This window comes from Acomys russatus, unplaced genomic scaffold (assembly GCF_903995435.1).
Source record: "Acomys russatus unplaced genomic scaffold, mAcoRus1.1, whole genome shotgun sequence".
NCBI lineage: Eukaryota > Metazoa > Chordata > Mammalia > Rodentia > Muridae > Acomys > Acomys russatus.
Genome location: NW_026131594.1, coordinates 1 through 60,059, shown reverse-complemented (window position 1 = coordinate 60,059; position 60,059 = coordinate 1). Strand labels below are relative to the sequence as shown.

General features: G+C 36.1%; 1 pseudogene; it reads left to right on the top strand.

Moving 5' to 3' along the window:
* Positions 1-5,574: 5,574 nt before the first annotated feature.
* Positions 5,575-53,431, top strand: LOC127186311 (activating signal cointegrator 1 complex subunit 3-like; annotated as a pseudogene).
* The last annotated feature ends 6,628 nt before the right edge of the window (positions 53,432-60,059 follow it).

Below are 60,059 nucleotides of genomic sequence, written 5' to 3'. Positions count from 1 at the left end.
AATGGTATATACTCACTTATAACTGGACACTAGCCCAAGGGGCAGGTCCCATCAAAATCTGCACCTACCAGGAAAGTGGGATAGAGGTGAGAACATCCTATTGAGACTCTAGGTGAGAAAAATATAGGGGATAGGGAAGTAAGTGGATCCAGAGGGTCCTAGAAACCTACAAGAGGAACATTATGATGGGTGGATCTGAGCCCAGGGGTTCTGCTTGATCAAAGGCACCAACCAAGGACAAAACAAGCAACCATCATCAAACCCCTACCCAGATCTAACCAAGGGACAGAACATTCTCCACAGTTAAGTGGAGACAGGGGACTGACTTTCACAGGATCTCTGGTGCCCCATATTTGGCCATGTCCCTTTGTTGGGGAGGCCCAATGGCACTCGGAGGAAGGATAGCAGATTACCAAGAAGAGACTTGATACCCTAGCACCATACTCAGGGGGAGGAGGTCCCCCTTGGTCACAGTCATAGGGAAGGGGGATTGGGGTGAGAGTGGGAGGTAGGGAGGAATGGGAGGATGTATGGGATGGGATAGAAAATGAGATGTAATATGAATTATTTTATCTTTCAATAAAAATGTGTTAAAAAAAAAAAAGAAAATAAAAAAAAAAAAAACGAAAAGAAAGAAAAACAAAACAAAAACAACCCAAAAAACAAAAAACCCAATAACAACAACAACAAAAAACCTGTTTCTTGAAGTCTTTTTCTGCAGCTGTCTGTGAGTTCCCATTAGTCCAAGATTTAAGCTATGAAGCCTGAGCCTATCATCAGGTTAGTGTGGTGGTCTCAGGGTTGGGAAAACTGATTCTGGGATTGGTAGAATTGAATTTTATGCTTATATTTGAATTCTCCCACAAAACATTCATATCAAAAGCTGAAGAACATAAATGTGAAATAAAACTGTGAATCTTCATTTAACATCAGTTTATAAGTATAAATTGGTTAAGTGTATATTTAAATGGCATTGAAAATGGTAAACTACGTAATGTAAACCTTAAAACTTAAATTATTATAAGGTTTACCTCAAAACCAACAGCTCACAAATGCACTTCTAAGGCATTATAAGGAGTAATATTTTAAGCAGTAAATGTTTTCTTGGTACCCATAACCAATTCATAGCTAATTTAGAATTCAGAATTGGAGTTTTTACTGCTGGAAGAGAATTAATTTAAGTTTGTAATTGATCTATATAAAGCAGATCTCACAGCTTTTGAAAATTTGTTACTTTCAGGGTTTTTTTCTAGAGAATAGGTGGTTTTTATCCATAGTAAAAAGAAAATTTCTACATATCTTCTGCTTCAATATAGTCTCATTGATGAAAAATTTTCCTACTGTATTAGTAACTAGATGAGTTATCACTGAAAATTTAGGGTTTTTTTTTTTTTTTTTTTGCACTAAACTTAGTTCAGTCTTGATAAAGCATGCCAAAAGTTTAACTCTGGACTGTTTTTTGTATTTTGGAGTTTTTCTTTTTAAAATAAAACTGCCACTGCTTCTAATGTAGAATGTTGTTTTAAAAGAAAGACAATATATCTGCAAAAATTCCCTTGTCTTAAAGGAAGTCAAGGAGTCACCTTCATAATTATAAGACCACCAAGGTAGTGTTTGGATTCTCTATGCTGGCCGTGAGTGTAAGATCTACACTGTTAAATTGTAGGCAGCTCTTTGGTACACTGTGAGGCCTTAGTCCACCCACAGTAGCTCTAGCCATTTTCACATGTAATGAATAAATACCACTGAAAAATTAACCCTTATAAACCATGGATCACTGATAACGTTTCAGTTCTTTCAGAAGGCCGAAGTGTTTCAATTTTGGAAGTGTGGATTTTAAATAACCAGAAGTAACTTAACCAACTGCCGTTGTGTTTGGAACTAAGGAATATACCTTTTAATAAAATATTAAAATAAAAAAAAAAAAAAAAAAAGATTGTTAGAACTTGCATGTTGGAAATTAGCAATTTGGTCTTGTGGTGTTTTATGGGGCTCTGAGCTCTTCAAATACTTGAAACAGCTTGCTCTACACTGCCCTGCTCCACAGGGATTCCTCCCACAAAGTGCTGTGGTAGACACGCTGGTTTATGAGCAGGTAAATCTTGTTTGTTTGTAAACTGTTATTTTTTTATCATAAATTATGGAATAAGTTTTCGTCCAGTCCTGTAATTTTGCAAATTCTGAAAAGTTTGTGTTTTCTTAGTTAGTATTCTAAATGTTACTATCAAGATACATATGGCTTACAGTTTTTAAAAGCTCTAATGTATCAACATAAAGATGAGTTAGCACTCCCATTTATGCTCATGTTTTATTCTCATTTTCCATATTTTATTCTATAATGATAACAGAAACGATATACTTTTAAATCAACATTAAATATTAATTTATTTTTCAGTGTAGGAAATTGAACTTAGGACCTCACACATGTTCAGCAAGAATTCTATCACAGAGTTATATTACCAGCCAACAAAGATTAAATTTAAATTGCATAAAGTATATTTGAGCCATTAGTATGACCTGAAATGTTTTCTACTCTTTTCAAATAGCTCTTACTTTTATTCTATATTCGTTTATTGTTAATGTTGCTATTTATGAATAGCTATGTTCTTACAAATTTGTTTACTTAAATAAAAAACTTTAACTTGCATATTCTTTTTTCCCCTTTTTAAAAAAATTTTTTTTTTATTATTGTTACATCTCAGTGGTTATCCCATCCCTTGTATCCTCCCATTCTTCCCTCCCTCCCATTTTCCCCTTATTCCCCTCCCCTATGACTGTGACTGAGGGGGACTTCCTCCCCCTGTATATGCTCATAGGGTATCAAGTCTCTTCTTGGTAACCTGCTGTCCTTCCTCTTAGTGCCACCAGGTCTCCTCCTCCAGGGGGCACTACCCAAATCTAGCCAATGGACAGAACATTCTCCACAGTTGAGTGGAGAGTGGGGTTTGACTTTCACACGTACTCTGATGCCTCATATTTGAACTTGCATATTCTTAAAGGTTTCTTTTTAAGTAGGCTTTTGTTTTATACTGAATGAGAGATTATTTTCCTTAAAAATTTTTAATGGGTTGGGCCAGTGAATATCTTAGCAGTAAATATGTTTTCCAGCAACTTGAGTTGATTTTCTGGGTCATGTGGTAGAAGGAGAAAAGTGACTTCTACAAATTGTCTTTTCACACAAACATACACACACACACACACATACACATACACACATATGCATACACACACAACCCATATACAAATAAATAAGTATTTTTTTCTTAAAAATGTTTTAATAGGTTATGGAAATATTTTGAAGAAAAGATCTCTTACCCTACTTCACTACAGTTAACATTCATTTCTATAGCTTAATACGTTATACATTTAATGATACTTCAGAATTCTCTTAAGTACCAAATTACACCTTTTCATTATTAAAGTTTTTTTAACCAAGAAAATTATTAACCATATTAACTTTTTGTTTGTCTGTTTGTTTTATAAAAATCACCATATAGGTAGAATGGCTTACTTTCATTTAGAATTTCTAGTGTCTTAATGAATTTGATTTTTTAAATCAAGATAAACATCTACCCTAATCTATCTCCAGTCTTTTAACAAGGAAATGTTAGGTGCCTAAGCAGAGGGCTCTATCATGAGGGTAATTGCGAATTAAATTTGCCCTTTAGTGCTTGATTTTGTTACTACTTTTTTAAAAACTATTCATACTTCTATTAATTTTTTTCATTAATTAATTTATATAATTTACATCCTGGTAGGAAGTTCCCCTCCCTTAAGAGACAGAGAGAAAGAATGTGAAGTTGGTATAAGGAGGTATATGGGAGGAGATAGGGGAAGGCAAAGAATATAATATTATGTGAAAATTTTTAAAACTTAGAAAAGATATATCTAAAATGCAAATTAAATTAGTATATGCTATCATTTGAATATTATACCAGGCTTTTCTGGAGTAATTAGGTTTTATAAGAACATAAATTTCTACTTTATTCTTCAATTATTTTATCTAACAGTTGCTATTACAGTTATTTTGTCTCTGCTTGTGAGTCATCACAGATAGCATAACCAAAAAAGAAATACCATGTATTTAATCTAAAACTGACTTTAAAAAAAAAAATCATTGTTGTATTTACTATGCTTAGTTTTACAGGGTTGTTGATTGAGACTTTAAAAAATTTTCAGTGAGTGACATATTTTCTTATGAATTTGTTTTTACTTTGGATGATCAGTATGTATAGCAGTGTTTTGTTGCTATCTATTTCTCACAAAATATTAGTTACACTAGTACATAACATTTCTTATACTATCTAATGTATGTTTTTACATTTCAAAGTGTTTTAGCAGTTGTCTCTCATAAGAGGATGGCATTATTCATGTTCTTGAAATATTCTTTTTCATATCTATATTGCTGATTTGTTGATGTTGCAGTCAGTTTTACTTTTTAAAAAATTCTCAGTACATGTGAAAGCTTCAAGAATATGGATTTTTTTGACATTGAAAGTTAATTATAAATTCTGTTACATAGTAAGTCTGGCATATAAGATAAATAGTAAAGTATTTTGGTAATAGCCATACAGTTTCACCTTATTATAAATGAAATTCTTTTTTATACTTTTGAAACATGGTCCTTTCTAATGCTGATAAAGCAACATTATAGGAGTTTTTCATGTGATTGGAAATTAAATGCTTCCTTTTTTCATGTAAGGATGTATTGCCAGAGAAATTTCAAGATTTGAGTAGGAATGGATTTGAAGTATGTTTTTCCTTCTTGGTGATTTGTTTAACACCTTCCTGGTCTGCCTTGAATTTTGCCTTTTGATAAAATAACTTGTGCCTGTGCTCTGTTCAGAGTATGGACCAAATCTCATTTGGCATTGTCTACCTAGCCTAGTTGTGCTGATTCCTCAATACTAAATGCCTATTGACTTTGATTCCTTTTAGTGACAGTTCTTTTAGCTCCTTTAGGACTGTATATACTTGGAAAGAGTTTAAACACAGAAAGCAATCCTTTCGGCAAAACAGCCTGAATATTGAGGTGCCTACACACAAACCCAATTCATACTTCCTAAGCAGTGAGTTTTGGTTGATCTGTGTCTGCTCCATTTTTATAAGAAGGTGGACAGTACTGTTGCTTTACCATTCTCTGTGGAAATGTTCTAAGCTATGAAAAGTAGTAAGTGAATAACAAGTATAACAAGGTTAATTTCTTAGAGGAAAGTTGTATTTAATATTTAACAGATTGTTACTTTATCATAATAATGGTAATGGCAACTGAAATTCATAATTATATATTTTAAATAATTTGAACAAATTATTTTAAAACTATGAAATTTAAATTTTGCATTCATGATGCTACTTCAAATTATATGATCCTAGTATTGTTATAGTATTTTGCTTGCTTTTCCATACTATGCAATATTATATAGATACTATTTTTTTAAGACTACCCTTAAACATGTAATTGAGTAAACCAGCTATAAAAAAAGAAGTTGTTAGAAAATTGGATTCTGTTATGTGTTTGGAGTGGCAAAATGGTTTTCATGAAGGTCAAGTCATGTCTGCTATTTATAATTCATTATATTTTTTAATTACTTCACAGATAGTTGTAAAAAAATTTTAGGAGAGAATGCAAAGCCGAATTATGGATGTCAAGTTACTATTCAGTCTGAACAAGAAAAGCAGTTAATGAAACAATATCGCCGCCGCGAAAAAAAAAAATGCTAGAAGAGAAAAAAAGGCAGGAGAAGATGGGGAAGTTTCTGGAGAAGGAATTTTGTCTTTTGATCCTAAGGAACTCCGGATACAGAGGTAGTAAACATCATATGCTGAAATCATACAAGTGGTGTAGTTTTACCTGTCATTCTTTAGCTTTTAAGTAATTTGGTGATTCTCTTACAACTTGATTCTCTTTGGTGAAATAAAAGTCACTCTTTAATTAGAATAAGTCTTGATTGTGTTCATGTGAGACACTTTATTTGCAGAGATGGGCTTGTCTAGGTTGTTTTTTTTTATACTTTTCAGTATATATTACATAATGGCCACATGGATATAGTTTAGCATCTGTTTACTTTTTCAATTTAATGATACTTTATTTTAATATAATTTGTAAGTAGAAAAATAAATATGAGTTTTGTGGTCAGTTAAATTTGCAACTCTCAACCTGTGGGTTGTCATCTTTTTGGCAAACCTTTATCTCCAAAACAAAAAACAAAAAACAAAAACAAAAACAAAACTTAAATTACAATCCATAACAATACCAAAATTATTGTTATGTACTAGCAGTGAAATAATTTTACGGTTGGGGTCATGACAACAAAGGAGGGACTGTATTAAAGGGTCACCTCATTAGGAAGATTGAGAACTACTGATTTATATTTAAACATTGAAAAAGTGGTATTTATCACTTATACATCTTTATGGTGTGAAAATAAATGAAAAAAAAAATTAGGTCAGCCTTACTGACTACTGTATAGAAGTAGCAATTGGAAATATACTCAAAGCCTATTATTTACCCTGAAACTTCTTAGTGGCTAATATCTTCCATTTGTAGTTAAAGTTCTTTTTTTTTTTAAAGGATTACTTGAAATAGCAATTATAATGGCCTTTAATTTGTATATGGCTTAATTTTTTCAAATGTGTCCTCTTATTTATTTATTTATTACAGAGAACAGGCACTTCTGAATGCTAGAAGTGCTCCAATTTTGGGCAGGCAGAGAGAGAAAGAGGTTGAAAAAATTCGTTATCCTCATGTTTATGATTCCCAGGCTGAGGCCCGAGAGACATCAGCATTCATTGCTGGTGCCAAGGTATGTCCTAGTAATATAACCACTTTTGGAAACAGGTATTTTCTGAGCAAATGCTAGCATAGATTTTCCTTGTGTCCTTGAATATATTACTAGTGGATACAATATGTTAAGTTATATGTTAAAATAGTAGGAAAAAAATGGGATATTGTAGTATATCTTAAGTTCCTGAAATATATTCCAATTCAAAACATATTTAACTTTTTTTTTATTGTTTCAATTTGTATTGGTGAGTTATTGTATCACTGACTATATTATATATTATTTTGGGTAGGACAGTACTTTTGTCCTCAAGAATACTGTATAGCTGGTATGTACTCTTAAGTTCAACAAATTACATCTATATATCCTAGGAGACAGTTGACTACTGAATGTTTAAGGAGATGGTTTATGTTTATTTTTCTTTTATTTAGATTTATTTTCTTTAAATTAGCTGGATTTATTTGCTAGTACTATGTTATAAAGCCAGTAACATTTTGTCTTTTTCTCTAATTTAACTTAAAATTTTATGAGAGCAGTAGACTTTAATTTTTCTTACTGGAATTTTATTTTTTGTACTTATAGATGATTTTGCCGGAAGGTATCCAGAGAGAGAATACCAAGCTGTATGAAGAAGTGAGATCCCCTACAGTGAGCCAATGCCAGTTGGGTTTGAGGAAAAAGCCAGTTATATCCAAGACTTAGATGAGGTAAGGTGAACTTTTTGTGTGATAGGTTCTTTTGAGTATGGAATTTGTAATTGGTCAATCCAGTTAAGAATATAGATAGCAGGCAGGTGTGGTGGCGCACACCTTTAATATCAGCACTCAAGGAGGCAGAGGCAGGTGGGTCACTGTGAGTTTGAGCCCTGTCTGTCTACAAACTGAGTCAGGACAGCCAAGGCCACACACAGAAACCCTGTCTTGAAAAAAACAAAAAAGAAAAAAATAGAAAGAAAGAAAGAAGGAAGAGGAATATAGATAACGGGTTGGCTAAGAAGTAGGCTATTGGAGTATAAAGCTTTCTTTGTACTCGAAACAGATTCACATATGCCTTTGCATTACATATGTTTATTTTGTGTCATTTTGGTCATTTAGCAAATTTGCATATATGTGTTCATGTGTATGTGCATATACACATGAGTGAAAATGCTTGCATGATTGCATGTGACTGTGGAGGCCAGAGATGGATGTTAATGTCTTTTTCTATCACTGTCTACCTTACTTTTTGAGATGGGGTCTTCCACTGAATCTGGCTGGATAGTGAGCTCGTGAGATCCCTCTGTCCTCAAATGCACAAGCTAGACAACAGACTTGTGCTGCTGTGCCATTTCTTTTTTTTTAAATGAGGTTTCTGGGTGTCTAAACTAATGCTTATGCAGCAGGCACTTCTATCTTAGCCATCTTCTCAGCCCGTAACCTAACTTTTTATAGTTTTTTTTTAATTAATTTATTTATCCTGATCTGATCTTGCTCCCTCTTTCTCTTTGGAGTTCCTCCCTCTGCCCTCCATCCCTGCATCCTCCCATCCTTCCTTTCTCCTAAGAAAAGGCTCAGAAAAAGAGAGGTCAACTTGGCTTGTCAAGTTGCAGTAGGGCTAGGCAGCATCTTCTAGTGTAGCTGCACAAGGCAGCCAAGGTAGAGGAAAGGGAACAAAAGGAAGGCAACAAATTCAGAGACAGCTCCTCTTCCTGTTGTTAGGAGTCCCTCATGAAGAGCAAACTGCACAAATGCATATTTGCAGAGGGCCTAGCTCCATCCCTAGGTCTCTGGTGGTTCAGTTTCTGTGAGCCTCTATGTCCCAGGTTAGTTGTGGTTTTCATGTGGTATCCTTGACCTCTTTGGTGCATTCATTCCTTCATTCTCTTCCATGGAATTCCCTGAGCTCCACCTAATGTTTGGTTGCGGGTCTCTGCATGTGTATCCATCAGTTGGCTGGGCAAAGCCTCTCAGATAACAGTTAAGTTAGGCACCTTTCTGAAAGTAGATCAGATTATCATTAATAGTGTCATGGGTGGTCTCTCTTTCATGGCATGGCTCTCAAGCTGGGCCAACAAATGGTTATTTATTCTGTCAATTACTGTTCCATCTTTACCTATACTCATCTTGTTTGCAGGAGACATTTAGGATCTAATGTTTTACGGCTGGGTTGTTGTCCGAGTCCCTCCACTGGACGATGACTGATTCAGACTGCATATCCCCAATTGCTAGGAGTCTTGGCTAGGGTCACCCTCACAGATTCCTGGGAGTTTCCATTGTCCTAGGTTTTTAGCTCACCTAACCCCTGTCCCCAAATTTCAGATCTCTTTCCTGTACTCTCTCCCCTTCCCAAACTCTTCCTCATCTAGTACCCTCCCTTGACCTCCCTTGGTGTGTTCATATTTGTATCTAATTGGTAATAATTTTTGAATTAAGAAAAATACTAATTAACCTCAGGATTGGTAACTGGTCCATAGGCCACTTTTTCTGGTGCTTTAGTTTATTCTTTAACTTTCAGTTGCACAAATGTAAATTTCTTTCTTTTCTTTCTAAGATCTATTTACTTTTATTTTACATGTACGGATAGATGTTTTGTGTGTGTAGATGCTTATTTACCACATGTGTGCAGTGCCCATGAAGGCAGGGAGGGTGACAAATCCATTGGAACTATAGTTATAGGTAATTGTTAGCTGCCATGAGGGTGCTGGGGATTGAACCTAGGTCCTCTGGAAGAGCCACCAGTGCCGCCCTTAACTACTGAGCCATCACCCCATCCTCCAAACCTATGCTTCTTATTGAAGGTTCTATAACATTTCCTTTCCAGGGTGCTTCACATTATAGATTCAGGTTGCTTTTTTGGTGGATGTTATATATGTGCTTCATATCTTTTTAAGGCACCCCCTTCATTTAATTAAACTGCTTTTGCTAGTAGCAAGCATAAAAATGTTTCAATAAAAATATATTGAGTAAACTATGTTCCTGACACAATAGGCTACCCAGTAATACAAGGAGCAATAAAATAAAATCACTGGATTCAATCCAGTGGGCCAGATAGACATAAAGAAATTATCTCAGTATTTATGGTTAGAGGTTTTAATGATAATATATATGTAATATATATTGAACATCTGGGTGCTGAAAAAGTAGGTCTTCCTTAAATCTTTTGAAATATGGTGGATTGTAAAGAAATAAATGGTAATTACTTAGGGAACTAAAGGACATCAGAGATCACCCTTGAGCTTGAGCTTGAATGATAATGTAGAGCTTCCAAGGGTTGGGAAAGGCTTTTTATGCATTGAAAAGGTATGAAGAAATGGTGAGGGATATCCCCTGAAAGTCTTCACTTACCAGGAGATTGGGATAGATGCAGGGACCTCGTACTGGGACTCTAGGTGAGAGAAGTATGGGAGAATGGGAAATAGAAGGACCCAGAAGGTCCTAGAAACCTACAAGAAGAACATCATGATGGACGGATCTGGACCCTGGGGTTCTGCTCAAACTACTGCACCAACCAAAGACAATACATGCAGTAAATGTTGAACTACTACTCTGACCTAGTCAAGGGACAGGACATTCTCCACAGTTGTGTGGAGAGTGGGGGCTGACTCTGACATGAACTCTGGTGCCCCTTATTTGACCACTTCCCCTTGGTGGGGAGGCCTGGTGGCACTCAGAAAGAATAGGAAGGCTACCAGGATGAGACTTGATAGGCTGTGACCGTATGATGGGGGAGGAGGTCCCCTTCTGTCACAGACATATGAGAGGGAAATAGGTTAAAGGAGGGAGGGAGGAATGGGAGGAGACAAGCAGGAGGCTAACAATTGAGATGTAATCTGAATAAAGTGGAAAAAAAAATGGTGAGCAAGTGAGACCTAACAGATTCAGGGTTTTGTAACTCTGTACTATATTTTGTCTTGAAAAATATCTTCAAGCATTGATATTTAGTACTTTGCTGGATTAGGTTGAAGTATGAATTCTCTGCATAGCCATTTTGTGCTCAGTCTATGAAGATGAACTCCCTTTTCTCAGCAGGGTCACACTCCACTGGATCCAGTAACCCCCAGATTTTGTAAGGAATGTCACATAGCCCTCAAGGAAGATTACAGGCCCAACCCTTTCCCTGATAAGGAACTTGTTCAAGCACAGGGAATTCCTAGAGGTCCTCCACACTATGCTGAGGAGATCCTAGCCTATAGCAAATGATCTTTAATCATACCTAGAAACCGTCACACATAGAATAATTACATACTGTTTTTCCCTCTTGTGATAGGCCTATGTTACTGATGTAAGTGAAGTACTCTATCACTGTATGTAGATTAAGTATCTTGGCACCCTTAGCCATAGTGAATCAGATACTTTCACCCTCAGAACCCCTCCCTACTGCCCAAGGTTTATAAATAAAGGTTGGCTGGCTTGCTCAGGCTCTCTGTCATGCTCACAGTTCCTCCACTATGATAGTCTGAACTCCATTATTGAGATGGGACTCCTGGCAGTGTTGGCAGAACTGCCTTTGCAGTTTCTGGCACCCTGCTCCATTGCTAACTACTGGCTCTGTGCTGAACACCACTCCCAACCTCCCCTCACCCCCTTGAAGCACTGCTGGGCCTGGTTCTCACTGGACCTGCCAGCAGGTTTTGAACATATGCCTGATTCCTCTGCTGTGCTTAACTCAGCAGCTCAAACAAGGAGCTGTGACACTTTTGGTATCATCACAAAGCTGTGGGGGCTCCCGAGTCTCCTGCCTTCTGATACAGAACTCTCATTCTAAAAGGCCTATTTTGTAACACTCCATGGAAACCTCATTTCCACCTCCCCCGGAGAGGCTGGGAATTTGGCCTAGCACCCTGCCTCAGGCCTCATCCTGAGTGCTCTGTACTTCCCCTGAGCAAGAAACAAGACCTTGGTACCTTTGACCTTGTCCATTTGAAAGCAAGGAGCTCCTGGACCAGCCCACAGGATGTGGAACTAGGACCAACTCACAGGTGGTGGGACCCAGGCCAAACAACAATCTTGAAGGGTCATATCTACTGTAAATAATATATAGATAAAACATTGTTTAAAAACTTTGAAAGATTTTCCTTTCTTTGGAGGTGGTATTTGTTTCTGCGTGTGCTAGGATATACGTGAATATGTATGCCTGCATGTGCATGTGCTTATGTATATGGCAGTGTGTATGCCTTTGTGTGCATGTAGAGGCACTGCATTTTATTTTATTTATACTGGGGCCATTTACTGGCCTGGAGCTCACCCAGTAGACTGAACAGCAAGCCACATGGATATGCCTGTTTCTGCCTCCTCATACGGTGGTTGCAAGTTTATGTTACCATTACCTTATGTTAAGAATTAACTCCAGTTGTAATGATTCTGAGGCATTTGTTTTACTGACTGAAATATCACCACAAACCAACGTTGAAAGTTTTTGAGCTAGAATGTGAGATAATTAGATTTGTAATCCAGTCATAGCATACTGCTCATGGACATTAATCTAAGGAGACTATTTCAATTTCCCAGTATTTGGTGACACTGTCTGTGTCTGTGTATACGTCTCTGTGTGTGTCATCTATTTTTCTTGGTAAAAGGAATTTTAAAATCTTTTGTTTGTTTTAAAATTAACTTCTTATTTTGTTACTTTAACTAGAAAATTCATTACTCTGTATACAAATACTTTATATGTTTTGGCTCTCTCATAAATTCTTAACAGTCTCTTAAAATCATAGGTGTTTTATTTGATATCAGTTTTTAAAAATGTTTTGTTAAATTTTGAGATAATTACATCATTTCAGCTTCCCTTTCCTTCCACTAGATACTGTCCTACATATTTCCATCCTTTGCTCTTTCTCAAATCCCTGCCTCTTTTCCTTTTGTTGTTTTACACACACACACACACACACACACACACACACACACACACAGAGAGAGAGAGAGAGAGAGAGAGAGAGAGAGAGAGAGAGAGAGACAGACAGACATACACACACACACACCACGACAGTTTTCCAGTTTGCTCGTGCCCAGTTCATATATGCCATATAATTTATTTTTGTAGGATGCTCATGATGCTTTCCACCATCTGTCTAGCATCTTCAGCATCTATAGTGATTCTGCTTTTCTCATTCTTGAAATAACTCATTTTTTTCTTCATCAGTTTGCTCAGGCACAGTTCATTATTTATTTCCATAGAGGGAACATAGTGTTTTTTGTCATTCTTCTATCTGTAATGATGCTTCCTTTTTCCTTGATGATGACATCGGATCTCTCTGCCTTTCAATCAGCCTTTTCCAATTACAAATTTTTATAGCATCTGTTGTTGTGTTTTGATTTTCTAGATTTCTTTGGGCAACAAGATAAAATAGTCTTTTATTTGATATCAATGTTGGTTTCAAATACAGAAATTTTCTCTTAAAATATCACCTTTTAAAAGTCCACTGTTTCTGACATTGAATTTTCCTTTTCCTGTACTTAAGAATTCTTACTAATATGCATTTGATTTCTCCACTAATCTGTTATTTATGAATTGCCATTTAGTTTTCAAATCCTGTTTGAATAGTTTATATTCAGAATTCTTGGGATTAATGTTAGTTGACTCCAACCCCAGACAGCCTTTCTTACTATCTGGCACACCACTTAGAACATGAGTCTTTATTCCTATGCAGAGACTGACTCTGACTTCAGTAGGTTTCTCCCTTGCTGAATACTATGCAGCTCTGAGTTCAGGTTTCCAGGTTCCAACAGATAGACCCATACTACTTGCTCTGGGTCTTTGTAAAAATCCACTATACTGCTGCTCAGGGAAAGTGCTGAGAAGAGCTGGTGCTCCTACATGTCTTCTCCTTCTGTCAGTGCTACTGCCACAAACTTTCTGTATGTTCTCCTCTCTCTTTCATTTAGTTTTGATCTTTGGTTTTTTTTTAAACATTTATTTCTATTATCTCCAAGTAGATATGGATATAGATAGATAGATAGATAGATAGATAGATAGATAGATAGATAGATATCCATATTGTGTGTGTGTGTGTGTGTGTGTCCTTGTCCATCTTTTGGGGTTCAAGTGACATAACATGGTGAGCCAACTGACATGAGTACTCAGCAGAACTCTAGTACTCTACAAGAGCAATGTATGCTCTTAACTGCTGATTCTTTCCAGCCCCAGTTTTGTGCCTTAAATTGTTATTGAACGTACAGTACAGCCTTTTTATTTCTCTTTCCTGAGCTGTGGTTCCTGTACTATTATTGGTGCTATCCCTCTCTGGGAGCAGAGTACTTTGAACCAAGAATCAAGCCACACTTCTGGGATTGACTCTGAATGAACTTCTGAAACTGTGTAAAGTTCCCTTTTTGACTTGTTATTAAACTAGCATCTTTATCCTGTGGCTGAGATGTGTTTCTTGGATGCAGAAGAATGTTGGATCTTGTTTATACATCCATTCAGTTAGTCTGTTGTCTTTTTATTGGAGAATTTAGTCCATTGGTGTTGAGAGATATTAATGACCAGTGATTGTTAAGACCCTTAATTTTGATGTTGGTTACCATATGGAGATTATGTGGTTGTGTTCTTGCGATGGTGTAGTTATCTATTTCCTGTGTAGTGTTGGTTGTAGCTTGTCCCTTTGGGGTGGAGTTTTCCTTCTATTAATTTCTATAAAGTCAGGTTTGTGGATAGGTATTGTTTGAATTTGTTTTTGTCATGGAATATCTTGTTTTCTCCATCAATGGTTACTGAAAATTTGCTGGATATAGTAGCCTGGCCTGGCATCTGTGGTCTCTTAGGGTTTGTAGGATCTCTGTCCAGGCCCTTTTGGCTTTTATGATCTCTGCTGAGAAGTCGGGTGTAATTCTGATAGGTTTGCCATTATATGTTATTAAAAACAAGGAATTTCCGAAATTTGTGGACAAATGGATTGAACTAGAAATGATCATAATGAGTTAACCCAGAAGCAGAAAGACTCAAATGGTATAACTCACTTATTTCTGGACTATAGCCCAAGGGACATGTCCCATGAAAGTCTTCATTTACCAGGAAAGTGGGATAGAGGTGAGTGCGTGCTATTGGGACTCTAGGTGAGAGACGTATGGGAGATTAGGGAAATAGAAGGATCTAGAGGGTCCTAGAAACCTACAAGAAGAACACTGATAGGCAGATCTGGGCCCAGGGGTTCTGCTCAAACTATGGCACCAGCCAAGGACGGTATGTGCAGTAAGTATCACACCCTTACCCAGATCCAGCCAATGGACAGGACACTCTCCACATTTAAGTGGAAAGTGGGGACTGACTTTCACATGAACTCTGGTGCCCCATATTTGACCACGTCCCCTGGATAGGGAGGCCTGGTGGCACTCAGAGGAAGGATAGCAGGCTACCAAGAAGAAAGTTGATACCCTAGGATCATATACAGGGAGAGGAGGTCGCCCTCAGTCACAGTCAGAGGGGAGGGGAATAGGGTGAAAGTGAGAGGGAGGAATAGGAGGATACAAGGGATGGGCTAACAATTGAGATGTAATATGAATATTATCAAAAAAAAAAAAAGTAAAAAAATATAAATTAAAATGTAAAAGAAATCTAGCATGTTCCACCTCTTTTGTTCTTGCCATCCAACTCTTTCCAGTTTATTGCCTGGAACTTCTAGCAGACTGTGCCTGTGTCCTCTGTCACCTTTAACTAAAGAGATGTAATCATGGTACAATATGGAATGATTTTGAGTATTAAAGAAGAATATTAAATAACATTAAAGTCCTTATAACTTTTACACGCTGTAGTATAAACTATGTGAGATATGATCTCTCTTTTCAAACAATTTGTTGCCTTCTAAGGTTTGTTCTTAAATCATAAACTATTAAAAACCATTCTGAATAATTGAATAGGAATTCCTATTTACTTCTATCTCCAGGTGGCTTCCTGTTTTGTTTTGTTTTCTAAAGGTTTCTTGAAGAGGAGCTTCACTGTACACTCACTGTCCTTGTACTTAAGGTTCTCCCACTTCACCCTCTGTAGTGCTAGGCTTACATGTATATGCCCGACCTGGTTTAACTTCAGTTTAGACTCTCATGATATGAGTGGCAAATGATTTGAACTTTGAAAGATTTATTTTTATTTTATATTTACATATTTGCGTTGTTTTGTGCTTGGGGAAAGATAAGTATATATTTAAGTTTGGAATCATATTTTCATATTCAGTGTGTGGTAATTTTCCAATTATAACTGAGCTATAGTTGTGATACTTTCTTGACTGTGTATACATACAGGATGAACTGACAAACTGAAGAAAATCTTTTGAGGGCAGTGTTATACATGTTATCCCTGCAGTTGTTATCCCAGCACCTGTGAGGCAGAGGCAAATGATTGTGAGGATAAAATGAGCTTTGGTTACATAGTATAACGTTCTTACAACCATCCATTCTCTCTCATAGTCTCCTGGTAAAAAAGTCTTATGATTTTAATCATAGAGATTTAATGTTTATATTCAGAACTTGAGGAGTCATTTACATTTCATTTACATTGAGTCATGTACCTCTCTTATTTTAGATTGGACAGTTGGTTTTTAAAGGAATGAAGAGACTCAACAGAATCCAGTCTATAGTATTTGAGACAGCCTACAATACCAACGAGAATATGCTGATCTGTGCCCCTACTGGAGCTGGGAAGACCAATATTGCGATGCTTACAGTCTTACATGAAATCCGCCAACACTTTCAACAAGGTGTTATTAAAAAGAATGAGTTTAAGGTAGGAGATTACAAATCAGACTATTTTTTATAGACTATTTAACTTATAAGTTAAAATAAGCTTTCCATACTATAAAACTTGGGAATTCTTGAATATTTATTATAGTAGAAGTCATATAAAGAATGCTGCTTGATTGACTTAATCGCTATAAAGGTAGTCCCTATTTCTGTTTTGAAAATCCCATTACTCTTTGGGAAAGCATGAAGATATGTTTAGATTTGAAGCAGAACCTACTTTCTGAGTAATGAGTCAGTGTAAACAAATTCTACTGTCTCTTATTTAAAGGACAGTATTTACTTAAGTAACCACACGCTGTTCCAGCAGAGATAGCCACTTCCCATATATCATCATTAACCTTTTTCACAGGAAGCAACTAGAATCATATTTCACAATAAGTTGTGATTTGTATTGGCTACTGTGAAATAAATGGTGTTGTAGTTTTTGCTCATTCATCAAGCCAGTGTTTGTTTGGTACAGATTGTGTATGTTGCTCCGATGAAAGCCTTGGCAGCTGAAATGACAAATTACTTCAGCAAACGTCTAGAGCCATTGGGCATCGTTGTGAAAGAACTGACTGGAGATATGCAGTTGTCAAAAAGTGAAATTTTGAGAACTCAGGTATGTTGCTCATCCACATCATTTTATGATGTTTATTTTTAAGGTTATAAAAATGTTATACAACTGAACTTTAAGAAATAATGTGCACATAATACAAACATAAATAGTAAACTTATTTCTGATCATGTCTGCTCTTATAACAATTTTAATGTAGTCCTTTAATAACATTCTTTTGTAATTCTTACCATATTTTGAATGTTATTTCCATTCATAGAGTTAATGTCTCTTGGCAGTTTTTCCATTAGGAAATGAGAGTATGGCTAAGATTGTAGTTGAATGTTAAGAGGAATCACTACAGAGATCTTGAAGTAATCACACTAGACTTTTAGCCTATTTGTTAAGGATAGCTTTTATCTTTTCAAAAGACATTTTATCTTTTCAAATGAGAATTTATTAATGAACCTACTGTATGTAGGTACATATTATGTAAAATGAATACTAAAGGTCTTCAATATTTAGTTTCTACTTTAAAGATTGTGTATTATGATATAGTAGGAAAAATATATTTGAGGCTATAGCAAGGTTAATATTGATAGTTACAATACATAAGGAGGGAAGGTTAATACTGTTTTTAAAAAAGAAAATAGTGATGATCAGAAATTATTGGAACATTTTAGAAATTTAAAGGATATTAAAGGAGACAAGTTTTAACATTATATGGATATTGAATTAAATATAATTAGAAAGTAAGTTTTCTAGAGTTTTCTGTCATGAAAAAACTACCACAAAATTGTTGGTGTTGTAGAAGAACAGAATATTAATTCCCTAGAAAAGGTGTTGTTTGAGAATTGATTTCTTCTGGAGCTATAAGAGAATATGTTGCCTGTATCTCCTAGCTTCTCATGGCTGCTAGTAGTTGGCCTTTCTGGCTAGAACACATACATACTGTAGTCTCTACTTTTATCTTTGTATGACTTACTTCCTTTATGATTTTTTTTTTTTCTTTTTTTCTTTTTCTTTTTTTTTTTTTTTTTTGCTCTACTGTAATCAGGATGGTTTTTTTCTTAATCATCTCACCTAATTAGAGTCCGTTTTTTAAATCAAGTTGCACTTATAGATTAAATATTTACGCATCCCTTCCTCCCAGATTCATAATTTAAAGCCCTAGACCACAATGTAATGCTATTTCGAAGTGGATCTTTCAGGAGTTGATTAGGTTAAGGTTAGGTCAGAAAGGTAAGACCGTCGTGACGAAATTAATGCCTTTAGATGAAGAAATTACCTAGATCACTTTTTTTCTTTTTTCACCCATCAGAGAAGGCCACAAGTACATACAGTGAGAAGTCCACTATTTAGCAAGTCTGAAAATTAGGATTTAGTTTGAGTTTGTTGGCACCTTGATCTTGACTGTTCTCCAAACTGTGAAAAATAAACATATGTTGTTAAACTATCACTTTATGGTCTGATGTATTCTGGCATCCCTAGCTATGACTACAGCTCACTGAAGTTGCTGGCAGACCCTGCAACCTATTTCTGTGGATATTCCAAGTTTTTTGAAATACATTATGAAGATGGAAAATTAAATTTCAGCTAAATACAGTTTGGAGTTAATAAAAGTCCAGTTTTTTCTAATCTGTACTTGTGTGATTTGTATTGATAGTTGTGTGGCTGGGTTGGTGTCCCAGTCCTTCCGATGGAAATCTTGCCTGGTTGTAGGGGATGGCCACATTTAAGCTCTGCATGCTTGGTTACTAGGGTTACTGTTGTAGATTCCTGTCAGTTTCTATTGCAATAATTTTCTCACTCATGACTGATAGGCCTCTCAGTATTATGTCCCTCCTCCCTTTCCTCATATGATCCCTCCTGTTCTTCTCCCACACCTGCCCCATCCCACCTCAATATGTATTCTATTTCCTCTTGCCAGGGAAGCTCATGCATCTTCCTTGAGTCCTCCTTGTTATTTAGCTTCTCTGGGTCTGTAGACTGTGGCATGGTTATCCTTTATTTAACAGCTCATATCCATTTGTAAGTAAGTACATATCCTGTTTGTCTTTCTGGGTCTTGGTTACCTTACTCAGAATGATTTTTTTCCTAGTACCATCCATTTGCCTATAGATGTCATGGTTCTTGTTTGTTTGTTTGTTTGTTTGTTTTAATTAGCTGTGCAATACTCCAGCTGCTATGAATATAACTGAGGTACTGTCCTTGTAGTAGGATGGACTGTCCTTTGGGTATATGCCAGAAGTTGTATAGCTGGATCTTGAGATATATCTGTTCCCAGTTTTCTGAGACACTGCCATACTGATTTTCAGTGTAGCTATACAAGCTTGCATCATCTCCATCAGCAATGTTCCCCTTGCTTTACATCCTGACAAGCAAGAGCTATTACATGTGTTTTTGTGCTTAGCCATTCCGACAGGTGTGAGATAGAATCTCAGCGTAGTTTTGATTTTTATTTCCCTGATTGTGTAAGGATGTTGAAATTTTCTTTAAGTGGACATTTGAGATTCTTCTGTTGGAAATTCTTGGTTTATATCTGTATCCCATTTTTAGTTGTGTTGTGTGGTGTTGATATCAAATTTCTTAAATTCCTTATATATTTATGAAATTAGCCCTCTGTCAGATGTGGAATTGCTAAAAGCCATTTCCCATTCTGTAGACTACTGTTTTGTGCTATTGACTATTTGCTTTACAGATGCTATTTTTGTTTTATGAGGTCCATTTTATTAGTTGCCAGCCTTAGTGCCTGTTCTATTGGTGTTCTGTTTAGGAAGTTGATCCCTACGCTGATGTGTTCAAAGCAATTCCACACTTTCTCTTCTATCACGTTCAGTGTGTCAGATTTTGTGTTGAGGTCTTTGATCCCCTGCACTTGAGTTTTGTGCAGGGTGATAGATACAAATCTATTTCCATTCTTCTACATGCAAATATCCAGTTAGACCAAGAATATATTTTGAAAATTTTTTTTTATTTCTTTGTATCTTTTTGGCATATATATTATATTTATTATATATATTATAAGGGGTTTTGGATGATTATTCAGGTAGAAAACTGTCTCTGTCATCTTCTCATTTGGAAAGCTACTAACCTGCACTCCCGGCATATTCAGGTAGTCAAGTTTATTCCTTCTCAAGTCTCTGATGGAGTTGAAGAACAGGTAGCGTAGGTTTACAAGGAAGCTTAGTTGTTTAGGGGTTAAGATGCTTTTAGGTCTAGATAGATGTTTTAAGTTTATGACAAGATGTGATGTAGATTGATCTACATTCAGAATTTTAGATACACCAAGATAGGAAAGATGCTTTCTTCTAGGCTGTCAAATACAAATAGCCAAAACACTAAGACTGTAACATTTATATAATTCCTGATTGTATCACGGTTCTTCTTTCTCTAGGTAGTTTATTATATATAAATGTAATAATATAAATGTATATGTAAAAAAATGTTTAATAAAGAATTGTAAAATAAAATTTAAAAAATTTTAAAAAATGTTCTCTACAAAATTGGAAAACCTAAAGGAAATGGACAATTATCTTGATAGATACTGCTTAGCAAAGTTCAATCAAAATCAGGTAAACAGTTTAAATAGACCTACAACCAACAAGGAAATAGAAGCAGTCATTAAAAGTCTCCAAACTAAAAGAAGCCCAGGCTAAGTTGTTTTAGTGCAAAATTCTACCATACTTTCAAATAATAGCTACTGCCAATATTCAAACTATTTTACAAAATATAAATAGAAGACGCATTGCCGAATGTATCTTATGAGGCCATAGTCACCCTGATACCCAAACCACACAAAAACTCAGCAAAGAAAAAGAATTAAGAAAATTAAAGAAAAAGAAAATTAAAGAAAATTAAATTAAAGAAATTAAAAATTAAAAATTAAAGAAAATTAAAGAAAAAGAATTGTCATGAACATTGATACAAAAATACTTAATAAACTGAATCCAAGAACACATCAAAAAGATCATCCACCATGATCAAATAGGCTTCAACCAGAGATGCAGGGATGTTTCAGCATATGAAAAAATGCCAGTGTAATCTACCATACAAAGAAACTGAAAGTCAGAAACCACATGATCATCTCATTAGATGCTGAAAAAGCTTTTGGCAAAATTCAGCAGTCCTTCATGTTAAAAGTCTTGGAGAGATCAGGGATACAAGGGACATATCTAAACATAGTATAGGCAATTTACAGCAAGCCAGTGGCCAACATAAAATTAAATGGAGAGAAACTCAAAATAATTTCTTTAAAATCAGAAACAAGACAAGGCTGCCCACTCTTTCTATTCTAGTCAATATAATACTTCAAGTTGTAGGTAGGGCAATAAGACAACTAAAAGAGGATTAAGTCAAAGGTATCACCATTTGCAGGTGTAATGATAGTATACATAATGGTATCCAAAAATTCTTCAAGGCAACTTTTATACCAGATAAACACCACCAGCAAAGTGGCTGTGTACAAGATTAACTCAAAAAAATCTTCACACCTCCTATATACAAATGATAAATGGGCTGAGAAAGAAATCAGGGATTCTTTGATATTTTAAACATGGTTTTGTATTCCCTGTAGGAACATCTTGCTTTCTTATTTTCAAGTTTAGGATACTCCTTATCTACTTGATAGTGACTTTTTTTTCAGTACTTTATAAAATTTTCTCATAGTATTTATATAATATACAATAAGACAGTTCCTCTTAGAGCCCTCCTTGTAGTATTCCAGAGAACGTGGTATATTGTGCTGTATGCGCTCATCATTTGATTCTAGGAACTTTTAAATTTTATCCCTGATTTCTGTGTTGTCTGCAAGTATTTGTGTATATTTCTGAGATTGTTTTGTTATTTGTTTCTCGTTTTATTTTGTTGTTATCCGATAGTCCTCAGAAAAGGGGAACCCCAGCCACCCGGCCACCCAAGCCCATCAAGTCGCTTCAGCACTGAGCATGTCCTCTTCTTCCCTTTTGTCATTCTTCGCAGCATTTTCATTAGGTCTCTTCTCAATTGAGTCCATACTCTTCCTGCCCCTGATAAGCATTTCTTTTTGTTTGTACTGGATTTCAGTTTCTGGTCCCTATTTATATTTTGCTACCTATTACTTCCCAGATTGCTCAGTAGTCAGGGACTCCACACAGATTCTTGTGGGTAGCCATGCCAAATTCTGCCGTGTTAGAAATCCAGTGCTTAGGCTGCATGCTGTGACCTCGAGTTGCTAACCTTTGCCGGAGGAGGTCTTGTGTTCTAGGCTATCCTTGGACTATTTACCTTTGAAAGAAGTAGGGAAGTACCTACTGGGAACCACCCAGAGGATCAATGAAGTTCTTACAGGGAGCTACTCAGAGAAATGGGAAGTTCTTACAGGAGCTACTCAGACCATTGTGTTCTTGTCTGGGGGCTAGGGAGAGTGGGATTAGAATAGATCCTATTGACCTTCCTATATATATCTTTACTTGTCCACATTAAAGAGAGTCTTGATCAGAAATTTCCGGACTTGACTCATATCTCTCACGTCTCTGTACCCTACTTGCAATCCCCACTCCCTCTTTCAGGTGAACCCTGGTTCGATTTGTCCCGTGCAGCCTAAGCACGGGATTTCTAACATGGCAGAATTTGGCATGGCTCCCTACAGATACTCAGACCCTCAGTTTTAGTGTCAGTACTTAGAGATTGAGGAACGGGTGCTCTTCCTCTCTGTATGTTTGACTTGCTGTCTTAGAGACTAATGTGTGAGGCTGCTTCCTCAGCCTTTTGCAGTAGAGGGTTGTCCCATTGGTGCTGACGTGCTTAGTGTTGCTCCTGTCTTGGGAATGAGTACCACATCCACTCACATTCTGAGCTTCTGCAGTCTAGGTTTAAAAGGAGAGAAAAAGTTCATTCCATGTCTTTTCTGGTGTCCTGGTGTTTGCAGCATTCTTCCTTATTTCTAGTTTTCCTTGTCTGCTGGGTTATGTTCTATGTACCTTGCTCAGTGCTTTTTGTTACAATAGGCAAGAGAAATATTAAAGTGTCCTCTTCATCTTGTTCAGACGTAGACTTAGATTTTAAAACATTAACCTGGTTTTTGTTTTGAATTTTGTTTGTTTGGTTTTTTTATTGTGTTTTCCTTGAAATCCTAATTTATCCTAAGTTCACAAACTCTGTTTCTGTATTTTCTTGTAATAGACTTAATGCTCTCTTTCTTATAATTAAGTCTTAAATCGCAAACAGTATTTATTAATTTGGTGAGTCAAGAATGTGTACTACTCTCATAATGCTCTACTTTTCTTAAAGCCTTGCTTCTTAGAAGTATTGCTGAGCTTTGACACACTTTACATTTATAATTTTGTATTCTACCTGATGCTCCACTTTTTAAATATATAGTCCATGCTTGTTTTGTGTGTGTGTGTGTGTGTGTGTGTGTGTGTGTGTGTGTGTGTGTGTGTGTGTGTTGCTGGGGACTGAGCTCATTGCCTTCCATATTCTATGTAAGGGCTCTTATCACTGAGTTTCCTCAGCCCATATTTTTATATTTTTTTTTATAATGAGAGGGGTAGTATATATGTTTAATTTGCTTTGTTATTAAGTTGCAGATTGATTTTTTTTTCTAATAATTTTGTTGACTGTATTTATATCTGTTTGTGGGTATATAAATGTGGGTCTGGAGGACATTTTGAGGCCAAAAAAAAAACAAACAACAAACCCTCATGTGATCCTTTGAAATCTGTGGTTCAGGAGGCTGTAAGCCTTCAACTTTGGATCTAAACTCTGATCTTTTGTTCATACTCTTAGCTGCTCTGCCATATCCAGCCCTTAGATTGATTATGCTAATATGAATGGGTAATGATTGAGCTGTGTGTCCATGTTTAATACATTGTTTGAGCATCTCAAGTACATAATCTTTTATTCTAGGTATAAGAGTACTTGTAAATACTTAAACACAGGAGGAGTAAAGCATTCAGCTTTACTTGGCAGAAACAGAAAAGGGTTGCTATTTATTGGGAAATACCAGTTGTCAAACAAAGCTATAGATATTTGAAAATAGCCATTCTAACTTTTTCTCATTAAATCGTTTATTCATTTACATCCCTATTGCAGATCCCTCCTTCCTCTCCTCCCAGATGCACTCTCCTACCTTCTTCCCCTTCCCAACCTCCCCTTCTCAGAACACACCTGCCCCAAACCCACCCCATCTCATGAGGACTAAGGGTATTCTCTTCCTCTGAGGACAAACCATGCAGCCCAGATAGGGGAAAGTGTTGCCTCTGGTTCCTTAACAATTAAATTTTATAATGAATTTATTAAACAACGGTATCTTTCTTACAACCTAACTATCCTAAACAGGAGGGAAAAGAGATAAAGGAGAATAAGAATGAAACCTTCTATGAATCAGTTCCGAGGGTTGAATCCCTTGGCATAATCCTCCGGAAACCTCGCAGATCCTTTGCCCTCCAGAAGAAAGCAGCATTGCTCCTGGCCCGAACGTACAGCCTTCTTCCTCATCCTCACTCAGCTTGCCTGTCTCCTCTCCAACCCCCTATCATGTCTCCGCCACTTTCTACCCCCAAGCCACCCCAGCCCCTGTCTTTAATCCCAGGCCCAAAATGCGTCCTCTCAGTCTTATTACAGATGTTTTTCTCAGTGGGGTCAAGCCACCCAAGACTGCTTTCACCTTGGGCCCAGTCTAAGGCAAGGTCACATTCCTTCCTCAGGAAAGTGATTCAAAAGCAGACAATCTTTAGAGACAACCTTCTTTTTGTTTACCTTTCCATTCAGATGAATAATTCAAAGAAGTTTACCATATTTTGCATGAAAAAATATTGCTGCCTCCTTTGTAGAATTTGGATTTTTTTTTCAGATTAAGTTTTAATTTTGATGTTCTATGATATGAATGTAAAGTATAATTTTTATATAACTTTTAAGAAACTAATATTGACAGTTTCTCACATTTAATACATGCTGGTTACACTCACCATACCTTCTTTTATTTCCCACTCCTATCTTTTTCCTTTACAGATGCCTTTCCTATTACGTGCATGTGCTTGGGTGCGTGCATGTGTGCATCTGTTGTCTGTGATCTCCTTAGTTAACAGTGACAGCCATATGACTTTGGATTTGGAACTATCCTTTAGAGCCTAGGCAATACTCAACTGAAGACAATTACTACCCCCACCTCTGAATCGATAAGTAGCCAGTTCAGCAATGAATGTTGGGGCTCTATTTACCCTACAGATTAAGAAATTAAACTTTGGGTTGCCTTATATATTCAACTTCTGATGAGGATCTCATGGAGGAAGCTTTAACAGTCAATGCTTTTATAGTGCAGAATCAATCACATAGCAGAGAATACTCTGTTGAGAATACCTTATAGACTCTAGGACTGATTTTCTTTTTCTTTCTTTCATTGTTTTATTTCTTTTTTTTTTTCATTGTTTTATTTCTAACATAATATGTTTATTAATTATTTTGGAATTTCACCCAGTGCCCCATGATCATACTTTTTGCCATTCTTCCCAGGTCCACCATGTACAGTTTGTGTTGTCCATATAGCATTGGAGCATGGGCAAACCCCCAGTGGCCAATACCTTTTCCTTATAAAATCCAAACTAAGCAAAACTAACTGAGGTCCCATGAGAGCTATCTGTCTCTTCAAAGAGAATGTCCTAGTGACTAAGTGACTTTGCTCTAGGCTCCATTTATTAAAGTTTTCATTCCCTGACAAATTTACCACAGTGAGTAAGGTTAGCTTCAAGCACATGAAGTTTTGGGTGACCAGTCCTTAGTACCTGAAAATAGATAATGCTTCTGTTTCTCTAGGTATCTCTAAATCTAGCATGTCAACTCCTGAAATTAGCTATTATATACACATTTGCTGGAAAGGTTGGCTTTTTGCCTATTGTATTTTGTAGCACCTCTATTGGACATTAATTTTATACTTTGACTCTGTTTCTGGATTCCATTTTGTTCCATTGATTTTTTTTTTCTGTTTACACCAGTATGTAGAGTATTAATAACTATACAGTGTCCTGAAATTATTATGTATCAATCGTCTATCTTTTTTTGCAGTTATTTTGGTTATTTATTCTCATTTTAAAATATACTGCCTCATTTTCCGTATACTTCTGGTTATTTTTCTTTTATAAAATGGATCCATTTATTATAAGGTTTTCCATAGAATTATATCTATCTGTTAGGCCTACGATGTATATTCGTGTGATAAAAATATAATAGTAATTGATATGACCATGATATAATCAACTAGCAATTAACTTGTATAACTTACTTAGCCTAAACAGCCTGCAATAGTACTTTCAAAGTATTGGAAGTAAACCTTGTATTATAATTGAGTTATATGGGTACAATACTGCATATTAAAGTAGAAATATATATAATGTGTGTGAAGAATAATCTTAAATTTGAATTCTATACCAATGTGTCTAAAATTAAACTTATTTTGCATTCTATATTCAAAATTCTACACCAGTGAGTTAAAATAACCTGTGAGTAACAATTAAGGCAGTCAATTGAGGAGTACATTCATTAATCTACTTCTTGTCTTACCATGCCTATATATTTCTGTATTCCCTGTTCTTTCTTTTCAACCCCTGTCTCCAAACCTAAGAATGAAAGATAAAAGAATGGAGAGACATCTCTGAGTCTAACCTTTTCTCTCTAAATAAGATCAATAATAACTTATAATCAACTCCTAATGAAAATAAACATCTATTGCCCACGAAAGCAACCAAAAACCTACCCAATTCCCCTCCCCTTAAGAGAAATGGGGCATCATTCTCTTAAGGTATGGTTTTACATAATAAATATATTTCAAAAGAGGAGTTATACGGGTGTAATTTGAGAAAATTTTAACCTGTTTATTGCCTGTTATTTTATTCTTTTGCTACATTTAATATTTCTGCTAATATTGATTCATTGGCAACTCAAACTTAAGAAAATGAAAGGGGATTGAAAATGTTTGAAATTTAGAGAATTGCAATGTTTTAGTAGTACCACCACTTCTTGAGCATCTAATCCCTTTTAATGCTTATAATTTTTATTGATTGTCAGTTCAACACATTTTTTAATTACTGAAAAATTAATTTCACAAATTCAAATTACATATTTAATGATATATTGTTAGAAATACCTGGGGACTTAGCTTTCTATTGTTCTTAATGCTAGGATAGATTTGTCTTAAAAATAGATAAGTCCTACTTTTGGTCAGAAGCATTTGTAAAGTGGTGGAAGGCGTAATCTTCAGCGATTTATTGTGCTGAAGTCCTAGCTATCATCTTATTAGTTGCTTTTAGTAAAATTAAAATTCTGTGTGTATTTATTGCTGCATTTTTATAAACTTTTTTGTCAAAAATTGAATTGATTTTACCTGTTCACAGATTTTGAATTTTGAAGTATTTAGGAGGGCACTTAAATACCAGTTTCAAGGAAACTTCCATAGGTCTTTGGCTTAATATGGAGATAATGCAAGTGGCTACATTATAAACTGTAAGCTATATAAATGTTAATACCAGATATTGAAATAATGGACTCTTATTTCTCATTAGACAAGAACAATTAATATCAGCATTATGATGTTAATGATAATTATCTGAAAATTTAAAAAATGACCAAATTAATCAACTATTATATTCCATGTATCAGAGCTCTTGGGCCTTTATGGATATGGCAGCCTACAGGAGATTTGCTGTTTGTTCTGTTTGTGAATTTCTTAAGGGAAAAGAAGAGCCAAGCAAACAATGAATTTGCCATACAGGGTTGTAAAACTGAAATATTACTAGGGAATCACAGTGTAAGAAAACCTCTAAACATTTAAGCTTGGGATCTGAAGACTATAGAGGGAAATACCTGTAAGTTCTTTACCATGTATTAATTTTTCTTTTTAAAACTGTGTCAAGAAAGTTTAAAGCCAGATTTTAAACTTTGCTTTTAAGATAAGGGCTCCCCTGTTTGGGTAGGCCTGATGGCCAGTGAGCTTTTGGGATCCAGCTGTCTACTTCCTGTTGCTACATCACAGGCACACAGCCATTCCTGTCTTTTTGTGGGGGTGTTGGGTTTGGTCTTGGGTCCTCTTGCTTTCAGAGCAAGCTCTCTACCCACATAGCTATCTCACTATTTCAACAGCAAAACAATGCAGCTTCAAAAACAGTAACAAATATCAGTGTGTTTTTATTACTTTTACGTTTGTTAGATTTTAATAAACTGAACCAAGAAAAAAAATGAAGAAATATGAATTACTCTTGCTCTTTGCCACAGCCAGGCATGGTGAGTGGGTAGACCCTGGGAGTGAGGCAGAAGCACTGGTAGCTACTTGAGCTGTGTGCACTCATAGATGACCACTACATCCCAGAACAGTGAACAGTGAAAGAACTTGATCATTTCTTTCTGCTTTTTTTCCTTAGTCAACAGCCTGTCAGGAAGCGCTCAATTCATCTTGAATAACAATAATTAAATTGTACACATTTCCTGCATTGTTCACTTTCTAAGTAATCAAATAATAAAAATAATTCTTCAAAAGTTGAAGAAATGCTATTTCTTTCATTGTAGTCAATTTTAGCAAAGGAAGCATGAACATTACACATAGCATGCATGATTCAGGATATATCTAAGACAAGAAGAAAAATCAAATAATGCAATTATAAATATGCTAACCAACCTGTTAACATTATCTCTGAAGTTATCATGAATTGAGCATATGTTACTAAGGAAATTTTATCTAAAAATACGTAAGTTCTTTTTCAGATATGAAAGTGTCAGAATATTTCATTGTGGTTTACATGTACTAGATTTGCACTGCATAGCAAATAATGTACTGTGATAATACTTCTGTACTTGAAAGCTTTACAGTTTGGTTTAGTTATTTTCCTTTTCTAATTGAAAGCTATCATGCTTGACATAAATGTAATGAGTTACATGAATTGACGTAGAACATTACTTGTATGAGTTGTTCTTATGCACATGAATCAGTGGGAGAATTTGGAACATTAGAATTATAGAAAAGGAAGTAGTTGGAAATAACTGATTGGTGAAGTGTCTCCAGGGCAGGCATAATCTGCAAGCTGTCAGATTCCATTACATGGGTTGTTGCCATCAATAAAAACTGACACTGTGTATCAGAGGTTGGCATAACTGTAATTATTTGTATTTTTATTGACATAACCATGTGGCATTTCAGATTTAATCTTTAAAGCATTCATAAAATGTTTAAGCTTATTGTTTGACTAGATCTGGGATTATGTATTTAAAAAGAAAACCTCTTAAATCCAGTTGTTGCCTGGTCTATCTTTATAGTTAGTCTATAATTTGCAATAATTTCTGCAGCCTGGCTTTTCTACCATAGAGGAAAAACTGAACTAGAGTTCTGGAATATTTCTTTTTACTGTGGTTAACATCTTCAACATTTTCAAAAGCGCCTTTGAAAATATATTTGATAGTCATTAGTGTTTTTAATGATATAAAAAATAGTATAGTAGTAATATAATCTTAGATTTTAATAAATAGAATATATATTTTATCATTCTGATTTTAAAGGTGTCTTAATGGAAATTTTAAGTTTTAAATATTAGAGATAAGACAGTATACTTTATATTTTGTTAGATTCTTTTGATTAAAATTTTAGCCTATTTCATCATATAGAGACATTTGCCTTGAAGCAACAAACTACTCCATTAGTCAAAATAGTTTTGTAAAGATTTAAAGTCAGCGTGTCATTGTGACTTATGTAGTGTCTTTACATGGACCTTTGGCCAAATTGCTTAATCATAGAGCAGAGTACTGTAAGCCATTCAGACACCTCTGTCTTAGACTAGATATATAATGTCAATAGGAAAATTAACATAGATAAATATAACAAATTCATGGAATATTATTAAAGTTAGAAGAATTAGGGTACTATTGTTAGCTATCTACCTCAGTTAAAGAGAATTAGGATACTATCTAGCACACATTTGGCTTGTCATATTTTAGAAATATATTCAAGGAATGTTTTCTGCATGAGTGTGCAGTATACACCCCACCCCCCCAAAAAAAAACACACAAAACTTTCCTTCCTTCTTTTTTTCTCTTAGTCTTTCTCTATTCCTTTTTCTCAATTTTCCCCCAGCACACCAGTTTTTCTATTAAAAAATACTGACTCTTTGGATTTTGGATATGGTATTTCTCTGTAGCTCATGATATCCTAGAGCCTCTGACCCCCTGCCTCAGCATTCTTGAGTGTTGTAATTACAGTTGGCAAGCTACTTTTCCTCTTTTAAATAGTAGGCTTTAAGATTGATTAGCATTCTTATAGTTGGATTATCTGATTTTTCTTGTCTTAGATACCCTGAATAATTTTGTCAGAATCCCACGTCTTACTGAAAACCATGCATGCTGTGTGTAGCATTCCTGCTTCCATCCCTTGTCTTTGAATGCCATGATTTTTCAGATGCATACACCCACTAACCTAGCACATTGTCTTCCATAAACCCTGGCTTGTGCCCTATAACTGCATACTTGAAGAGTGTCCTCAGCTGTGAATGCTTCCCTGTGTCAGGACCCAGAGGCAATTGCTGAGTTTAGCAGAGGGTGGAAAAAGAATGTGAAGCCAGTTTGTTTCTAAATAGCTCAGTATTGCATAACTTGTAGGCTGATCCCCCAAGCCCCTCAACCTCCCCCCCCCCCCCGCCCCCGCACACCACCTTTCTTTTCTTTTTATGAATAATGAGTTGGAGTCCAGAGTGTAAATGAAGGAAACATACCATACCCCCACTTCCCACTTCTATTTGCAAAAGATTGAGAAAGCTGCAATGTCTCTGGGTTTGTTAATTAAGGGGACTTTTGGGCTGCAGTTAGGAGGGTTGCTATTTCCCTTGAACAAGTGCATTCCTTTGTTTCATAAGTCCATAACAACCCAGAGTTATAGTCATCAGCAAGAGAAAAAATGTGAACTAATGTGGAATTTTATACCAGCATGCATTAGAAATCTGAAATGATTTAAAAAAAAACCCTTTTGGAAATAATAACTGGTATAAAATTAAGGAAATTCAGGATTTTAAGTGTCTCGTTGAAAGATTTGCTGCAAGTGCACTCAACCTCCTATCTGTTCTTGGCCATCCATGTTTGACGGGAAGATTGCTAAGTTACAAAGAAGTTTATCTAAATTTGTAAGTTTTCAAAAGTACTCTAAAAAAATACAGGCAACAAAATAAAGGACATAGATTGAAATCTGAAATTTCGGATTTTGTTCCTGTCCCCTAGGAACATTGTGCTATGTATGGTATCCGTTTACACACACCATGGAACAAGAGATAACATATGAGGAAAGCAAATGCCCCCCCTTTTTAAATGCCCCTTCTTGTTCCTTATATTTTATTTTCTTTTAAAGTCATGGATCAATATTAATATTGTAAGACCTGGGGCTAGGTCCTACTTCCTGGAGCCCAATGAGACACAAGAGTCCAGTCCAGTGCAAACAGCAAGGGATGCTTTATTGATCCATCGTGATGTGGTCTACCAAGCTCTATTGAGCTGGAGACCCCGAATAAGCAAGGCTTGGGTCTTTTGTACTCTTATAGAAGCAGAATTGGCAGTTAAGCAGATTTGTTGGACCATTGGTGAGTCTTAAGAATGCCCTTTAAAATGATTGGTTACTAGTTATTTTATCCCTGAGAGGGCAAGAGCTCAGCTCGGAACATCATGTGCTGTCAGGTGTTCGGGACAGGTATGAGGGTATCATTTTTCTCAGAAAGTATAGAACAGCCCTGAGGCCATCTCAGAATGTATCGAGTGGCCAGGGTTGAAAAACAATTTTTCTATCTTCGATATTTGTGTGCACAGATTGCTGTTATTAAAATTAAGTTGTCAAAAATTGTAAAGAAACATTTTGATGAATTTTCACAAAGTAAATAAACCAACATAACTACCACCAACATGGAGATGCAGATTATTACTTGTTCCATTTAGTCCTATTACCCTATTCCTCTACCTGTTCTTTCTCCCATGTGGTAACATGATTCCTCACTTTTAGCATTTTTACTTTTATTTTCCTTTTTCTCTTTCCTTCTTTCTTTTTAAAGAAATTTCTCTGTGTAACCTTGGCTGTCCTGGACTCAGATTCGCCTGCCTCTGCCTCCCCAAGTGCTGGGATTGCGTGCATGCACCACCACACCCATATTGTATTTTATGTTTTTAATTAAGTGTAATTATCTATAAACTCATATACTTTCACTTAACAAAGTTAAGAAGCTTTTCTCATGTTTGTGCATATTGTTCTGTAGATCACATATTTCATTAGGTAGTATTTATAAAATATAAACATTTTACTAGTTTTATCCTCGTTGTTGAAGAGCACTTGACTTGTTTGGCTTTGGAGTAGTTTAAATTATCCAACTATGAAAAAATTTTAGTACATCTGTGGGTATGACTATTAGGAATGGAACTTTGAAGTATGCTTGTAGGTGTAGAACTCATTCAGGAGCATTTTAAAAATTGAATAAATTAATATTGTAGTCTAATGGTAACATCTCAACAACGCTGTTTTCTCAATGGGCAGGATAACATTGGAATAGTTTCAAACAACAATTATTATACTACTCAGGGGCAAAGTACATATACCTGTAAAAATGTAAGTTGATAACAAATGTGTTTTTGACAGTCAAGAACAGATGGAAATGTCTTACATGAGTTCTATCTAGGTCATTAAGCAAATGTGACACTTTATTTTTAAGCCCTAGTTCAGGGAAATGAAGTGGCAAAATATTGATACAAATGAAGGCATGTAATGTATTAAATTAACTACAGAAAGATAATGCTAGCAGATGATTTCAGATATGGTGGCATAATGTTCTTTTGTCTAAATTTTGATTTTACAATTTGAGTGGTATCACATTATCTATGAAAGAGTTAACTATAATGTACTGGGGTCAGGCATTGGGGATGCTGGAGAGAAAGCTCAGATGTTAAGAGCACCTTCTGCTTTTGCAGAGGACCCAGGTTTGGTTCCCAGCACTCACATAGTGGCTTACAACCACCCATAAGCTTCCAGGAAATCTTAATACCCTCTTATGGCTTCGATGGGGACCAAGCATGCATGTGATGCACACACATACAAGCAGGAAAAAATCCTTATAAAATAAAGTACCTAAGTCTTTAAAATTAAAGAAAAAAATGCTTATAGAGTACTCCAAGTTCATTGTGAGCTCATGCTAAGTTTGGGATTCATTATGTTTATTAGTATAATTTTTAGGTTTCATAGCACAGATAATAAGATAGCTTCTTTGTATTTTGATATGGAGAATTGCTGCTTATAAAAAATGTAGGTATGTTTTTCAAGGACCTGTAGTAAAAAAAAGTGGTGGTAGTAAGTTATTGCACATTTATAATATACTTTGGATTTTGAATCTGTCATTCAAGTTCAGTTAAACTTGTTAAAGTATGGTGACAAATTTTAAAATACAGTGAATATTTCTTAGAATGTTAGATCTTTGTTCATTGCATATTTGCTTATTCTAGTAGAATGATTCTAGCAGCAAAGCTGTTTTGTAAAACTTTGGTGAGAGACAGTATTCCGATTTTCACTGGTATTTTGGTGGTAGTAGAATTTGTAGCACTGCTTACTTTATATTTCATTGCGTAATCTGTTTCATTTTTGTCTGCTAATTGATAAATTTTAAAAGAAAACTAAAATTTGCAATTACTACAGGTCATTTCAAAAGGATAGCAGTGCCATCTGTAATGGTACATCAGGCTATATTGATGAGTTTGTATTCGGCATTTTTTAAAGATCATATTCATTATTTGCAGTCTAAAGTGACATCAGAACAGACACGGAATTATTTTAAGATTGTGAGAATAGATGACTCCTACAAAGGAAAGCACAGTTGAATGACTTAGTTATCAGTTTCTGTAATTTTATCTATTGGGAAGATAATTTTGGTTTGGATATGTTATCTCATTTATTCTTTGAATTATTTAGATGCAGGTGTATTTTCTAATGGAGCATTATTACAATTGAAGGTGTTATTTTTTTCTGTCCCAATATGCTTTTAAAAGAGCCAAATAATCTATTATATAATGCTAGATGGTCTACTTCTATGAAGCTCACATGAATACTTTGACCTATGTCCTGATCTCCCACTGTTTTGGGTGTGTGTCAACTATGTTTTACAAATGTATTGATGTTTAATCCATTGTATCTGTAGTAGATATTAAAGGACAAATTTTTAAATTTCATATCAATATTAGCATCTTCCATATTTGAAGATCCTCAACATGAATGGCATACTAGAGTAAAGCTTTATTTTTAAATTTTGTTTTTTCTTAAAATTCTTCCCCCTCCTGCTCTTTACAGACAAGCATTATTATTGATACATGCTGCTCTAAAAGCATTGTTCACATTGTGAATTGTATGTAATTTTTATGAATTGACTATAATTTGCCAGTACACTCAGCTTTAAATAGTTGTTCAAGATAATACTCTGAAAAAATATTTTCTTGAGTTGACTCTTATCCTTACCGAACAAGATGCCATCCTGGGATATTTTAAACACTTTGATCTGTATGGAAGTATCCAAAAGTATTTTTTGATTGATAAAGTTGAATCTGTGCGACTTTTTCTCCATTTAGTTTATTTGTTATTTCTTGTCTTTTAGATGCTTGTAACCACACCAGAAAAATGGGATGTCGTAACAAGAAAGAGTGTTGGGGATGTTGCTCTTTCCCAAATTGTAAAACTCCTGATTCTCGATGAGGTTCACTTGCTGCATGAAGACAGGGGCCCAGTACTAGAAAGTATAGTTGCGAGGACCTTAAGACAGGTAAGAGACAATTATAAACTCAGATGGTTCACTGGTCTCTATTTCACTCTTTTCCGCAACAGCTTCCTCCTACTTACAAGGCTGCACTCACTGTTCACTAAAAGGAAATGGCTTCCTTCATGTTTGAATGTCTTTCCCCGTCCCTAAGAGATACTCAGCCTCTTCTGTCACCATTAATATCATAGTTACTCTTAGACCTTTTCTCTCAAACCCCTTGCCCTTCCCTTGGACACCATTCTTTTTGCTCATTAACTTAGTCATTCATTTCTTTCTCTCTCTCTTTCTTTCTTTCTTTCTTTCTTTCTTTCTTTCTTTCTTTCTTTCTTTCTTTCTTTCTTTCTTGTATCCTGTGTCTTATCTTTTCCTGTTCAGGGGGTACTATCTGTTAGCTTAAAAATTGTATTTAACTTCACTAAAAATATTCCTTCAAATCCTTAACACAGTTTTATTTTATTTTTTATTAATTTATTTAGATTATATCCCAATTGTTATCACCTCCCTTGCATCCTCCTGTTCCTCCCTCCCTTCCCCTTTTGCCCTATTCCCCTCCTATAGGTCTGTGACAGAAAGGACCTCCTTTCCCACCATATGGTCCCAGGCTATCAAGTATCATCCTGGTGGCCTGCTTATCCTTTCTCTGAGTGCTACCAGGCTTTTCTACCAAGGCGAAGTGGTCAAATATGGGGCACCAGAGTTCATGTCAGAGTCAGTCCCTGCTCTCCACACAACTGTGGATAATGTCCTGTCTATTGGCTAGATCTGAATAGGAGTTCAATGTTTGCTGCATGTATTGTCCTTGGTTGGTTATTTTTCTACTTAACTTTTGGAAATAATAATGTATATGGGCCGCATACCTTTTATTTTCCAACTACGAAAGGATAAGGGATGGTGATTGCTTGAATGTAAGCATAAATAAAATGTTTTTAAACCTGTGTTTGACCAAATATTAAAATTTAGCATTATCAGATGTTTCAAACGTATTAAACCATCTTTTAGATTCAATTTCTTCTTTCTTTCTTGTAGAACTTCACAGGTAAGTACTATATTTCTATAATTTATCCCATCCCTCTAACTCTTTCCGTGCCCCCTCTATTTCTCTCAAATTCATGGCCTCTTTTTTATCATTGTTACATTTTGACACATAAATATATAAACACACACTGCTGAGTTCAAAGACTGACAATATAGAATTGGATAACTAACTAATTGGAGTTTGATTCCTGGGGGATATGGATTCTTCCTCTCAAATTTTTTTTTTTTATTTTGACATATCTACATATCCATAATGAGGTGCTTTAGAAATACGAGTTTTAAGTCTAAATGTGACATTCAATTTCATCTATATACATCTGAGATACATAGCCTGAAAGTAATTTTAACTGTCATTTTAGTGCATCAGAATTTAGACTTCAACCTGTCAAATCATGTTGGCCTGTAAAAAGCTTCACATTTTAGAGCAAGTTCAATTTCAGATTTTCAGAATAGATATGCTTGCCTGACATGTGTGTGTGCCTGTCTCTGTGTCTGTCTGTTTGTCTGTCTTTAGCATGTAATTCCATCTCATTGATGATTTCTGGCCATAGTTAGACTCATTTGCTCAATATCCATAGCTGTCTCTATATAACAGTGCTAGAACCACTGTTCTTCACTTTGTTCCTAAGTGAAATATTTTCTTTTCCTTAAAATTCTCTTCCACTCATATATGTAATTTATTATTAGCAGTTTAATAGTTCCCATATGAAATATCTCTGAGGTAGATCCATTTAAAATTTTAATATAGAAAGGAAATGCAAAGTTTCCAAAGTTGTTTTTAAAGCAAATTTTAAAATATTCAGACTTTTTCCATAAATGGACCATAAATTTCTGGACGGATTAGTAGTGTAGTTGTATTTTAAAATCTGTTAATGCACTCAAACAGATGTATGTAGTAGTTTGAATAAGAATGGCCCCCATAGGCTCAAATATATGAATGTTTAGTCTTCAGGGAGTAGTGCTACGTGAGAAGGTTTATGAGGTGTGGACTTGTTGGAATAAGTTTGGCTTGGTTGGAAGAAGTGTGTAAAAGGGTGGACCCTAAGCTTTCAGAAGTCAAGCCAGACCCAGTGTGTCTCTCTTGCTGCTGGCTCTATGCAGAAATCTCACCTACTTCCCCGACAACATGTCTGCCTGTATGGCTCTTTGCTTCTTATGATGACAATGGAATAAAGCTGAAGCTGTAAGCAAGCCTCAAATAAATGTTTCCTCTTATAAGAGTAGCGTTGGTTATAGTGTCTCTTCATAGCAACGGAGCACTAAGACAAAATAGGAACGATTTTTGATAGAATGACATCATTTCCCTCTCTTTTCAAACACTACCAAACACTTTCCACTCCTTGCTCTCTTTTAAATTTATGCCTTCTTTTTCTTTTAATTGTTGTTGGTGTATTTCTAAGTATATAAATACTACCTGCTACATATGATGCTGTGGGGGGGGGGTGTTTGTGTGTGTCTTTAGGGATGACCATTTTATTTTGGATTATCAGGTGGTGTGCTCTTTCCTGGGGAAGACTTATTCTCTCACCTTTCACATTCTTTAATTGCTTTTAGTACTTTGTCAAGGATTGAGGCTTGTGAGCTTCCTCCTTCCACATTCACATGCATTATTGGTGTTATCCTTGGGACATTACTTTTAGGCAGCCTTGTTGTTGAGACTTCATGGGTATAGTTTCTGATAGTTCTAGGAGATTCAATCTCACAGAAAACTCTCTGTTCCCTTGCTCCAACAGACTCTCTGCCTACCTCCTCTGCAGTGATACCTGAGCCTTAGATGCAGAAATTATGTATAAATAGATCTGTTGGAACTGGGCTCTACAACTCTACATTTTGGGTGGTTGTGCTTGTCTGTTTCACATAGAAAAGGAAGTCTCAAAAAATAAAACAAAAAAGGTTATATTTTGTTTACTAATTCTGGAGTGGTAATCTTGCAAAACTAGAAAAGTTATAAAAGAAAGCTGTGCAACAACTAGATAAAAGTGTTAAAATATTCTGGCCACTATGATACAACAACCAATAGTTAAAATAAGAGTAATTGAACATCAGAGAGTACTTGTAGCCCATAATATCAATCTCTAATATTTATTTGTAGTAGATGTTATAAAATTATAAGAAAAATATCTTTAGAACAAGAGATTTTTAAAAATACTTTATTGATTCTTTGTGAATTTCATATAATGCCAGCTAATCCAACTCATCTTCCCATCCCACCATATCTGCCCTCTGCTCTTGCAACCTCCTCCCCCAAATAAATCAAACAAACAAATCTCCTTGTGGAAGCAGAGGTGTGTCACATAGATCCCCCACTCTTTTTTCTGTTTTTGTTTTTTGTTTTTGTAAATGTTCATTACAATGTTACAGTAAGTCACTGGCCAGTAAGCAGAGTGAGCACAGTAAGCAGAGGCTTCTGGCTTCTGCTACACTATCAATAATATACCCCTACTGGGACTTCTCTCAGTATCTTGTCGCTGCCCTGTGTCATAGAGATCTTGAAGCTTTTGTTCTGGAGGACCATCCCCTTCATTCTTGCCCACAGTTCATAGATTGGGGTTGATGTTGGGGTGGGCCAACTCAAAGCTCCAGATCTAAGCTTGGGTGCTAGTGAAGTTGGTCAGCCTGATAGCTCTCCTGTGCTCACATCCTTGGACTGGTTCACCCATGTCCTTACCATTAGGGCCAACTCTACTGTGCTGCCCAGACGAGGTAAGGATCTGCTCTTCTGAGTGCTACAGCTAGCGAGGGGCAGGCTCAGTTTTGCGTAGCCCTCATATGCATAGCAATTGGTCCCAGGTGACAGCGGTAGCTAGGCAGGCATTGTCTCCAGCCTGTTGTACTGCCTGCCCATGCTGAGTGTACCCTGGTGGGGTTGTCTTGGTCATGGTCCTCCCTTAAGGCATTATTTTAAAGTAGAAGTAAAAATGTTGAGAAATTTAGAAAGCACACTAAATGGATATAAATCTGTGTTTCTATCAGATTAGCCACAATGATGGGGAATATGATTTAGAAGCATTTGCTTTTGTAGTTCATTCCTGGAAATCTAGTTTGTGGAAACAGTAGAATAAACTTAAAGACATATTACTGCCTATAATCATTGAAGCCTTTTGTTTTCCAAGACAAGGTTTCTCTGTGTAGCCATGGCTGTCCTAGACTCACTTTGTAGAACGGCCTTGAACTCACAGCAATCCACCTGCCTCTGCCTCCCGAGTGCTGGGATTAAAGGCGTGTGCTACCACAATCGGCACAAAGCATTTTTTTTTTTTTTCAAACAACCAAATCGTTTGGAAACAACCAGGATGTTCTGCAATAGGAGAAATGATTTGGTAAATTGCATTCCATTTGTCCAAGAACATGCTACTTTGCAGGCTAAAAAATTATAAATAAAATAAAATAAAATAAAAAGATGAGGCAGAGCCACATGAACTGAAATTCAAAGATACCTATATTACATTCTTTATGGAACAACAGTCTGTCTTTTTTTTTGTAGAATACAATCTAATTTTATGACATCAAAAAGTGCAATATGTTTACATTCAATCACTATTTTATTTAATGAATTTTATTAAGCTCCAACTGTGTACTGCCTAAATACTTCCAAGCACTATGAATTTAGTGCTAAACAAAATAAAGTTCTTGAATGTATTTTCGTTTTAACTAGACATAGATTGTGGTACATTGTTGAAATTGTTTTGTTGAAATTGTTTTTATAAAACAGTGTTTGTTTCTCTTAGCTTATTTCTTAACCAAGCTATCACACAAATAATTGAGTCTCTTTTATATTATTTTTTTAAAAATTAAGCTTCACAACACAATCTTGAGCAGTTTATGTCTATTCTTAACCCTCTGTGTTATTTTGTAGTACTCCCAACAAACATCCTAGGGATATTTGTACTTTGTAGCTTTCCTGGGCTCCAGCTCCTTCCTCCTGATCTTCTTTGGACCTCTACCTATGGCTGAATCTCTTGCTTCTTCTTTTAACTCCTCCTCTCCTGGCAGGCAGGAAGTCCAGCCCTACTCTCTCTCCTGCTCATTGATTAGCTGTAAGCTGCTTTAATATATATGTCAGGGGGACAATTGAGGAGCAGAGTTTACACAATTAGGCAGGAAATCAAATTGTAAACTTCATAAACCTTATGCCTACAGTACATGTCTGAATGCAGCTACAGGAAGCTCAAATGTGTTGTTTTACAGTAAAACTGGAATTGGAGGAATATTTTTTTTTCTTTTTTTTTTTTTTTATTAATTTATTCTTGTTACATCTCAATGTTTATCCCATCCCTTGTATCCTCCCATTCCTCCCCCCCCCCCATTTTCCCATTATTCCCCTCCCCTATGACTGTTCCTGAGGGGGATTACGTCCCCCTATATATTCTCATAGGGTATCAAGTCTCTTCTTGGCTACTTGCTGTCCTTCCTCTGAGTGCCACCAGGTCTCCCCCTCCAGGGGACATGGTCAAATGTGAGGCACCAGAGTATGTGAGAAAGTCGTATCACACTCTCCACTCAACTGTGGAGAATATTCTGACCATTGGCTAGATCTGGGAAGGGGTTTAAAGTTTACCTCCTGTATTGTCCTTGGCTGGTGCCTTAGTTTGAGCGGGACCCCTGGGCCCAAATCTGCCTATCATATTGTTCTACTTGTAGATTTCTCGGACCCTCTGGATCCTTTTATTTTGCTGTTCTCCCATGCGTCTCTCATTTAGAGTCCCAATAGGATGCCTTCCCCTCTGTCCCAGTTTCCTGGTAAGTGAAGGCTTTCGTGGGACATGCCCCTTGGGCTAGTATGCAGATATAAGTGAGTATATACCATTTGATTCTTTCTGCTTCTGGGTTAACTCACTCATTATGATCATTTCTAGCTCAATCCATTTATCCACAAATTTCGGGAATTCCTTGTTTTTAATAGCTGAGTAGTATTCCATAGTGTATATGTACCACAGTTTCTTTATCCACTCTTCTACTGAGGGACACTTAGGCTGTTTCCATGTTCTGGCTATTATGAATAAGGCTGCTATGAACATGGTTGAGCAAATTTTCTTGTTGTGTGCTGGAGCATCTTCTGGGTATATTCCAAGGAGTGGAAGAGCTGGGTCTTGAGGAAGCCCTATTCCCATTTTTCTGAGATAGCACCAGATAGATTTCCAAAGTGGCTGTACTAGTTTGCATTCCCACCAGCAATGAAGGAGTGTTCCTCTCTCCCCACATCCTCGCCAGCATGTGGTGTCGCTTGAATTTTTGATCTTAGCCATTCTGATGGGTGTAAGATGGAATCTCAGAGTTGTTTTGATTTGCATTTCCCTGATGACTAAGGAGGTTGAGCATTTCTTTAAGTGTTTCTCAGCCATTTGATACTCCTCTGTTGAGAATTCTCTGTTTAGTTCCAAGCCCCATTTCTCAATTGGGTTATTCGGTTTGGTGGTGTTTAATTTCTTGAGTTCTTTATATATTTTGGATATTAGACCTTTGTCAGATGTAGGGTTGGTGAAGATTTTTTCCCAGTCTGTAGGCTGTCGCTTTGTTCTCTTGACAGTGTCTCCTGCCTTACAGAAGCTTCTCAGCCTCATGAGGTCCCATTTATTAATGGTTGACATTAAGGCCTGGGCCGTTGGTGTTCTGTTCAGGAAGTTGTCTCCTGTGCCAATATGTTCCAGGCTCTTTCCCACTTTTTCTTCTAAGTGAGTTAGTGTCTCTGGTTTTATGTTGAGGTCTTTAATCCACTTGGATTTGAGTTTTGTGCAAGGTGACAAATATGGGTCCAGTTGCATTTTTTTACACATAGACCTCCAGTTAGACCAGCACCATTTGTTGAAGATGCTATCCTTTTTCCATTGAATGGATTTGGCTTCTTTGTCAAAAATCAAGTGACCATATGTGTGTGGATTCATATCTGGGTCTTCGATTCGATTCCACTGATCAACCAGCCTGTTGCTGTGCCAGTACCATGCTGTTTTAATTACTATTGCTTTATAGTACAGTTTGAGATCAGGTATGGAGATTCCTCCGGAGCATCTTTTATTGTACAAGATTGTTTTAGCTATTCTGGGTTTTTTGTTTTTCCATATGAAGTTCAGAATTGAACTTTCAATGTCTTTAAAAAATTGTGTAGTTATTTTGATAGGAATTGCATTGAATCTGTAGATTGCTTTTGGTAGGATGGCCATTTTTACTATGTTAATTCTCCCGATCCATGAGCAAGGAAGATCACGCCATCTTCTCAGGTCATCTTCAATCTCTTTCTTCAGAGTTTTGAAATTTTTTTCATACAAGTCCTTCACTTGCTTAGTTAGGTTAACTCCTAGATATTTTATATTGCTTGTGGCTAATGTGAAGGGTGTGGTTTTCCTAATTTCTTCCTCTGTAAGCTTGTCATTTGTGTATAGGAAGGCTACAGACTTTTTTGAGTTAATTTTGTATCCAGCCAATTTGCTGAAGGTGTTTATCAGCTTTAGGAGTTCTCTGGTGGAGTTTTGAGGGTCACTTATGTACACTATCATATCATCTGCAAAGAGGGATAATTTGACTTCCTCCTTTCCCATTTGGATACCCTTGATCTCCTTTTGTTGTCTTATTGCTCTGGCTAGAACTTCGAGTACTATATTGAAGAGATATGGAGAGAGTGGGCAGCCTTGCCTTGTTCCCGATTTGAGAGGAATTTCCTTGAGTATCTCACCATTTACTTTGATTTTGGCTATTGGCTTGCTGTATATAGCCTTTATTATGTTGAGGAAAGTGCCTTGTATCCCCGATCTCTCTAAAACTTTAAACATGAATGGGTGTTGAATTTTATCAAATGCTTTCTCTGCGTCCAAGGAGATGATCATGTGGTTTTTTATTTTCAGTTTGTTTATATGATGGATTACATTGATGGATTTCCGTATATTAAACCATCCCTGCATGCCTGGAATGAAGCCTACTTGGTCATGATGAATGACATATTTGATGTGCTCCTGTATTCGTTTTGCAAGTATTTTATTTAGTATTTTTGCATCTATGTTCATAAGAGAAATTGGTCTGAAATTCTCTTTCTTTGTTGAGTCTTTGTGAGGTTTAGGTATCAATGAGACTATGGCCTCATAGAATGAAGTTGGTAATTTTCCATCCATTTCTATCTTTTGGAGTAGCTTGAAGAGTATCGGTATTAGCTCGCCCTTAAAGGTCTGGTAGAATTCTGCACTGAAACCATCTGGCCCTGGGCTTTTTTTGGTTGGGAGACCATCGATGATTGCTTCTATTTCTGTAGGGAAAATGGGACTATTTAACTTGTTTATCTGTTCTTCACTCAACTTTGGCAAGTGAACTTGATCAAGAAAATCGTCCATTTCCCTTAGATTTTCAAATTTTGTGGCGTATATGCCTTCAAAGTAGGATCTTATGATTCTTTGAATTTCTTCAGTGTCTGTTGTTATGTCTCCCTTTTCATTTCTGATTTTGTTCATTTCAATACTGTCTCTCTGCCTTTTAGTTAGTTTGGCTAATGGTCTGTCTATCTTGTTGATTTTCTCAAAGAACCAGCTTTTGGTTTTGTTGATTCTTTGGACTGTTTTCTTAGTTTCTAATTTGTTAATTTCAGCCCTGAGTTTGATAATTTCCAGGCGTCTACTCCTCTTGGGTGTTTCTGCTTCTTTTTTTTCTAGGGCTTCCAGTTGTGTTGTTAAGATGCTTATGTGCGATGTTTCCAATTTCTTTTTAAAGGCACTTAGTGCTATGAATTTTCCTCTTAGCACTGCTTTCAATGTATCCCACAAATTTGGGTATGTTGTTTCTTCATTTTCATTGAATTTCAGAAACTCCTTGATTTCTTTCTTTATTTCTTCCCTGACCCAGGTGTCATTTAGCAGAGAGTTGTTTAGTTTCCACAAACGTGTAGGCTTTTTGTTATTTCTGTTGTTGTTGAATTGCAGCCTAAGAGCATGGTGATCTGATAGGATACAAGGTATTATTTCAATCCTCTTGTATCTGTTGAGGCTTGCTTTGTGACCTACGATGTGATCAATTTTGGAGAAGGTTCCATGGGGTGCAGAGAAGAAGGTGTATTCTTTCTTGTTTGGGTGAAAGGTTCTATAGATATCTGTTAGATCCATTTGACCCATGGCATTGGTTAATGATGTTATTTCTCGGCTTAGTTTCTGTTTCAATGACTTATCCTTCAGTGAGAGTGGGGTGTTGAAGTCTCCCACTATTATTGTGTGGGGATCGATGTGTGGTTTAAGCTTTTTTAGGAGATCTTTTACATATGTGGGTTGCCCTTGTATTGGGAGCATAGATGTTCAGAATTGTGATGTCATCTTGGTTGACTTTACCTTTGATGAGTATGAAGTGTCCTTCCTCATCCCTTTTGATTAATTTTGGTTGAAAGTCTATTTTGTTCGATACTAAAATGGCTACACCTGCTTGCTTCTTGTGACCATTTGCTTGGAATATTTTTTTCCAACCTTTTACCCTGAGGTAATGCCTTTCATTATGGGTGAGATGTGTTTCTTGGATGCAGAAGAATGTTGGGTCTTGTTTATGTACCCATTCGGTTAGTCTGTGTCTTTTTATTGGAGAATTGAGGCCATTGATGTTGAGAGATATTAATGACCAGTGACTGTTAAGAGTCTTAATTTTGATGTTGTTTCCAGTCGAGCGTTTGTGTAGTTGTGTTTTTGCCATGGGATAGTTATCTATTTCCTGGGTAGTTTTGGTTGTAGCTTGACCCTTTGGGATGGAGTTTTCCTTCTAGTACCTTCTGTAAAGCTGGGTTTGTGGATAGGTACTGTTTGAATTTGTTTTTGTCATGGAATATTTTGTTTTCTCCATCAATGGTTATTGATAATTTTGCTGGGTAAAGTAGTCTGGCCTGGCATCTGTGTTCTCTTAGGGTTTGCAGGATCTCTGTCCAGGCCCTTCTGGCTTTTATGGTCTCTGCTGAGAAGTCAGGTGTAATTCTGATAGGTTTACCATTAAATGTTATTTGGCCCTTTTCCCTTGCAGCTTTTAATATTTTTCTTTGTTCTGCATGTTTTGTGTTTTGATTATTATGTGGCGGGCAGTTTTTCTTTTCTGGTCAATTCTATTTGGTGTTCTGTAGGCCTCTTGTATGTTTATAGGCATCTCTTTCTTTAGATTGGGGAAATTTTCTTCTATGATTTTGTTGAGAATAGTTTCTGGGCCCTGGAGTCTGATGTCTTCTCTTTCTTCAATGCCTATTATCCGCAAATTTCTTCTTTTCATGGTGTCCTTAATTTCTTGGATGTTTTGTGTCAGGAGTTTTCCAGATTTGGCATTTTCTTTAATGGTTGATTCAATATCTGTGATTGTATCTTCTAGCCCTGAGATTCGTTCTTCCATCTCTTGGATTCTGTTAGAAAAGCTCACCTCTGTGTTGCTCGCCTTCTTCTCTGAGGTCTCATGTTCTCGTTTTTCTTCTGTCTGTGTGTTTATCATTGAATCCATTTTCATTTTCAGATCTTGAACTGATTTTTTGATTTCTTTCATCTGATTTTTTGTATATTCCTGAGTTTCTTCCATTGCCTCTTTATAGGTCTTCAGAGCTTGAACCGTTTTAGTTATTTCTTTCATCTGGTTGTTTGCATTTTCCTGCAATTTTTCCAGTTCCACTCTATGTGCTTCTTTTATGTCTCTCACCTGTTTGTCTGCGTCTTCCTGCATTTGATTACGAATTTTATTTGTTTCCTCCATTATCATCCTCATTACTAAGGATTTGAGGTCATTTTCTTGTATTTCCGTTGTATTTGAGTTCTCTGGTTGGTTTTCTTTGGGATAGCTGGAAACTGGAGACGACATGTTGTTTTGGGGTTTTTTGCGTATGCTTTTTCGTTGTCCTTTAGACATCTTGCCGTCTTTGTTTTTGTTGGGTAGCTTCCAGAGTTGAATGGAGGGTGTCTGACGATAGATTCACTTGTTTTCTTACGATTTCCCTAGGCTGCGAGCTCAAAGCTTCACTGGTGTGGATGTTAGGAGGTTAGCCCTGTTGTTCTGTTCTCTCACAGCCAGTGATCCTCAGTCCCTCTCTGCTGTGGATCCTGCAATTGTTCTGGGTCTCTGAATGAGCGTTGGGTCAGGCCAAGGTATCCACAGCCTTCTGTGTTCCCTGCCAAGTCCAGCCAGGAGCACTGGGACCGAACCACGGGCAGAACTCAGCTAGATTCTCAGGGCCAGAACCGTCTGCCAAGCTCAGCTAGGGATTTTGGGCCCAAAATGCACACAGGGCCCAGCCAGAATTTTTGGGCTGGGACTACGCACCAAGCTCCACTAGGGCCTTTTGGCCCAAAGTGCGTGCTGTGGTCAGTTATTGACTCAGGGCCCGAACTGACCACCAATCTCAGCCAGGAATTCTGGATTCAAACTGTACACTGTGTCCAACCAGAGTCTTAGAGCTGGTGGAACCGAGAGCTCTGTCCAGCCTGTGCCACAGCAGGAGAACTGCGGCTGCTCTGAGTTAGCGCCAGTGGTGGAACAAGTGCTCCGCCCGCAGTGTGTCCCCGCAGGGGAGCTGCCGCTGAGCTTAGGTGGTGCCTAGGATGGAACCGAGCACGTCACCAAGCCTGCGCCACAGCAGGAGAACTGTGGCTGCTCTGAGTTAGCGCCAGTGGTGGAACAAGTGCTCCGCCCGCAGTGTGTCCCCGCAGGGGAGCTGCCGCTGAGCTGAGGTGGTGCCTAGGATGGAACCGAGCACGTCACCAAGCCTGCGCCACAGCAGGAGAACTGCGGCTGCTCTGAGTTAGCGCCTGTGGTGAAACCAAGTGCTCCGCCCAGACTGTGTCACCGCAGGGGAGCTGCCGCTGAGCTGAGGTAGTGCCTAGTGTGGAGCAGCGTGCTCAACTAAGCCTGCGCCACAGCAGGGGAGCTATGGCCACGCTGAGTTAGTGCCTCAGGCAGAATTGTTTGCTGGGCCGGGCCAATACCCGGGACTCTGGGGCCGAACTGTCCGCCGAGTCCAATCTGGGTCCAAAGGCTCCACGCGACCCAAATCCTGCCGCGAGTCCCCTCTCCCGCAGCAATTCCCACCAGCCACCACACCAATCGCCTCCACCAGAAGGCTATGAGCTGCAAACCTCAGCCGCCGCTGCTGGTGCCGCTGGTGCTGCCGCCTCTACCGCTGCCGCTCCGATCAGAGAAAAACCACGCTCCTCCCGTGTGCAGGGGCACGCAGGTCCTCCGCACCCTGGTCCCTCCGAACCGTGGAGCACTCCTGCTGCCGTGATGTTCGGACCTCGGTGTTCCTGGTTCAGAAATCTGTGCAATTCCCTGAATTGTTCACTGGAGCCTCCAAACGTGGTCCACACTGCTCGCCGCCATCTTGGATCCTGGAGGAATATTTATGATGTCAGTATATAAATGCACCCACACTAGTACACCTACATAAAGTACAAGATCTTGAATGGTCAACCTGAAAGTCAGATATTATCTAATACAATTTCAGAATAGCTTCAGACATGCATGTGTACACACACACACACACACACACACACACACACACACACACACACACACATACACACACAGAGTCTGTAATTGCTGCTACTTTCTCTAAAACTTCTCTTCCTGGAACCCCTGTTTTCTGCCCCAAATTTTATAGCTACGAGTTTAAAAAGAAGTTTTCAGGACATCTTTTCCGTCAAAGAGAGTGACTTTGATCCTAGTTTTTTGTTTTTTTTTTTTAACTTTTATGCTTTCATATTAAAGAGTTGGTTACTTTTTCAGAGAGCCATGGTTTGTAAATATGTACAGTCCACATTTATTTGCGATGAGCCACATTAAGAGTCCACTCCATCAAGCTAAAAGCATCCCACAAATAAGGGCTTTCTTGCAATTGTAGAGTTTTAGAGGCCAAGTAAATATCAATCTACACATTTGTGGTCATATGTTCAGAATAGGGAGACTGAACTAGCCTGACTTCAGCTTCCCATACCGTGTGGAATCGCTACCACTTTTTCTTATGGCTGTGTATACTGCATCATGTATGCGGTTATACTACATATAATTCATTTCAGAGAACATACCAATATAGAATGTATTCCACCCTCCATTGTCATCTTCATAATGTTACCAGTTTTCAATTGTTTCCCACACTTTATTCCCTTGTACTCCTAAAGAAAACAGATTTCTTGGATAGATATTAAAAATTATTCTGGTCATCTTTAATTTCTACAAATCTGTCAGCTACTCTGGGTTCCAACCGCTTGAAACTTTTATCTTTATAGCACATTGACTCTATATTCTATTTATAACTAAACTTACTTGAGGTGGAATGTTTGTGCAGTTAAGGCTTCAAAATGACAGTTATAAAGTGACTTTACTCTTGGTTACCGTGTGCAAACATTGGTTAAAAATACTTTTTAAAATCTGTTACATACTACTTTTATAATTAAAGTCATCACTCTGCTTTCTACATACAAAACAGCTGTCTAAAATAAAGGGGAGGTTTTTTAATACTGCTGTACGAAGAGTAAATTATATATTGTGTTCCTTCTGTTTATACTTGAACAATTTTAGTATTTACTAATGCTTAATAATCATAAAACTGTGAGGCACCAGAGTTCGTGTGAAAGCCATACCCCACTCTCCACTCAACTGTGGAGAATATTCTGTCCATTGGCTAGATCAGGGAAGGGGTTTGAAGTTTACCACCTGTATTGTCCTTGGCTGGTGCCTTAGTTTGAACGGGACCCCTGGGCCCAAATCTGCCTATCATAATGTTCTACTTGTAGGTTTCTAGGACCCTCTGGATCCTTCTACTTTGCTATTCTCCCAGGGGAATAAGGGGAAAATGGGAGGGAGGGAAGAGTGGGAGGATACAAGGGATGGGATACCATTGTAACAAGAATAAATTAATAAAAATTAAAAAAAAGCAAAAAAATCATAAAACTAGCTATACTTCATCTTTTCATTTTCTGTATTTCTCACTAAATTTTTAATCTCCTTGATATAAATGTATCTTTGATTCTCATATATTGCCAAAGTACTGATGTTCTTGTACTGTGGAGAGTGTGATATGACTTTCTCATGTACTCTGGTGCCTCATATTTGACCATGTCCTCTGGAGGGGGAGACCTGGTGGCACTCAGAGGAAGGACAGCAGGTAGCCAAGAAGAGACTTGATACCCTATGAGAATATACAGGGGGAAGTAATCCCCCTCAGGAACAGTCATAGGGGAGGGGAATAATGGGAAAATGGTGGGGGGGAGGGAGGAATGGAAGGATAAAGGATACAAGGGATGGGATAAACATTGAGATGTAACAAGAATAAATTAATAAAAAAAATAAATAAAAGAAATGAAATTAAAAAAATAATTCGAATTAAAAGCTCATTACTGTTGTGCCTGTGATTACCAGATGTTTCCAGTAGATGGTAGTATTTCACATCATACTTAACCAGACTCCTGATAATGTGAGTAGTGCAGGTCGCTATTCCAATTCAGTGTCACTGGTGTTCATAGTCAGAAATTGAATGCATGATTAGGGGCTGCATTCACAGCACACTGTAAATGATGGGAAATAAGATAAATATGTAAGAAATTATAAATTGTTTCACTTAGCAACATTAAACTAATTCTTAACTTTTTATCAATGGAGACTGACTTCAAATTTAAACTTTATTAGATAGTAATCATAAAAGTTTGCTATAAAAAGCTGTAGGTTCTATTATCATCACTGCTCCAGCCTTCTGCTGTGCTCACCCCGCTTCCCAGGAAAGCTAACTCTATACTTTCTGGGCTAATGATAAAGAGGAATCTGCATAACATGATTTTTGTACTATTTAGCAAAGAGTACATTATTCATGCCTCTTTGTGATTGCTTTAAATTGTTTGAAATTCTTAATCAAGGTGAAAATTTGATGTTTGTTTTTGCTGTTTTATATAATATTTCTTTAATGAAATTAGATTCATGTATGATACTTCTTTCCTTGTATGTGTGTGCAACAATTTTCACCCAATTCCATCTGATTTTGATCCTCACATTTGTGCTTCAAGTAGTCGCTATAAGTGTAGGTCTGTGTGGTCCTCAGTACTGCATCACATAATTACCATGGATTATGCCATCACACAGAATAGGTGGGTGGATGATTCTAGAACTATGAAGGTATCCAAAATGGCCTGCTTTGCTTATTTCGGTGTACCTCCAAGACTGAACAAACTTATCAGTCTTTACTTTTATATATGGTATCATAGCAACAAAGTAACATGTTAATTAACAAGTATGTGGAAGTTTTTGATCATCCTTTGGGTTTTTTGTTGTTGTTTCACACATAATCAGAATTTGACCTTTTTTCTTTTTTTAAAGTTCGGGTGGGTGTTTTATTTTTTTAGACAATAATAAGGATCAAACCCACGGCCTGGTGTATATTAGTCCAGCCATCTACCCGGGAGCTAAGTTTACAGCCCAAATTTTTATAATTTATTAAATGTATATCATTGTTATAAAGCTCTTACACTTATTTAAAGTTAATTCCATGAGTTTTAATGATAGTAAATAAAGAATACAGTGTGTGTGACAGGGGGTTACTAGGCAAGTAAATCACTGATTTATATAGCCACGGCCTACAACTGTTATCTCTAGTTTTAAATGGTAAGACCTTCTGTTGATATCTACCTCATATCCATTTACTGCACTATAGATTTTAGTAGCTCGTATTCATGGGATATGCAGCAGTTCTTTTTGGTTAATATATATAAATCTTATTTAATTAAATAACTTTCCATTGAAATTACTCATACAGGTTGAATCCACACAGAGTATGATAAGAATTCTAGGATTATCTGCAACCTTACCCAACTACCTTGATGTTGCTACATTTTTGCATGTTAACCCCTACATTGGACTTTTCTACTTTGATGGCCGTTTTCGACCTGTACCTCTTGGACAGACATTTTTAGGAATTAAAAGTGCAAATAAGGTAAGAGTTCACTTTGATAGTTATACTTTTAAAAGAAACACTTTTTATTGAGATTAAATACTACGAGGCACCACTTTCATAAGCATACAAGTATGGTTTCAAATGAAGTCAGGCACACTTCTCAGTGTTGGTAGTAGAAGTGCTCCGACAGGAAAGTTCTGTGGTAGCTCACAATATTCTCAACATGTATTTTCTATTTTTAGCTGTTAAAAGTTTCAAAAAGTTATTTTGATTTAGTTGAAGGGCATTATTACAATAATTAAAACTCTAAATCAGTAATGTATGTTTTGATATAATGTTTACTTAAAATAAGAAATAAGGCTTTTATATGCAATTGAAAAGTAATTCATGGTAGCATCCAATAAGGGAGAGTTGTGCTTAAGAAAATATGTTTTAATTATCATATTCATTGTGTATATAAGTACTTTTTCTAACATTCTATATAGTACTTTAAAAATAGTTGTTCCTTTAATGGTGCTGCCATATGCATTTATACTGTTGGTATTCTTATTATAGTTTTATAATAAGATAAGTAAAACTTTACTTAATTATTCTTTTTAACTCAAATTCCTCCATAGAAGAAATAGTTTCAGGGGAATATTCACAGTCTTTCTTACCTCTTTTCTAAAAGAGAACAAATTGAAATTTTATTATGTTAGGCCAAACTTGACCTTTCACTAATTATATTAGATTTTAAAGGACAAGTTTATTAGTAAAACAGCCAATTTTGCCTCATAACTATTAAGATGTTGGATGAAGGCTCGGTAAACTGTTTTTTTAAAATATTTAACTATATGCATGTGAATTCTGGTGCGTGATGGTGCCAGAGTTGTCATATCATCCTGGAGTTGAAGTTACAGTGTTGCTGATATGTATGCTGAGAACCAATTGCTTATGGTCTTAACCACTAAACCATCTCTCTGACTCTAATACTCAGTCATTGTTATTGCAACAGATACTGTGCAGAAGCTTCATGTTGTGAAAGAGGCATTATGGCTGGACCTATGGGTCAGTGGATAAAGGGCTTGCTGCAAGCTACAGTCCAGCAACTACATAAATGCCAGGTCAACCTGGTCTCCTGCCTATAATCCCGTCACTTAGGAGGCAGAGACTAAGGCTACTACAAGCTGGCTAGGTAGACTAGCCACATGGTTGAGCTCTGGATTCAAGAGAGAGACCCTGCCTCGGTATATACAGTGGACAGTAATCTAAGAAGACAACTAGTGTTAGCCTCTGACTTCTGTATGCATATCCACAAAATATACATGCACAAACATGATAGCTTGCACACCAATATATAGATGGCAAAGAAAATACTAGTGAGCTACCTCTCTAATTTTATGGCTTCTTTTTATATTTATGGGAAAAAAGTGTAGCTTTATGATACGGTAATAATTGTGATGTACATATTTAGCTTTCATCATTTGCTTCAAATGATTTGGGGTACTATTAATACTCGTTATTTTCCTATCATTTCTCAAATATATAGTTTATTATTTAGTTTATTTCAGTATGTCACTAACATGCACGTAAATATTTTTCTAGTTTTTTTTTATAGATTTACAAATTAAATTAAAGCAGATAACTGTCACAGAGATGTATTAAAAATATTTCAAATACATGTAAGCCACCTTTAATCTTTCTTTCAGTGCATCATGCAATTTCGTAAATCACTTAAAGCTAATCCAGTGTTTTCTATAGCATTATGCTAGCATTATACTTACCAAAAAATGTTGAGTGAAGAAATGGTATATTTTTGAAAGTTTAAAAATTTGGCCATTAAAGGAATTTACATACCATAATGTGAATAGTAAATTATGTTTGATATAGTTACAGATTTATATATTTTATATTATTAGAAGTTTTTAGTTTTACATTAATTTGAAATAAACAGTTGGTGTGAAGATTTCACCAGGGTTTTAAGGTGTCTTATAACCAGTTACTAGAAATTTCACTGAAAAATTCAAGATATAATCCAGTTGTTATCTTTTAAGAATATGAGAAATGGTAAGATGGTATTCCTGATTTGCAGTGAATTGAAGATAGAAAAAGATAGATTTGCTTTCAAATCACTGGTGAAATATATATTATGTGATCATCTCATCCTACTTCGAAGATGATTATTGTCATATGTTTTGCATGTTTTAAAGTTTAAAGTGTTTACACCATTGATTCAATTTAAACAGTGAATTAACTTCTTTCCTTAGGTTATTCTTTGACATTCATCCTGTGTTCTCTCATTTTCACATATATATGAACCTGCATTTTTCATGGAATGAGATAGGAAAAAAGTAGCCAGAACAAGTTTTTGTTTTTTCTTTTTATAGGAAAAGTAGTTATAATGTATTCTATCATATCTATAGCTAGCTGGCATATTACCCACAAAGACACTAACTTTTAAAACTTAATATTCTTTGTACTCTGAAACTATGGTTGAGGAACTTTATTTGTATTCTGGCTTTATATATCTGTTTGTTCTATGTTAGGTACTTATATTTAATTTGTTGCTTCTGTGGTCTAACTTAGTCTGAATGCTTTTGTAGTGACAAAGTTTCACTTGGAATTTGAAATTTTCTATTGTCTAATTTTGTAATTTCATGTTTTAAAATCTTTAAGATGCAGCAGATGAGTAACATGGATGAAGTATGCTATGAAAGTGTTTGAAACAAGTAAAGGCTGGACACCAGGTACATTGAGCTTATTATATTGTTTCTATTAAAATGCTTACTGAAAAACTATAGTTTTCAATATTCACTTAAGTTTTGCTGAATTCTGAGTTTTATTTCATATTTGTTTTTAGTCTAATGGGTAACTGTATGAGTCATGTAAATATTCTTACGTGATATCCATATCCTAATATTGATAGGTCATGGTCAGTTGTCTCTCTTACATAAATGGGTAGTCAGTCAATCAAGAGAGTTGATTTTTTTTTTCTTTGTTTGCTTTAATTTTTTTTTTTCTGAAATGAGGTTTCTCTGTGTGTTTTCCATTTTAGTAAATATTCAAGAAAAAGTTTGGCCTTTATATTTCTGTTTCTTTTAATCTTTTAAAAAAAGCACAAACCTCAAAACTAAATTCTAATTCATATTTTTTATATATTGTTAAGTTCTTTAATGATGTAATTGCTACTATTTTCACGAAGTATATTTGAAATATAGTAAGTAAACTTTGTATTGTTTAATTGTGCTTCAAAGTTCAGAAGTTGGGTCTGGGGTATGGTTTCATTCATAGACCACATGACCAGTGCACTTGACACACTGAGATCCAGCCTGGCCTAGGGAAAAAGAAAAAGAGAGTTAAGCAGACTTGTTTTTATTAACATCCACATCGTCCTAAAATTTTTTTAAGAAAAATAATTGAGTGTTAGTGTTGTTTTTATATAAAAATTAACCACTATCTCTTTTTATTGTTTTTTTTGGGGTAATTTATTTTTATTTTGTTTGATTTAAGAAGCATATTTCTCTGTTAGTCCTGGCTGGCCTCAAACGTAATGTTCTGTGTGTTCGGATTTCAGGTGTGCACACCCATACCCAGCAGGGTGATTTTACAGAAGGAGCTCTATTTATTTATTTATTTATTTATTTATTTATTTATTTGGCAGTACTTCCTTTTGTGACCTGTGAGCTGATTTTTTCTGACCATCTTGGATTTTTACTTTTTTAAGAGGTTCACCATATCTATTCAGTGGCTGGTACTTTATTCGACAACTAAAAATCATTTTTAAGAGTGTTCAATGAGCTGGGCACGGTGGCACACTCCTGTAATCCCAGCATTCAAGGAGGCAGAGGTAGGCGGATCTCTGAGTTTGAGGCGAGCCTGGTCAACAAAGCAAATCCAGGACAGCCAAGGTTACACAGAGAAACCCTGTCTCGAAAAACCCAAATCAAGCAAAAACCAAACCAAACCAAACTAAACCAATGAATATGCAAGAAAGAAATGCTTTAATAATTTCTCAAAAATATTTTAATGGCTCAACTTATAGCCTTCTATGATTTCAAAATCTGCATATACATTTCTGTTGGTGAAATTATAATGTAATTACAACATATCTGTCTTTCCTTTCTTTCCCCCAGCCCCTCATATAAATCCCTCCTTCCTTTTTTTCTAATTAGTTGCCTTATTTTTTCATTAGTTGTTTTTACATATATATGTATGCAGGAGAACCTTCAATGTATTGTAGATCCCATTCTAAATAAAATGCTTAAATATTGTTTTAAATAATAGAAGTAGAAATATAAATATATCATTGTGAAATAGACAGTGTACATGATCTAATGAGCAAACCAGAGAGTGAGCAGTCTTCCACTATAGTTTCTGCCATAGTTCCTGCCTTGATTTTACTCAATGATGGATTGTGACCTGGAAGCATAACCCAGATACACCCTTCCCTCCCAAGTTACTTTTGTTTAGAGGCTTTTATCACAGCAAAGAGATAGTGTTAAAACATTCTGTTACCCTCGAATTAAATAAATTTTTTCTATCATAGTTAGCACTTACTGGCTAGATAATTGGTATTGTCACTCATTGACATTCTCACAGATCTGTTTTTACACACTTACCCTGAAGATAGTTGGAATCAAGAGGCTTTTAAGGCTTTCATTTAAAATAGCTTTGTAATTGCATATAACCTATGGAAATCTTCCCACACGCTTTAAATTTTCTCTAGATTTCTTACCATATCAAATACATGATAAACTCTGTAAATAATTTTTTTACTGTATTGTTTAATGAAAAAGGCTAAGATGGAAATGCTTTACGTATTCATAGAAGTTGGAAGGGATTTCTTGAGAGGTGTTATTGTTAAAAATATGATTTATAAGCAATTTGTTATACCCATGATACAGAACTCTTTATAAGGAATTCACAGATTAGTATGCAATGAGGCTGATTGCACTTGCCATATTATTATAGAACACAGGAGTGCTTCTCACTGGAACCGATCATTTTGTAGAGTTCAAATAGTACAATGTTTGCACATTCTTTATTTGTGAGGTGGATACCTCACTCATAAATACATATGCCTGTATATAAACATGCATATAAAACATATGTAGTTGTCTAAGTGATATAAGTAAGGTTTTTATTGCCAGTACTACAGCCGTTTTATGGGCATTGGCTGTAAGCCGGTCATTTTTCCAGGATTATAGCTATTATACTGTTTATGCTTGTTCTTCAGATATAATTATTAGTGCTAATTTGTAATATGATCACTAATTCAAAGTATTTTTTGAAAAATAAAATACAGTCTTAGGAAAAGTAACCTTTATCCTTTCTATTGTTCGATAAAATTTTAAGTAAGTGTTGTTCTTTGGAGGAATCTAGGAAATTTTTTTGTTTTCGCATAGTTCTCACACACTAGTAGGGTCTAAGGTGTCTCCTTACGAATCATGTTTTACAAAGCATAGATAATTTTTGGAGATGTGAGTAAAAGGGTTTTTTTTTATAAAACTGGTTTTGTTTCTCTTACTTTATTTCTTAACCCAGGTATGGCACAAATAATTGAGACTCTTTTAATAGTACAAGGCTTGACAACACAGTCTTGAAGCAGTTTTGGTCTGTTATTTGTCTTAGCTTTCCTGGGCTCCAGCTCCTTCTTCTTCATCTTACTTGGACTTGTAGCTGTGGCTGAACCCGCTGCTTCTCCCTCTAACTCGTTCCCTGCTTTATCGACCTAACAGAGGGACAATTGGGGGAGCAGAGAGTTTACACAACATTTAGACAAGAAATCAGAATTTAAACTGCACAATGACATTGAGCCTACTGATATACAGATGAGGTCTCATTGCCGCTACGTTTCTTTTTTTTTTTTTCTTTCTTTTTTTTTTTTTTTTTCCAGTGTAAATTCACTCACTGCTTTAGTTCTTCTCAAAGAAAAGTTCCTGAGGACAGGCTCATATTCTAGTAAATTCACATGAACTATAACCTATACCAAATTACATTGTCAACATCATTCAGAAGAAATTTCATTAGTTTTTAAGCTTCTGGATCTTTTAATCTTTCAGGTCTGTTGTGACTACAAAATGTTTCTATTTACTTGGAAAATACAGGGTCTAAGCAAGAACAGAAAATGTGGCAAAATTGTTCTGATTCTGTTTTAGGGAATGAACTAAGCAAAATTTAAGCAGGAAAGCAAGCAATAAATAAACAAAAATATAATAAGTAAGCCCCATCCTTAATAATAAAAAGCTGAAAAACATTTACAACACAGCAATGATGAAATCATTAATAATTGAATAATTAAGTGTTGAGCTAATTAGCTTAATAGCTGTGGCAATTACTTTTATAGTCAAACTGATATATTTAGAATCACCTGGATTCACACATCTAGGAATGTCTGAGTGTGACTGCAGAGATGTTTAAACTATGGTGGGAAGATCTATCCCAAATGTGGGAGGAACCATTCCATGGGCTAAGGTTGTCTGAATCAAAAGTGGGAGAAAGGAGAAAGCCAGAAAGCTATAGCCCTTCTCCTTTCTCTGTTTCTTGGTTGATAACATGAATGAACCCAAATTAATCCTACAGCCATACCTTTAGTGGCATTGTGAACTGTATTCCTTTGAGCTGTGAGATGAAAAGAAATCTTTCTCCTTGAGTTGCATTTCATTAGTATTATTCTATCTCATGCAGCTGTGACATAGATAAATAGTATAATAGCAAACAATGTGTCATGTTATCAAGAGAAATTCATGTATCTCAATGATGGTGCTGTCCTTCATTAGCTATATGACAGTTTAAAGATGTTTTAAAATGTATGAGATTCATTTTTCCTTGTAACAAAATGCAAGTATTTAGGCACATGTCAAATAAAAGTCTAAGTAGATTCACATGGCATCTGAAAATTATAACCAGAATAGATTTTTTTTTCCTCTTTCAGACAATGAAGCTGTTTCTGTTGGTAGTATTACAAAGTCTAAGCCAGTTCTTTTATATTATAAACATTCCTCTGTGATGACTGTAGGTTCTTACATTAAACTAGTCATAATACAGCTGAATGTTCTTCGTAACTTAAATGGAAAGCTCCATTCTTTTCACTTCTTTGTGTTTGCTATACTATATGAATACCTATGGAGAAAGTGTCCAAAGCAAATCTCTCTTGTGTTCATCTTTTTAAGGATTGTCTGTTTAATTCTTGTGTTTGTAAACTAATCTGTGATTTAGCATGAGAAGTGATAGCATTCAGCTGAATGCCACTGCATTGTGGCTAGCACTGATAGTTGCACTCTGAGTATTTAGAAGGCAAATTTTGGGGTATTTTTTGTTTTTTGTTTTTGTTTGTTGTTATTGTTTTTTCCGTTGGTTGGTTTTGGTTTGCTTTGGTTGGGTGGGTTTTTTGGAAGCTGGAGTAAGCAATTTTTAACAAGTTTGGCAATTCTTGGTTGATTTCATTACAATGCTTGGTTTGTCATTTTAGTCTCTCTGGTACTGTGACTTGTTAAAAGAATTTCTTCCAGGGTCCTTTTAGTCTTCGAAGGTTCTTTCTTCCTTAAGAGATACCTTAAGTATGCATTATTTATCTGTGCTTTCAGAAGGTCAGCAGAGAAGCTCAGTACAGTAAAGTTGTTGAATTGTGTTTTTTCACTTTTGGTTAAAGTTGAAGTTAGTTTCTCTGTTGTCTCCAACTTTCTTTGTATTAAGTTCCAAATGACAATTTTAAAGTCATGAGCTTATATACATCTGTCTGTGAAAATGAAGAATATGTAGTTCAACCATTTTTAGTTCTCTAAAAAAGCAAACAAACACATTAAATCTTTAATTATAATCTTCTTCCCACTTCTTGCTGATTGGAAAGTCTAACTGTAAGTGCTCTCCCCCCACCCCCAAGAGACTTTCTACCAAAAATTTATTGTAATATAACCATAATAAATTATAGATTTATGGATTTTGACTATGGATCAGCGCTAGTTAGCTATCTAGATTGTAAGATTTGCTTCTGGAATTCTGACAGATCTAACTGCACATAAGCATGTCATCATTGAACAGTCAGCTATATATTTGATAGATGTGCCTTTCTTTATTGGTAAGGAAACATGTTAAGTTTAATTTTATTTTTCCCTTTCAGTGTAACTTACCAAGTAGTATGTAATAGTAATAAATATGTAAGCCTGTCTTTTCTACTCTGAGATAACTAATTAAGTTTCCTGGATCTACCTATGCTTCCTAGTTTCTAGTTTAAAATAATAGTACCAAACAAAAACCGCTTCAGTGAATACATCTGACTTGATTTGTTTCCTTCCTGTGAGAATGTCTGTTGGTTTGCTTTCTCTCAATACTTTTAATTTTATTTTATTAGAGCAGTTATTTTCAGGTCAATATTCAGACTGAAACTGAGGTTTGGTTTTTTGTTTTGTCGTTGTCGTCATTGTTGTTTTTAAGATCAATGATTCTCAACAATAAAGAGGCTTTCCTGCTAAATAATTAACATTTTTCTCTTAAATTTTTACATTGGAGTAAATTAGAATAGAGAAGTCCATGATCAGAAGCCATGCGACATTCCCTGTCCTTGCTATATTTGATGATTTTCAATATTGCAGGTCTTCTATACATGTTCATTCATGTACTTAATAGATTTTATTGTGTAACTTTGCCCTTAAAAGCATTGACAACAGTAGGAGGCAGTTGTGTTCCACTCAGGCATGTGTGCTGACAGATGGAAGCAAACCTTTTCCTGTTGATTTTCAACATTCCTACTCTGCAAGACTTCAAGCTCTTCTGGCTACTGGGAAATTAAAAGTTGGTTGATCAGCCTTTAATTTTGATCCATCTGCTTAAACTAATGAGATGTATCATTTGTAAGCTTCTCTTTTGTGTTACCAAATACAAGTACAGCTTTATCATTCCTGTTAATAATCCCCCCTCCTGTGTAACTTTGCAGAATGGGAAAATAATGATGCCTTAATTCTATTGATATTTTCCTGTTTACACCTTTGTTACAATGATAGGAAGACAAATTAGGTACTTTCTCCAATTATACTTAATAAGTGAATTTTTCTCATCAAACTGAAAAAAAATTCAGATCTTTATTTAGTACTTTCTCATCCAAAAATCTACCTCCTATTTAAAAGGAGAAAAGACTTTGTAAAATAGGACCCAGGAACTTCAGCTTGGGTTAACTAAATACCAGTCTTTATTTGTACAATATGTACATCTTACTGTTCTTTTTCTTCGTTTGTTATAGTTGCTTTTCTATTGAGTTTTAAGAAAAATCTCTTAAGATTGAGTATAACTTGAATTTTCTGTCTAAAGAGAATGATTTGGGTGTGTCTCTCTGTGTGTGTTGTTTGTGTGTGTGTGTGTGTGTGTGTGTGTGCTGTGTGGGCCGCGCGC